The 72,089-nt window shown below is 37.8% G+C and overlaps 3 protein-coding genes across 5 annotated transcripts in view; 2 read left to right on the top strand and 1 right to left on the bottom strand.

Moving 5' to 3' along the window:
* Positions 1–8,344: 8,344 nt before the first annotated feature.
* Positions 8,345–10,896, bottom strand: LOC121861736 (flocculation protein FLO11-like). Its single transcript, XM_042359647.1, has one exon. The coding sequence runs from the start codon at positions 10,650–10,652 to the stop codon at positions 8,367–8,369; it is 2,286 nt and encodes a 761-aa protein (XP_042215581.1). The 5' UTR covers positions 10,653–10,896; the 3' UTR covers positions 8,345–8,366.
* A 5,024-nt stretch (positions 10,897–15,920) lies between these two features.
* Positions 15,921–44,979, top strand: LOC121861751 (importin subunit alpha-9-like). Of its 3 annotated transcripts, XM_042359649.1 has the most exons (11): positions 15,921–16,057; positions 21,145–21,305; positions 22,222–22,431; positions 23,026–23,369; positions 26,182–26,347; positions 28,676–28,818; positions 34,115–34,296; positions 38,615–38,798; positions 39,498–39,578; positions 41,932–42,064; positions 44,364–44,979. In XM_042359649.1, exons 4-11 carry the CDS (start codon positions 23,229–23,231, stop codon positions 44,483–44,485), a joined length of 1,152 nt encoding a protein of 383 aa, XP_042215583.1. In that variant the 5' UTR covers positions 15,921–16,057; positions 21,145–21,305; positions 22,222–22,431; positions 23,026–23,228; the 3' UTR covers positions 44,486–44,979. The 3 variants fall into 3 exon arrangements, with proteins under 3 accessions (XP_042215583.1, XP_042215592.1, XP_042215585.1); XM_042359658.1 differs by lacking the exon at positions 41,932–42,064; XM_042359651.1 differs by lacking the exon at positions 21,145–21,305 and having other exon boundaries at positions 15,945–16,057.
* Positions 44,980–49,688: 4,709 nt separating this feature from the next.
* Positions 49,689–72,089, top strand: part of LOC121861775 (N-alpha-acetyltransferase 15, NatA auxiliary subunit-like) — a 123,579-nt gene continuing 101,178 nt past the window's right edge. The window contains exons 1-12 of the mRNA XM_042359670.1: positions 49,689–49,893; positions 55,575–55,653; positions 56,354–56,616; positions 57,012–57,146; positions 57,379–57,526; positions 61,569–61,734; positions 63,163–63,392; positions 63,727–63,893; positions 64,222–64,374; positions 64,640–64,768; positions 65,499–65,659; positions 65,954–66,006. Coding sequence (XP_042215604.1) covers positions 49,834–49,893; positions 55,575–55,653; positions 56,354–56,616; positions 57,012–57,146; positions 57,379–57,526; positions 61,569–61,734; positions 63,163–63,392; positions 63,727–63,893; positions 64,222–64,374; positions 64,640–64,768; positions 65,499–65,659; positions 65,954–66,006 — 1,744 coding nt within the window. The 5' untranslated portion in view covers positions 49,689–49,833. The remainder of the gene's footprint in view (positions 49,894–55,574; positions 55,654–56,353; positions 56,617–57,011; positions 57,147–57,378; positions 57,527–61,568; positions 61,735–63,162; positions 63,393–63,726; positions 63,894–64,221; positions 64,375–64,639; positions 64,769–65,498; positions 65,660–65,953; positions 66,007–72,089) is intronic.

Raw genomic sequence — 72,089 nt, forward strand, 5'->3', positions numbered from 1 at the left:
GCACTAAATAAAGCGACTATCAACTTTACCGTCACCACCTGTACAACACAGTCAAGTCATCTGAGACAGTTTAACATAGGGAATAGTTTTTGAGAGATCGATGTTTAGTGTTTCACCTCCTACCACCACTACTACTCCTACCAATGGTTATATTTCTCACGATTTTCGCTTCCAGTAGTAAATATAAACGAAGTCATTTGAAATATCCATTCAATACCTTACTTTATAACAGTGTAAAGTGCTTGTTATTATCATTGTTATCTCTAAATCTACAAACATTCACGAGTTCCTTATAAACAACTACGAAGACAATGCGTCAAATGTCTTAGTTCCCTTAAACACAGAAACTACGTAAAATAACGAACAGTAAATATATGAAATCCTGAGTTTAAATCTCCCGTCTACCATTTTTACCTCCCTCAGTCTCTCGCCCTCCCTCAGTCAGTCTCCCTCCCTCTCTCCCTCCCCCAGTCACTCAGTATTCCCTCTGCCACGCCATTTTTTATAATCTTTCATCCTAACTTTTGCTGCCTCGACCCTCAAATATTCCTCCCTCACCCCCACCTCCTCTACTTCCCTCACCCCTACCTCCTGCACTCCTCCCTCACCCCCACCTCCTCTACTCCCTCACCCCCACCTCCACTCACCCCTACCTCCTGCCTCCTCCTCACCCCACCTCCTCTACTTCCCTCACCCTCATCATACTCCCTCCTCCTCACGTTCACCTCCAACTCCTCTGCTTCCTCCCTCCTTCCCAACCCGAGATTTTTTATCAACTTCCTCTTCCGCCTTCCTCTTGCTCATTTATCACCTTCGCTTCCCCACCTCCTGTTCTTCCTTCTCCCCCACTTCCCTCATCTACTTACCCCCTCTATCTTATCTACTACCGTACCCCATATCCTATTTTGCTTTTAGTTTAATATTTCCTCCTCTCCCCTTCCTCCACCTCATTTCCTTCCTCACCCCACACTCCCACTAATCCCTCGCTTGTATGTAAACACGCATCTCACTGGTCCACCTAAGCTACCATACAGGACCGCGGCCAAATAACATCGAAACTGTACTAAAAATCCAGTTATTTTAAAAATAATAGTTGCCCCTCCTGCAACGAGGATGGCCGGCTCAAGGCGTGAATTTGTTTACGGTGCCACACCCTAAGTTTACGAGTTGCATGACCCAGTGTCAAGGAATAGTCCGAGAAGACCGGACAACTCGCCAACTGCACTGGCTAACCATTAACGCGGAATACGATCCGCAAATCGGTTAACATCTAAGTTCCCAATTACTGCTGGGTAGACAGAGCCAAATGGCGTAAAGAAACTTGCCCATAGTTTCACCCTGCCCAAGGATCGAACCCGGGTCCGCTCACTTGCGAGGCGAGCATGCTGATCATTACGTATACGGTACCACAGAACGCGCTCAGTGTACAGAAACTCTTCACTTCAGACCAACACGTCACCAATCCAACAAACTATACGTCATATGACAGTTCAGTCGAATCTAGTCACAAACACTAAAATCAGCGACCTGTAGTGTAACAATTTAGTGGTGGTAAAATTGTACCCACATGTAGTAAGCCTGGCGTCAATCAAAACTACTTTCTTGGTTCACTTTAAAGGCACTTCTGGGGTCTGGAGGATTGAATGAACCATCTTCAACTATCGTAAGTAACCATGTACCGGTACTCTAGGGTCAATAACTGCAAGCTTAATGTAATGTATTATATGGCCTCAATTAATATCAAATTCCTCACACAGAGCAAAGTTAAGTTGGTCAACATTTCATGACTTCTCAAAAGCTTCCTCAAGTCCTCGGGTTCAGAGCCATAGATCACTCGCCAACACTCATACTCTCAGTAACATTACAAAGTTCAAAGTCGTTAAGTAAAATTCTTCGCCAGGAGGGGGTGTGCGGGAGGTGAGGGGGAGTGTGGGAGGTGAGGGGGGTGAGGGAGGGGGTGAGGTGGGAGGAGGTGAGGTGACAGGAGGTGAGGTGGCTGGGTGAGGTGAGGTGAGGAGGGTGAGGGGGGTGGGTGGTGGGGACAGGTGTGGGGTGTGGGAGGTGAGGTGGTGAGGTGAGGAGGCAGGGTGGGAGGTGAGGGAGGGTGAGAGTACGGGAGGTGAGGGTGAGGCGGGAGTACGGGAGGTGAGGTGAGGGGGGAGTACGGGAGGTGAGGAGGGTGATGGGGGGAGGTACAGGAGGCGAGGTGAGGTGAGGAGTACGGGAGGTGAGGGGGAGAGGTCCAGGCGGTGAGGAGGATGGGGTGGAACAAACGGGAGGTGAGGTAACCAGTCAATCAACTAAACCCTTTTAACACAAAGTCATCAAAGCTTCGATATAATCGTTAATATTAATCTCCATCTCAAAAACAAAATAAAAAATACGGTAACTACTCCACGCCCTCAGATCTCAAGAGTCCAATAAATAAAACATCTCTTTATAACCAACCATGATTTACGGCTCGATTATCCAGAACCATTTACAACCATCGACATTCAACATAGAAACCAAAGTAACCCATCTACGGTAACATCTAGGATCATTAACCTCGTTATGTTGTCTGCTTCAGGTATTGGGTGAAGCTTCTCATATCGTCATACATACTTCTTCAACCATATCGGTGATGTTTTATTTTATTATTTTTTAAAGACAGTTACCAAACACTCCACCCAACACCAAAGTTCACACACTGTTCTGAATAAGTTCTTCGTCGCCACAAAGTTTCTACTCGTCTGAAAAAGTGAATGAAACACTCTCACATTCGCCATGACTCAGGGCTCAATAACCTTAATGTTTTTAGAGCCATCGACACCGGACCCACCGAGTACAGGAGTGGCGAGACACAGCGGGGTATAGATGGCCTTAACGCACCCTCACAGAATACCAACCAGCCTCCAACACCTTAACTGGAGTTCACGGCGGCGTCTGGTATGCAAAAAAAATATTAAAAATAGTACCACAAACTTCTAAACTAAGTCAACGATGACCTTGAACCGTGTGTGGTGTCCGGGAAGAGGTGGAGAGCCCCAGCATCAGCGAGATGACCACCTAATATAAACAAGAGTGGTGACGGAGGGGTGTGCCTTTTCTCCTACCAACTCGGCAAGGACCGCACCTACGCCTCACTCGAGCATACATAGTTGCTTAACTCTGATTATACTTAAGGTTTTCTTGCTACGCGTCATTTTTTTTAAGGTTGTGAGACATATTCAACCTCGTCATAAGGTTGTTTCTCTCGTGTGAAGTTTAAATTATTCAAAATATTGCTCTCAACAATACAATGCTGCTGCTGTGTGTGTGTGCCATCTGCTGTAACGAGAGGACGAGGTTCCATCTGGTGGGTGGTGTCGTCAAGACCAGAGAAAGACAGACAGGTGTTCCCTGGTCACCACACTCTCCCTGCCTCCTACAGTGTTTTGGTGGCCTCCCGTATCCTCTCTACCTGGGATTAACATTCATAGACTCCACTCTTTTGTTCTAGGGATGTATCTACTATATGCTTCTGTATTTGTGGTTCATTTTTATCTAATAAACAACACCGTAGAGGAAAAATGCTAGTCGTTGATAAATCTGTTAAGGAACGAACACAAACCAGCTCAAGTTATCTGCTCATTGGAATATAATGTTGAAATGCTATAACCAAAAAACCTTTAACCACGAGGCACATCTGGAAGGTGGGGATTACCGCTGTGTAACTGAGGCAGTGTGTTGTCGGGGTGTTGGCTCATATTCAGTAGCTAATTTGGGTTTGTTAAAGAGTCTTAAGGGGCCAGTTTAGGGCTCTTAAGTTGTCACGGTAATATTTTGGGAGTGTGTATACTTTTGAAGATATGCCCTATGCCGCCCCCCCCCCCCTCCAAATAGTACTAAGATGTATGACCCCTAATTATTTTGTATAGGTCACCATACATAATACTCCGGTAACTTTTGGTCATCACAAATACACTATTTATGTTTCCCATTATCAATACTTTCCAAGACAGTTATGGAACATGAAAATTCCTACCTATGTCTTTTCTTTATATAAAACGTCTACTCAACTAAAATTACTAAAAAAAAATCACCTCGATATATTCACCATTTGAGTATTATTTTACCTTTATTTCCACGTAACAACTCTAAACTGATTAAATTCAGTACCTATATAAGTGTTACCTGCCATTAGTCACCCCTTATCTCAGGTATTCGATCCTTTACCTAAGGCGTGACAGTTCATAGGGCTTCACGCGAAAGGAGACGAAGCATTGAGTGAAAATTGAGATGTGAGTTTCTCTTGAACCAGCGTGTGATGGTGGTGGTGATAGTGGTGCTGCTGTTATTGTTAGTGATGGTGGTGCTGTAATAGGTCGTGATGGTGGTAGTGTTATTGTTGTTGTCAGGGGTTGTGATGGTGCAATACATGGTGATAGTATAGCACCGGTAGTTGTTGGTGGGTTGGTAAAAGTATAGAAATTGTGTTAAAGATGGTGATAGTTATTGTGGTTGTTGCTTGTGATGCCACTTTGTTTATGAATAGTGGTGGTTGGAGGTGGTGGTAGGTGTAATGCAGGTAGAGTGGGGTAGCGAGGAGGGGGGGAGGGGTGGGGAGAACCAGCTTGTGTTGTTGGTAGAAGTAGTGATGGTTGTGGATAGTCGTGGCAGTAAAGGTATTTATTATTATTACCGTCAGAAGTAGTTGTGATGGTAGACCAAGTTGGTGTGGTGTAAGAATGACTCCACAGACTCTACATATCACAGGATGTGTACTCCCCGGTTCTTGATAACACAACACCAGCACCACCAAGCTCCACTGACATCATTACCACACCACACCTAAAATAAATATACCACAAACCCTAAACAAACACGTATATGAATCTATGGACTATTTATACAACACATGACTACTGAATTACTGGTATACTATTTATACACAACTGGTCTATTTACAAAGTTGAAACATACATCAGCTGATCATTTAATATTACAAGCGACTTATTTACACAAAACAGCTTATCTATCAAATTCACACAAAAATTCGGTATAATAATGAAGTACGGTAAGTGTCTGTGTTAGTAAAGTATTGTGGACTAGTAGACATTCATAACACGTTTTACAAGTCTCAAAAACTCGTTAAATTGATGCCAAGGATCCGAAGCCTCGTTTATTGACGGTATGAATACAAAGCTTCATTATTTCGATGTTTTAATTAATCTTATGTTTAAATTTGTTCACAATCCAGTGTGATATTAATAAGCGGTAACCCTTGGTGAGTCTCCTTCAAATCAGATTGATTACAATAGGCACCAACTCCTAAGATAATACCTGTACAGCCAGCCATCAAGTCACAAGCGTACCACTGACTCTACTAACTTGAGGTGGACAAATTTCTCCCACACCACACTACCCCTCCCAGTGTATAGTGTCTTCAGAACTGCACTGCCATCAGTTTTAGTATTTAAAGCAAAGTATATGGTTGAATATCAATTTAATATGGCATATATAATTCATTGTCATTCTATTGTAATTAATACTAATATCACAAATTAAAAAAGAATTATTGTCAACAAAGGTAACAGGTAAACTTGACAGGTTAACCAAATTATACAAGAAACTGCATGTCATCCTTCGATATGAAACGAAAATGGAAAAAATCGAAAGGGAAATAAAACACAAGATAAAGTCCAGCTCACCACAGCCCGGGAGAGGAGTGTTAAAGATTCAAGACCATGTTACCTCCGGCTTGTACAACACACCTACCTGGCGTCAACAAAGATAATGCATGAATCCTTCTATCTGGTAAACAAGACACAAGGTCGATCATGGAACTACTGTAGACACTCGTCAAAGTTGAACTGTGATTTTATTGCCTGACAACATCCACCCGTTCAGCTTAAACCAATAACACGATAGAACAATGATGATACCATTTGTTCGAATGTTTATTAATGTTTACTAACGGCACCTGATTGTTAGGCTATACAAGACCGGATAATTAACTGGTTTTAATTGATAGGGAGAATTTAAGTGACATCTTCTAACTATACCAGGAGAATACTGGCACGTTCCACCATAGTAACGTGTGGGGGACGGGGTCGATGTACAAAAAATACATCCTAAAAAAAACATGTAAATTATACGATTATTATCTGCCTTAACTAGATCCGTTAACTTAGTAACTGTTTGGATAAAATTAAGAGTAGAAAAAGCTTTAACGAATGTTTAACTACAGTTTGTTCTCAAGGTATTACGTGAACCTGTCTAGCTGAGGGAATCTCAGTTTAACTTAATATTGTTACACACGTTGTTCAGCGATGCGTTTTACCTTGAATCAACCAGTTATGTGCCTCCGTCAATCATCGTGTGGTGTGAGTGAGAATCAGACCCCAGCAGGACTAGACACTGGCCAATAACCTCTCACACCACCAAGGACAATCTTCCTAACTTGCACATCCAGATACCATCACAAATACCCAGTAGGGCGGACCCTCTGGGATGTAAAAGGGGCACCACCACCATGCCGGGGCTCCAGATGTGCTTAAACACACCACGACACCCTAACAGATGGATGCAGGGGAGCTTTCTTAACCTGCTACCACCAGAACTCTTGTGTCGGGGATCACAAACAACTATCATCAATCATCCAGGGCAAAATAAGTACTTAATGAGGAATATTCGTCGATAAAACTAAATATCTTAACAAACAAACAACTGTCCCTCTAATTTCTACAATGGCTTAGGGCTGATTGGAACACTTCAGTTCTTTGGGCGATTTCCAAGTTATTTGCAATTATCCGATACGTAGTTTTAGATTGGTATATAAAATTATCGGTGTCAAAGTCCATATTAACCCACCATAACAGATACAAAACTCAGTCCTTGCTTCTTTCTGCATCGATGTTCTACGTCTATAGTTTGTAAACACCGGTGATAATCGAGCATTGACACGCATTTTACGAAGGGTTAGGTAATCAACACACTATGTAAACACAACACCCTCAATGCTGTAGGAATGAATACAGCGCGAGGGTGGGGGAGCGGGGAGGAGGAGGGGTGGGGTGATGGCTCACCTACATATTATATTTCACACAACATACCACCTTCAACCCGTATGATACGTAGCGCGCGTACTAAATATAAAAATGCACTTAATACCAACTGTAACTCTTTCGATTTTACAAAACACATTTCAGGGTAACGTGTTTAAGAAACTAAAGAATACAAAAGCAATGCACCTAAAAAATATTACGTAACATATTTTGAAGGGTTTGTTTAAAAAAAAGCAGCATGGTGGTACAAAAATATTTTCGTAAAATACTTTAATACTGTGAATAAAATATAGCCACCGTAAATGAAACTATGTCCAGGTATCATTCACCTGTTAAAACCGTCATAGGAACATGCACTAGTGTAGACACTCCCACACTGCACCAAGAAAACACCCTCCGGTAAACTTACGAGAAATATTTATGAGTGTTAATGGTATCGACGACAACCAATTTAAAAATGTAGATACACCATACAGTCTACTGTATCTTTGATCAAACTGTCATAAATTAAGGGAGATTTCAACGAGTTCATGTTGCGTCGTTTCATTTCCGCTTGTTACACACGGTCAATTTATACGAAAAGCTCTACATGAAAAAATTTAATTATCATCCAAATAAGCAACTGTGTAAGCATTAAATATCAAATCTGAGATTAAGACAAATGAAGAAAAAATCTAGAACCAAACTGCACTGTAGATTCCACACAGGAATCGTTGTAACGGAATAAGAAACTTATCGTATAACCCAACTAACGATAATTATGAAGATATAATATCAACAGTTCTCTCTAATAATAATAACGTTTTGTTATTTATTTTGTAATAAAATAAATATTCATAAAATGAGAAAAAGAAAATATGAAACTGTTTAAGCTTCGGTCATAAACCAGTCTACCCTCGTTAAAAACTAAATTTGACTTTATATGCTTAACAGGTACCGTACCTTCACGAAAACTACTGGGTCAGACAAGCGTATTATGTGTAAAATGGCTTAAACAAAACTCAGTTCACGAATAGGGATGAAACCAAAATCGCAGGATTTATACGTTCATTCGTCAAGTTGTTTACGTTAGATTTCCTGGTGTAAACAAAATCTGAAGTGCTATAATTTAAAAAATATTTTCATTTCCTTACTGCAATTCTCTTAACCCCTAAAGCCACAGAGATCAATACAAGAGAAACAGGTTTCATGTCAAGTGCTGCAGTGAGCAATGAAGCAATCCCACCCGCACGACGGGATGTGAAAGTATTGCTAAATTCAGTACAGCTGTTCTCGGTACATACTGTACACGAGACACAGCTGTTGCTAATGTAAAAGCTAAGAAACATACAAATGTTTTTAATACGAACCCAAGAAACAGATATGTGCTTCAGGCCAACAAAATGAAAAGTCACGAAGCCTTACCTCTGGTCTCCTCTTGGACAAGTCGACACCATCATTCTCGATGTAGTCCGGAGTTTCCTTCTTACTACTAGTGAAGTTGAACACCAGCGTCGTATTCTCCTGCTGGTGCCAACGATCTCGATGGCTCGCCGTTTTGGTGGTGATTGGGGTACTCCCCGGACTATTACCACTAATGTTCGCAAGGGGTTGTTTATTGGTGGTGTTAAACGCCTCCACCAAGCTTCCCTTGTTCGAGCTCCTCACCAGCTCGTCAGCAGGAGACGGCGAGGATTTGACCGGCTCCGTTTTGACGGGTGACACCACCTCTGATTTTGGTTCGGCTTTCTTTGGACTTGGCTTCTGGGGTTCTACTTTTGGAGAGGGTTTGAAAAGTTCCACTTTTGGGACAGATTTGTTGGATTCGACTTTGGTTTGTTTTGGGGTTTCGACTTTTGTTGGGGTATGCAATTTCATTTGCAGGGACTCCACTGATGACGTTTGTGGTCGGGACTTCTCCGCGTTCTTGAGGTTCTCCTGATGAACGCGATCACTCTCCTGTGCCCTCTCACCTTTACTACTGAAGGGCGTGTGGGCGGGCACTCTGTGAGACGCCACTGGGGAGGCGGGTAAGGGCGTGGGCGTTGGGGAAGACGGCTTAGGTGTCGCTAGCTGGGCACCAGGGGTGTTGACAGGTTGACTTGTAAAGTTAAATTCCTGAGAATGACTCTCCTTCCTGATATTAGAGACGGCAATGTTGGATACCCTCCTTACCCCTTCCTCTACCTCGATCGCACTGAAACTTTCGCCCTGTGCCTGCCTGAGCCCGGGGTCACCATTCACCAAGGGTGCTGTAACTGACGCGCTCACGGGGGTCAACCCAGGCCGCACCCTTATTGTATTAACTATTTCCTGACCAGAATTATTAGTAGAGGCAGTTCCATCTCCGTTTAGGGCTGAAGCTCGCACACTTAATTTGGTCCTGGGTGATGGCCGCGACACCTGAGCTACTTTCTTGAGAGACGATTTTGCCTCTTCAATAGTGACAGGGTGTGCGGAGGACGGGGGAGTCATCTTCCGGGGTGGTACTACTGCAGGCTTGGCTTTAAGGGCGGGTTTAGATGCTAATGCAACACCGTTGGCCTTCGATGACTGAGCTGCTTTGTGCGCGGCAACACGAGCAGCTGTGCCCCGTGAGGGACGGTTACCCACAGGTTCGAATATCCTCTTTACTTGACGTACAGTGTCAGGGGCTGGCAAGTCTTCCTCTTCCACCAAGCTGGAGGACGACAACTTGCGAGTGAGTGGAGGCGGCTCCCCAGCATCTACGGTTTGAGCAGCACCATTTACTGCCTTTTGCTCCATGGCCACGGTCCTGGTGGTCTCTATAATGATGACGTCATCCTTGCCCAGCGCACACAGACTAGATTGGAGACGACTTGTCACCGACCTACTCTTAGGAAGGCCTGAAGTTCTGGTCCTAGTGGTGTCCTCAGATAGTCTACTACTTAAAGAATCCACAGACCGCGCCCTTCGCATCACCTCACGTCGGTGGCTGACGGCAGACTCCGGGGCAGCGCGCGGCTTGGCAGCACTGGTGCCCCTTTCCTGCCACGTTTCCCGGGGTTCAGTATCAAGCAAGTCCTCTAAAGAGCTGAACCTCCGCAGTGATGGCCGGGATCTGCTCTCTCTCATGGCCAGACTCATGTACCGGTTTTTGAGCTTGGACACGATACCCGGTCCATACCGAAGTTCCTCATCTTCTTGACTGTAGGAGTCGCTGACGGAGGAATACGTGGGCGAGGTAACCCTCGGCCCCTCGTCATTTAAACCCTTATGGTGCATGTTGTTGGGTTCGTTAACACTCGATAATTCACTGGTTACTGCATATTTCTGGCTCTGACTTCCATCACCACCACTGACAGTTGCACGAGCACCATCCAAACGTGAACTGACCGCCGTGTTGTTCGCATGAGGCGGCGGGTGGGGGTGGGATGGGGTCGGGCCACTCAGCGAGCGTGCTACAGCCTGATGTGCTCCACTCAGTGAGGATGGTGCAGGCTGGGTATGGCCACTCAGCGAGCTTCCTCCACGACCCGCCATCGGTGGTGTGGGAGTCGGGAGGCCAAATCCCCCGTGAATTCTAGCATTGGCTCTTTTCCGTAATATCAATTCTCGTTTCCAAGACGGGAGTTCGTCTAACGGGGCTTCCTGTCCACTCATGTAGCCCTGCATCGTAGCCATGATAAAATTCTGAACCTCTTATCGGTCAAAACATCCGTCAATTGAGATATCACACTTCCTGAGATAGTTTCACACCACACACTTCACCATTTCATGCAGTGAGTTAGTTTCCATGCAAGACTAGAACTGTACACTATATACACACAGTATTTGTATCAGGTTGTTAGTATTATACACAAAATAGCATAATTTGGCGTTGAGGGTGGCAGAGTGGCGACCACCGCCACCGTTCTATCTTCACTGTTGTTGATAAGCTACTAGCTCAGTGGGGTGGTGCTGCGAGAATTAGTCTTCCAATCCAATTGTTTATATTTTTGGCTCAAATATCACAATGATAATATAGAGGTATCCTTCATTATCTAAACAGAATAATTAATTTTAAGAACGGGATGAAATAAATGAGTACTGTCTACTTTTTAGCGTTTATTGATTGAGTGTCTGGTGGTACTTGGCGCGTGGTGGAGTGGTTGAACAGCCACCTAGCGGCAATGGTTGAAAGCGCACCGTACTCACAGCTGACACCACTTCTAACTGTACATCCTCTCCATACTTACTCTAAACCTCAAAACATATAAGCTGGCAATTTTCCCTGTACGTCACCAGCTTGTGGCCTTTTTAAGATTACACCGAGGAAATAGATCCAGACTCCCTAAAGTTTAACAGTAATGGAATGGATATCGGATTTTTCACACAACACTGGAGGCAGCAAGGTGCCGTCCACATTCATTTACCGAGTAGGAAATTCACAAGCACGCCGCTACGCTTCGTCACACACTCCTAAAGCCCAATGCCAATCCCACCAACACGTTTGTCGTGAATTAATCTGGGTGTCGCAGTATATATGAATTCGATTTATGCAAGTAAATCACTGTAGGTGCGCGTGATCTAGGTATATGCTGATAACCACATTTACAGATTACTGAGATATGGATCAATTTAATTTTTGTAATCAAAACCTAATACCAAAATTAATAGGTCAGCGGAAGGCCGGTGCTCTCTCACTCACACTACTTGATATTGGTCTCCTTATCTGCAGATAAGATACGGACAAAATAGTTGTGTGATAAGCGTGCATGCCTCTTAATCAAACCATTATTGTTTTTATTTAGATTAAATCATTGATGACAAAACGGCAGGAAAGTGTAAATTGGGAATGCTTTAGACTCCCTAATATCATACTAAAGACTATAATTATGTAAGTTCATATCAAATAATGTGTTAGTATTATCACAGGAAATGTTGCGTGAATGTGGAAAACCTAATTAAAGTGTGACATGACGCACTTCCTGCCCCCCCGCCACTTGTCAGCGATATGTCCGTCACACTGCCTGAAGACAGTCAAAATAAGGTAATTCACAAAAAATAATATACCATAATATTATAGATATCCTTTGATCTATCACACACCAGAAACCATTCCTAACTGAAAATTCCAAAAGTTATTTAGTTGTTCATAATAAATCCCACTGTTCATGATATACCCCACTGCTCATTATATACCTAACTACTCATTATACCCCACTGTTTATTATACCACACTCCTCATTATATACCTCACTACTCGTTATACCTCACTGTTTTTTATACATTCACTGCTCATTTTATACCTCGCCGTTCATTATATACCTCACTGCTCATTATATACCACACTGCTCATTACATGTATATACCTCACTGCTCATTATATTCCTCACGACTCATTATACATCACTGTTTATTATATACCTCACTGCTCATTATATACCTCACTGCTCATTATATATCTCACGACTCATTATATACCTCACTGCTCATTATATACCTCACTGCTCATTATATATCTCACTACTCATTATATACCTTACTACTCATTATACCTCACTGTTTATTATATACCTCGCTGATCATTATATACCTCACTACTCATACCTCACTGTTCATGATATACCCTGAAACAGTGTGCTTTCATGTTTTAATCAGGGTAATCATTTATGGACACCCTGTATATATTGATGGCTTTTCGAATGTTTTTCTTGTTCCCACTACTCAGGCAAATTCTGCCCGGCGAGGAGCAAGATCTTGTAGGTTTATTAATTACTGATACATCCATGAATTACCTGATTAGATTTTGAAATGTTTGCAATTTCAATTTCAATTTCAATTGTTTATTCCTTGATAGAGGAAGCGGGATTCTAGTGCTGTCACTAGGTACCCCTGTACAATGACACCAGAGGCATCTGGCAAGTGTGACAAGTATATACAGTACAGTATAAATATTATAAAGGGGCTTACTAAAGCCTAAGGAAGGAAGGATATTCCTTTAACACATAATCAATAAAATTTACAAAATATCTGGCCAGTATGGGGAGGATCATCGTGTCTCCGTCAGGGGGTCGTGGAGTGGTGGTCCAGCAGGCGTCACGGAAGCGTTGTGTGTGGGGACATCTTAGGAGGTAGTGGATAAGGGTGCTGCTGTCGGGTCTTCTGCATAATGCACAAGAGCGTTGCTCAGGGGATGCGGGGATACCAATCTCCCAAGCAAAGTCATACCCAATGTTTGCAGTGATTTTTTTACCAGTGAAAACACGTGCTTTGCACAAATGTACTTTGAATTAATTTTCATGTTTCTATTTATTATTATTATTATTATTATTATTATTATTATTATTATTATTATTATTATTATTATAATTATTATTATTATTATTATTTTTTTTTTTTTTTTTTTTATTATCATTATTATTATTATTATTACTGTATTATTATTATTATTATTATTATTATTATTATTATTATTATTATTATTATTATACACGCGTTCTTTCATTATTTTGTCTGGAAAATTTAGTGACCTGTGGAAACTAACTCGCTTGTCACGAGGGGGAAGAGAAGAGAGATCTGACAAGGATTCTCAAATATTCGTGATTCATAAGTTAATTAATTTCCTTGTGACTAAGGATGAGAGATTTCATCTGGTAATGTTTAATTTACTGCAATAATGACGCCACTTTACCCTCTTAATGCTATCTTTCTGCAACAGCAAGCGTACGGTACACGAGGCTAGTTGTTGATATACTATATAAGTAATATGTGTTTTTAAAGTGTTGAGAAAAGGAGTTTTCCTTAAAATGGAGATACTAGGAATATAAAAAAGTTAACTAAAATTAGTTTGTATGTACGAGTAAATCTTTCTTTTAAATTACTAGCATCACCTTCATTACCCGTGAATACACTGAACAAGTCATGGTGACGTAACACACACACACCCTTACGAAACCTCCAAACTTGAGGGTTACACCGCTCATCAACATCACGACTCTATTTTCAAGATTCCTTCTATCATTGCTTATAAGCAGGCGTGCAGTGCTGCCGGAGCTCACCGGAGCGCCGCTCCGGCACCTCTGTTTTGATCAATCAATCAATATCGCCGACGCCTTGTTCCCCCTGGGGAACTCCCCAACAGGGGGTGGCCATGGCAGAAATGTCTCCAGGCCATTTTATCCTTGCACACTTCACTTGCTCTCTTTCCTCCTCCCCTGCTCTCTCTCCAACAAACTCTATAACTCGTTTCTCCCAGGTGGCAATTGGTCTACCCCTCCCAACATTCCACTCTCTCTTTGTCAGCCTGTCTTCATTCATCCTCAGCACATGTCCATACCACCTTAGTGCATTCCTCTTCATCCACTCCACCACACTTCACACATGAAGTTATAGTAAGCTCTATATGTTGCTATAAATCTAGATCAATCAACCTTATTTTGCATTATTAATACATATACAAAACTGAATATATCCTCATATAATTAATCTCTCCTTCAGATCAGCTTACATTTTATGACTTATCAATATTGTAGAAAGACTTTGATAACAGGTGCACTTCTAAACACTTAAAAACAGTACGTCCTCGCATAAGAGCTATAGATATGTGACCAATATCGAAAGGATAAGCACATTAGACTACTACTAGATCAAATATATATATATATATATATATATATATATATATATATATATATATATATATATATATATATATATATAGAGAGAGAGAGAGAGAGAGAGAGAGAGAGAGAGAGAGAGAGAGAGTTCAGGAAACGGAAATTATTTTGACAGCTCCGGCACCTTAAAAATTGGCACTGCAACACTGCTTATAAGTAATCCATTCGTGCACGACAGAACTTTAAAGTCTCGTATATCATTCGAACATTATTCTTATATTTACTGATGTTCTGTATAATATCTTTTAATGTTTGGGTTGGCTTCCTTTCAATCTTCCCTCCAATATGTAAGGCCATCAACCGTAATAATTTCGCTCATTTTCTTCGTTTATTACATCACCACTTTAACATTCTTACTTTTTCCTTTACATCTTTCCATTTGTTTTAATCTTTTGGACATGTAATACTCCAACGAGGTACTGAGATGGAGTATAACAAAACAGTAGATTATATCGAGTGTCCTTACTTGGAGCTGGCGGACGCTCGCCCCACAAGGGGTCACAGCTCAAGATTGAAGAAGCCGCAAGTCCAGAAAACTGTGAGGGCAAACTTTTTCGGAGTGAGGGTTGTAAACTCTTGGAACAATCTACCAGAAAGTGTTGTGACGGCACCGAGTGTGAGCTCTTTCAAGACAAGACTTGACCAACACTGGAGCAGGTTCAGGTACATTCAGGAGCCGGTGCATGCCCAGTACTTGCCAACAGTGCGTGACAGAGACGTGACCGATCGCCCAAGCGGCTAACGAGCCGATCAGTGGCGAAGAGGATAAAAGTAAAGTATGTAAAAGATATCTCTGAACGAGTCTGCCAGGCCCTGTATGTGACGACGAGAACTGTTGAACAGACTTCTAAATATTCTGGATGATTGACAATGACATTAGTACACCCAAGAGTTCGGGAGTGTTCGGTGACAGGCATTGATCAAGTTAATATGAGCGATAAGACGATCATTTTTGTTTTACGACTTTTTAATAAACAACATCAATAATTGGTGCAGCTGTAAAACTATACAAATGTCTAAACGTGTACTGTACTTAGTCTCTAGTCACTCACTAGGCCCTAGTCACTAGTTCGGGCATTCAGGAATACAGTATATCCCGTCTTCAGCTAAGCTTCTAAATACATACACCTGGCGTCCAATTTTACGTTGTTCTACAAATTACTTCTATGGGTATCTAATGACTATGAGCACACACTGAGTAAATATGAATACATCTATCTCAATAATATTAAGGAAAGTGCAAACAAAAGACATCCAAACTGTACGTGAAAATGATGACCGTTTTCTATGACTGTTTTTCTCTTGTTACTGGTAATAAACGACCACACTTGAAAATAACACAAGGATCCGAGGGAAGGAAAGCCGTTACAGACACCTGTATCTTGGGCGTTTGTGCTTATAGTATTTTAATTCGAGTGAAGAAATTAGGTATAACACATATTTGAGTTTATTTCAGTGCTTACACAGATAGTCTGTTGATGTCACCAGGGTTCTGTTTTATTTTTGTTCCGTTCTGCCACTTGTTGATTGAATAATTTTTATTGGGAATTCATTTGTGTAATATCGGTCTTAAACAATGGTAGTACTCAAGAAAACTGACTTCTTAAAACCAGCATATCATCATTTACAACAGTAATTTTAGGGAAATAATCGGCACAGTCTTGTATTTACCGAGTGTAAAATCAAGATTGACTTTATTGACATTAGTGAGACTAGAAACTCTACTAAGTATTGTATCAAATTCTGCACACATATATTGCTCCAAAAATAAACCAAACTATCCAGAAGGACTTCATGGAATTACACCAAATATGTAGATCTTTTTGGGATGATACTAAGTAAGAAAATCGAAATGGCAATGGACAGAACCTATTAGGACCTGACCTAAACGTAGCTAACTTCACCTAACTTCCTAACCTGTGCATTGTCATTTCGATTTTCTGCCTTCAGTGTATCCAGATGTTGCAGGCCTTTACCATGATGATTTTTGTCATTCTTCGCTGCACCGTCTCCAGTGAATTGATATCCATTCTATAATAAGGGCACCAGAACTGAGCAGCATAATCGGGATCCAACTAATTACCCAAATGTACCCAAATGTAGCCGCATTGAAGTCAAATAATGGTCCTACATGAATAAATCGGACTGCCACTCACTTCTCGACTAGTATTTGGTGTCACAAAGTAAAAAAAAATTGGAAAACATAATTTAATCTGAGTTAATAGATCGCGTGCATGTACCTAACCTGACCTAACCTCGACTAGTATTTGGTGTCACGAAGTCAAAAAAATTGGTAAACTTAATTTAAGCTGAGTTAATAGATTGAGTGCATGTACCTAACCTAACCTAACCTAACCTAACCTAACCTAACCTAACCTAACCTAACACAACTCAGAATAAATTAAGTTTACCAATATTTGTGACTTTATGACACCAAATAATAATCGAGAAGTGATTCACAGCCCGATTTATTCATGTAGGACCATTATTTGACTTCATTGCAACTACATTTAGGTTCATTTGGGTAATTACTCGCTCCCTCGGTACAATCACGCGATCTATTAACGCAGTTTAAATTAAGTTTTCCAATTTTTGTGACCTTTTGACACCAAATACTAGTCGAGAAGTTGTTGGCAGTCCGATTTATTTATGTAGGACCATTATTTGACTTCATTGCGGCTACATTTGGGTAATTAGTCGGACCGGCATAATCGAGGTGCGGTCTGACTAGCTTCTTTAATGACCCAGAAGCAGAGACTGGGTTCATATTCTGTGTCGCTGCCTTCATTTTTGGTACCTTCTTAATGACTGTAGACACTATTGACTGGACCAGGCCAAGAGTGCAAGCCATATAGCATGCTGCTTCACAATGTCAAGTCACCTCCAGAGATATGGTTTTCCTAGGTGACTTGGCCTTCCCAGATGCAGGACTCCGCAACAAGCTTGCTAGACATTTTTAAAGTTTGCTCACTTCATAGTCACAAAAACAGAGTGAAAGCACGTTACAGTCACAAGAACAGAGCCAGAGCACTTGCCACAATCACAAAAACTGGGTACATTATGAATGTTAATGATGTCCTCTAACTACAAGGGGAAAACCATTGATGATAACTTAAAAACATTGATAGTGGCTGACACTGCTCACATTATTGCTCACATCATGTTCACAACAACAAAGGCAAAGCACATAGTCAATTTATAGCAGAGTACATAATTCGATGATTTGATTGCTAATGATAAATTCAGACAAAATCCAGGGATTTCATTTCTGACACTTTTGGAGGTCTTTACTCATAACCGAGATATTGGGAGATGAAAATCCGAAAACTACTAGAAAAGCTATTTCTGTACAGTATTTTATTTCTTGCCACCAACCAAATCTTGTGAGTTTTCTTTGCAAATAATAGTTTAGACAATTCTAAGACACTTTTCTACTTTGACATTTCTTTTGTACTGTGATGTTCCCCTCGCAAATGACCTGGAATCAAGATATTTAATATGCCTAGGGGTGGAGCCCTTGGTTAAGAAGTTTGGTAGGGTTAGGTAGTTTTGGTTGGTCTAACAACCATGTATTATTAATTAAGTTATCCTAACCAACTAAACCTACCTAACCTTACCTTGCTTTTAACCGGGGGCTCTGCCTCCAGGATCCCCCAATATAATAAATATCTCAGTTTTAGGTTGTTTGTAAGGGAAATGTCTTGGAAGAAAAGTGTCTTAGAATTGTCTAAAGTATTGTTTGCAAAGAAAAACTCACAAGATTTGGTTGATGGCAAGAAATGCAATAATAGCTTAGATTTTTTAAGTTTTCTGATTTTCAAGTCACGATATCTCAGTTATAGGTAAAATGCGAGAAAAGTGACATAGATAAAAATCGTCTTGTTTTGTCTGAACTTATCATTAGCAATAAAAATAATCCAATATTGCATTATCTCCTCTACTATAAATTGACCAAGCACTTTACAGTTACAAAAAGCAGCAAGAATCACTTCACAGTCAACAAAACAGAGTACTGTACTGTATTATACAATGTATATGTATGGTAAAAATTAAAAAAAATCTATGAAAAGTAAGAACACTGATACTGATTGATAATTGTTGAACTACACAATCATGGGCAGATATGATAACCATGGAGCAATGCGTTGGACTGGAGTGCACCAACTGGCAGTGTGACGGCGCGGATAGATGACGCTGCCAGCTGACAAGTGCAGCTAGAGATGCATTCCATATTCTGTGCGTCAGTAATTTTGGCTGGACGATGACTATGGTTCATGTGAATTGTTTTGATTGTAAATTGGGGGATGATCTAAATACATCACCATAGTTCAAGCAAAATATTGTAATTAGGGAGATTGGAAATCGGCTGATCCTCATGTACTGTAATACCGTAGTTTAAACCGGGTCTGGGTTTACCAGCTACCCAACAAAAGTATCTATACAAGAAAACTTATTTTCACTTCAAGAATTAAGCAAAATTGAATGGAAGAGCAGCTTTTTTTCAGGTTTTTCCTTATTTTCTCTTACAGATAAAAATGCTGCCACCAGCCATCATGAGGAGGACTACAGTACATCTTTGTTTACTTGAGTAGGAGGAGTCCAGTATTTCAGAGACATTAATAACTCTAGTATAGTCTCGATTTACACGTATTTGGTTTGCGCGTTTGGTCATTTACGCGGCACCTTGCCAGACCGACAATTTTTATTTACTCGGTTCATTCCATCATTTACACGGGAAGCAGCACGGGCAGGGTGCGCACAAGGTCCCCAGTCATCAAAACATTGCCGAGTTCTTCACCCGCCACCCACCACAGCCGGCCCAAGTCAGTGATAGTGAGGATATGGACTTTGAGGGGTTTGACAAAGAGGCCCTGCAAGCCTCTGTGGTGGATAGTGATACATTTGATACAAGTGATACAGGTGAGGGCCAATAATCTGCCATCTGCCTCGTGTGCCCAGCCATCTTTTCTACTAACGTAAGTGTTAAAAAACCTAATATTATTGATATTTCTCTTAAATATTAATTGTGTGTGCATACCATCATAAAATTAAGATGTTGTTTTTACTACAACGTACGTATTGTGTCGGAAAAAGTGTAGTTTGGGGGATCGGCCCAGTCTCCATTTCAATTAATCCCATATGTTCTGTTATTTCGTTTACGCGTTTCTCATTTTACGCGGACCTCCACGGGTTCAATTGACCGCGTAAATGAAGACTATACTGTATTCTATTTCACATTCAATAAGAAATAATGGAAGTTGCAGCTTTAGGAAACTTTTCTGTATCAGTAGATAATGATGATAAATTATCCTCTCATATGTTGTGAAGATTATTACAGTATCTTTAAAAAACCCATAATTTAGTAGGATTTGTACTTTTGATAATACAGTACAGTACTGTATTGCACTGTACTAATACTGTATTCTTAATTTGGTTATACACAAGAATCTGGCAGCATCCCAGCAGTAGTGTTGATGTTCTTTACACACACACACACACACTCTCTTCCACTAAATGTTATTATATGTATTGCATTCTACTATGAATTATCTTAGATAAGTTGAACCAACAAAACTACTAAACCTAGCTATCCTAGGATAGAAGTATGTTACAGTATTATTACTGTTTTAGGGTATTGTAGGTTAGGTGGAGTCGTACAGAAAGGAAGGAATGTTGGTCAGTCATTTAATGGGAAGCATTTTTTTTTTTTTTTTTACGGGGTTTAGCCCAGCCGGGCACAGGTCACTGACCTACATCGGGGCCTGGGGGCGAAAATGTAATAATAATAATAATTCAGATAAGTAAAATTTATAATAAAAAATAAAAAAATAATAATAATAAAATAATAATGATAACAATAATAATAAGAAAGAACCATAAAGAAATAAAAAAAAATAGAAAAAGATCAAGAGTGAGAAACAATAATTGTATGTTGTGTTGTCAATGGTAAGATAAACAATTGAGACCCCGCAATTGTGTGTAAATGAGGCAGAAAGTCAGATGAGCAACCTGGGACTTGATCACAATTTTCGTGATGCCATATGGCAGCAGAGCCTACCGTTAGACAATACATTATACTTCCAATATCTTCCCAGGTGGTAGTACCTCCCTGTTTGGTAGCTGCTATGAAAAGTTTGTCATCATTGATGTGCAAACTTGGTCTTTTGTGAAGCAGGTGGGTGGCAGCATTAATATTAATGAGAAAATCCAGAAAAAGGAACTGAATATGAAAGTGATCTTACTTCACCAATTTGCTTTATTCTTGTGGTAAGAAATTCGTTTTCTTCAGAGTTTTTTTTTATGTAGATGGTTAACCTAGACCCTTATTATTAACTACTGTACAGTAATGTACAATACAGTAATACCATTTCTCTAAAGTACAGTTTGCAGTTCAGTAAATAATGTACAGCATAGTATTGTACAGTATTTCTAAATGTTTTTTATTTGTCCAGAAAATAATACAATACTGTAATACTGTACCTGTATAAAGTTTATCATGAAATTAATATTTGCAGGGGCTTTATGAGCAAGTCACTTCATAAACGGCTGTTCCTCTGTGATCTGGAGGTGGATGGTGAGGGAAATTTTTTTGTTCATGACAAGAAAGTATACCGAGTTGATGTTTATGGCACTGTGTCCTCCCTCCGTTTGAAAGAACGTGCTACACTGTTTGAAAGTAAGAATATGAAATGTTTATTTTGAAATCTTGTGATACACCTGTAGTTAATAGTGTAGCTACAGTACTGTGTAAAGGGAACTGTTCTTCTCGGTTCAAATTTTTTCAACTCTGGTTCTTCTTTTGATTGTGGATAGCAAAAAGACTTAATTGTATAATTCATTCTAATGATGGCTGATGTCTCAATTACGTACCACTCCTGTACAGTACCAACATAGTAAAAGACGTGAACATCTATTTATGAATGATTACAAAAGCTGAATTTAGTCATTCCTGAATTGTCATTTCTCCCATATTTTTCAAAACTTTTCTTCCCATTCTTTTTATGCACTAAAATGGGACCTTCAGTGGTAAGTCTGGTTCATGTGTAAAGTGGTGTAGCTTATACCCATTATACTCCTAGCTGATGTATCCACACAAACTATGCTGCTTATTAATTTGTTTTCATGTGAAATAAGTATTCAGTCTTAGGAAGAAATAAATAGAAAGTAAATACAGTGGGGTGTGCTATAATTAATCTAGTTGGTTCTAGAACCTTGTTCGTTATAGCATTCGTTCGTTATAGCATTCGTTCGTTCCAGGCCCCCAAATACAACCACTTAACACTGAAAAATATAATATAAAATTGTAAAAATTGTAAAAAAGTGCATAAATATGCATCTAAACCCCTGAAATAAAGAATATCATTAATATTTGTAATAAAAAACAATAAATTAGTAAAAAAAAAAAAAAAATTAAATAATGTTCGTTGTAGGAGTTTTGTTCGTTATAGCATTCTCAATTTTATAGGTAAAACCGTTCGTTATAGGAATATTCGTAGTAGGATCCGTTCGTTATAGCATACCCCACTGTATGACAATATGACAAGCTTATATTATGACAGAATATTGTTCTAATCATTTTGTTTTTGTTTCAGTTGATGATACAACGGGACTAATTGAGTGTGTCAGCTTTGCTGGTGAAGAGAATGGGAAAAAAGAGACAAGCAGTGATGAAAGTGCTGCGAGGAGCTTACATGAAATCCTGATAAAACCAAAACCTTCTTTAAAACTAGGAGATTTAGTGAATGTTCACGGACGTCTTAATTTTTTCAGAGAACAACCACAAATAATTGCTAATACCCTGCGTATCCTTTTATGATGTTATTACTATTATAAGTATTATTACAGCATTATTAATATTAGTAGTACAGGTACTGTAGTAATACAGGCATACCCTAATTAATGAAAGGGATTTGTACGTGAAAAATAATTATCAGTTTTCATAAATTAGATCACATTTTCTCTTAGACTCCCATCATAAAAGCTGAGGTACTTTCCTTTAAAAAAAAAAATCCTCATAGCATAATGAAATACAGTACTATAAAACATGCTTTTGATGCAAAATTTTGATGTACAATGAAAGACAAAAATTCGTGTTGTGAATTTGGTGAAAACATATGCTGAAGGGCTAAAACTTTTTGGTGCGCTCTGCCTTGTGGTAGGGTTCTCATAATGTTTCACGAGTTATATTTAATCTTCTTACAAAACCGCGACACGACTTTTGTCTTTGATTGTACACATTGATCTTAAGCCAATGATAAACATTAGTGAAATACAGTATACAGTACTCTATTGTACTATAATTGGGATAAGATATTTTTCCAATAAACATAGTGATAATCTTAACTTATTATGGCGTATGCTGACACTTGGTTACTAGTCCTTAACATTTTTTATAGGTATTGTTGCTGATTTCAGTGAAGAGAGGTTTCGAGCCTTCGAAATTAAGGCTGAGCAGTCATATTCAAAAGCTGAGTCATTAAATAGTTGTAAACCTAAAATCCAAAAAACAGGTGTCTAATAAATTTCAGATTATTGAAGCTTTTGTAATACTTGTGACCACTCAATTGTGAAAGTGGAAATTGTTAACATTTACATAAGTATGGAGTGTAAAAATACAGATAGTGTGGAAAGCATTCGTCAAAGGGTCAGGGACAGTGATCAAGCATTTAGACTGAAGAAAAGAAGTATGGCCCGTGATGTGCGCCGCTTGCATTTGGATATTGTAGTTAAAAAATTAAAGGTAGTGTGTTTGGTATCTAAGGTTCATGATTATATTAATTGAAAAATATTTCAATATATGTTATCACTGAAATACTGAACAGTAATCCTTTCACTAACCGCAGGGGTGTCTTTGTAGCATTCTCCTATGAATGGCAAAACCATCCTTGGCAAGAGCTGGGTGTAATGGGAAACAAGTGGTTATGAGTAGTAACTCCTGAGAGACATAGTTCAAGTTCTATAATGTAGAGCTCAAGATTAGAAATAAGTACAATGTATGTTATACTTAAAAGAACATTTCATATACAGTTCAGTACAGTACAGGTACTGCATAAGATACTATACTGTACTGTGCAGTACACTGTGCAGGTATTAAAAAAAAAAACAGTAAAAATTAGTGTTATGGAGTGGTGGCCATGGAAATCCACAGTTACTTAAAACTGTACAGATTCCCCTCTGAGCTGAATAAAACCGTCTGGCACTGGTCAAGTAAAATATTAAAAGTGGCATCCCCATAGTGAAGGAGTTAGTGGAGGTACTGTACTCTACTAACCCCCTTTGTACGGGTTTCCCTCCGCCTGAATAAAACTCTGGCACTAGCCCAGTACTGCATGATATTAAAAGTGGTGTCCCTGTATAATATTGAAGACTTTTTATTCTTATATACCTGCAGTGAAAAGTTTGAAAGAGGTTGGCATTCTTGTAAACCAGAATTTAAATCTTGTAGTTGTTAATAGGAATATTGGCAGTGCTGGATTAACCATGAGTCACTTGAGGCACTGGCCTTCGACTCTAAGGGGGCCCCCAAATCCAAACTTTCTCATAGTTGAAGCGTATAAAACATGAACTTCGTTCAACGATGTCCTAGCAACGTCTCAATTTTCTGTCTCTTGTGAACATTAAATGTGTTATTTTGCCGAAGCTTAATATTGATGAAATCATTGATAAATTTGGGTATATTTTGTTCTTGTTGTTTATATATACCTTGAGGGTAGGGGGCCCCAAGTTGATCTGTGCCTCAGGCCCCTATTAAGCTTAATACAGCCCTGAATATTGGGCATTTTCAGATAGCATTTTTTTTAGTCAATGCTGAACCCACAAACTTTACAACAATTTGTTAATGCACCAACAAATAATAGCGATTGTGAGGTGTTAGAAAATGTTTACAAATATTTGAGGAAGACAAAGACACAGTAAAGTTTAGTGAATATTTGATTATTATGGTTGATTTTAATGCAAAAATGAGGAAGAGTAAAGAAGCACCAGAAGTTGGACCACATAAGCTGGGTAGTAGAAATGAAAGAGGAAAAAGATTAATTGATTTCTGTAAGGAAAGCAAGACAATTACAAAACTAGAATACATACAGTGAATTACCTGAAGATCAAAATGCATTTAGAAGGGAAAAATAACTTGAGTAGCTATACAGTATTTGGTCTGAGAATTTTGAATGAAAGGGCTTCTTAGGTCCAAATAATTTTTTTTTATACAGTATGTTGTGGTGATTTTGAAAAAAAGCAGTTAAGGTAAGATACGGGTAACTTATGGATGTCTTACAACAGTATGTACAGGTATTAGTAAATAATGGACTTACTAGTTGGTTTAGGGTTAGACAGAGAGCTAGACAAGGATGTGTCTACCTCCAATATTGTATACAGCTCCTCCCTGACTTACGACAGAGTGAGGGACCCAAATCCAGGTCTTGAGTCGAAAGTCGTAATTCGAAAATGCTTAAATAATACATAGAAAATCTAAAATGGGTGTCTCTTTTTCTTCTCGGCACCACAAAACTCTCACTTTTAAGCTTGCCAGCTATTTTAAAGTGAATTACAAACAAAAATTTTGTCTGTACTGAAGTTGGGACTCGAAAAAGCGTAATTTAAAAAAATTTTGGTACGACTGAGGCAGGTCGTAAGTCGGGGAGGAGCTGTATATACAGTATTTATATTCAAAATTTTAATGATAAAAGTTATATGTACAGAAGTGGTTAAGGAATTAAAGTTCATAGCAAAATACAGTTCAGTACTGTACTGCAGTATGAATTAATTACTTTCCAGATATTATTGCTCTTAATACAGATAGTGAAGAGGCATTGCAAAGACTGGATAAGAGATTAGTGTTAGAAAAAAAAAGAATTTGAACTTAAGATTTAATAGTGTAGATACAAAAGTAATGGATGTTTCCAAAGTAGAAATCAATTTTGAAATATAAATTATGGTAAACAAAACAGTAGGTATTTAAACTGGTGGAAAATATTATGTACAATATTTGGGAAGAAAGATTAGTTATGATGGTAGTTGTAAAAAATAAAACAAGACTAGTTGTAGCAAAAACAGCAGTTAGTCTTAGAGATCTACTAAAAATGGAGATTAATTTCAATTAAGACAACCAATGCTGAAATGCAATAAGTGATCACTTTGGGTCAGAAATTCAGACACTTTCATCAGACATAAGGAGGTTGGAGGCCTTTGAATTGTAGTGTTACAGAAGAATGGTAAAAGTAAGTTATATTGATGAGAAAAGAAATGAAAAAGTACTAAGATTGGCAAAGCAACGAGAAATACTGTGCTGAAAATTTATGGATTAAGGAATACGAGACAATTTAGCCATATAATTAGGGAAGGATAGTGGTAGAAGTCTGAACAGGTAAAATTGAGGTTAGGAAGGCCAGTGGAAGACAAAAACTGTGATGGATGAATTTGATTAAACTGGTTCCTGGAGACACAAAATGTAAAAGGATTAGTAAACACAGTCCAAAAATGTTTAGTGAACGACCCTGGTTGTTAACTCATACTTATGGATAAATTTTATTGTTTGATTAATTGGTTCATTTCAGATTCCATCAAAAGAGGAAGTTGCACTGCTGTCTTTTCAATTAAAGAAGAACAAGAACTTGGAGACCCTACAGAGGATACGTCTTGGTCTGAGCAATAGTACGGAAAATGTTACTGTGTTCCTGAACTGTGACGGGGCTTTATACTCATTACTCGGTTGTTTAACAAGTAAGTATTTTAGTTATCTTATGGCATAGATAGTGAAGGGCTTTTTTAAAGAAATAGAAAGTGTTAGACAGAGGCAGTTTATAGTTCAAGCGGGGATAGGGGGAGTACAAAACCTCCAGGGGTTTGTATCTCTCAGGGGACACAACTTTTAATGAGTCCACTAGTATCCTAGTCTCAGTCTTTACAGTTATCCCCTCATCCCTAATAGTAACCAAATTAAAGTCCAGTATTATACGGTACGTATCTCATTTTTTTATTTTATAAATATCTTTTTTTCTCTTTTGTCTTTTACCTTTGCCTCAAAGAGGATCTTAATACCTTTCATTTTTTATAGTGTTACCCTAGTGATATTTTTTATTCTTTTTTTATCTTTTCTGCACATTTCCTTGCAAATTGTTTTCTTGGCATCATATTCTATCTCTGCATTTATTTTTTAGAAATCTTCTTGAAATCATACTCTCTACACTCCTTTCCAGTTTATTTGCGCACTTTTTTATCAGCCTTATTTCCTGTGGCCATCTTTCTTTTTCTTTCCTTTTTTTGACATTTCATAATTATGTGATTTAGTTTTAGCCTGGTTATTCTCACATCCTTTACTATGCCTGTTTCCCCAGTGTTGTTATTCCTCTTTAAGTCCTTTTTATAAGTGTGCCAAGGAAGAGTTTAAAGTTTCCAAAAAAGTTTCCCCAACTAAAAGGTTTTTTCATTCTTTTATTAACTTTGCTTCCTCTGTAGTTGGGTTACTCCTCAGGTGGATATCTGTAGTACTGTACCTTCTTGCACACTTCTAGCTGATATTTAGTAATGTGTACTACCTGGGGAAGATAATTAAGGTAGAATTGGAGTATTGATCCTGAAATGCTATTTTCTAACTAAGCCAAGCATCTCAGATTCACACTTCTTTGGGTTTGTTGTTCTTCAGCTGGAAAACTGAAGTAAGAAGGCAGATTGGTCTTAAAATCAAAGATGGCTGCCCATAGATGCAACTTGAAGTAGTTTCTGACAAGATTGCTTGTCTCTAATTAGTAACTACAGTATATACAGTACACTGCCAAAGGACAACCCTTGCTACAAATCATCTCCTTTGAGGATTGTAAGATTGGCCCTCTGCTGTCAAGTGAGTTGGTGCAAAGTTAAGGCTAAGCCCATACAATTGGCTAACAATGTTATGAAAGCTGACTGGCTGTTGTCTTACCTAGAAAGTAGGAATTCTGGAACAGTCCTTCAGTTTTACCATACTGCTCTTTACTATATGAATACATTAGTTTTCACTTTCCCCCAAAATATAAATTTACATAAAAAAATATGCCTGACCTTAATACCATAGTTTTTGGCACTTAGGGCCAAAAAAAATAGATTTTGTTTAAATGTCATACAAAGGTGCTACTTTATATCCTGATTAAGGATCTGGGTTCACAATTAAAAAATTCAAGTAATTAGTCTCGTAAGTTTTAAATCACAATATAGACTATCAAGTGTTTACTGGTCTGGAAAACCTGGAAAAGGCAGGGGATTTTATTTGGGGCTGGAAAACCTGGAAAAGAGGGAATTTTACAAATAAACCTGGAATTTTATGTGAAATCAGTTTGACTTGAAAATACAGGTACGGTATTGTTATTTTGACAGCAATCTTACCATAAATTAATGCTGTACTGTATAATAGGTATATAATTAAACTTATAGGAACAAATTCCAGTTAATAGTCCACTCCAATAATTGAATTGTTTGTGTACCTGTCATATTTCATATTAGTGATCAAATAACTAAATATTACAGGTTATATCTACTCATTCTTCAATGAGTATTGTCAGAGATGAATTTTTTATATAATTAAATGGCTTTATTTCTGTGGATTATTCCACATACTAATCATGAGTTATATAGGTGGATCAGGAGTGTGATTTTTCATTTTTTGCTTGATTATCCGCTTTTTTGGAATGTCCAGGTCGACCCACGTGAATCGCACAAATCCGAGGAGAAAAATATGGAGGGGGATGTCAAGGTCTTTGCCGATGTTCATCACTAGGTTTGGGGTGGGTCGCAAAAGGGTCTTTAATTTCTTGATTAATATCATTTATATCATATTTAAATTTCCAAATAATTTATACATATTATTGAAAACCTCTATTTTTTTTTCTTTCATAATAAATACCAAATTATTGTACCTGGAATTTTTCAAATTTACTCCTGGAAAACCTGGAAAAGCCAGGGAATTTTGTTTTGGCTGGCCAGTAGGCACCTTGATACAGTATTTGAATTTCTTTCAACATGTTCACTCTGTGTTTTCTCCATTATAGTTCCCTATTAAGTTCTTGTCATTCTCTTCAGGTCATGATGCAAGCCTGCAGAGAGAGGCTGCTTGTACTCTTGTCAATTTAGCCTTGGGAACAGAGAAGCAGTGTCTGGAAGTGTGCCAGAAAGCAGGAGTATACCTTGTTATGTATATGTCTAACACGAACCCTGACCTTCAGGTGAGAAAAACTTTCAAACAGTAGCTTGGCAACATCTTGTATTTATGACTTACAGGTTATCAGCAAGTAACCTGTAAGATCCTCACCAATAAAACACCATCTGGCTGAACCTGCAGTTGTTGGAGGGCTTGATTTGTTAGTGATAGGGCACACTACAGTATCTATGCATAATAAAACTTCACACCCAGTCAAATCAGACCCAAATATTCAATACTATTTGATCAAAAGGTTATCCCAAGGGCCAATGAAACTCAGTTTACTGGTCATGTAAGTGCTATTTTAAACCTCTTAGTCATGAAAGGAAGTTTAAATGTTTTCCCACAAAACCAAACTGAAGAGGTTTGCTCTTGTCTTAGGAATTGCTGCTGCGAAGGGTTTCACTTGAACTGTGTCCAAGCTGATTACTATTTATTTTCTTGGTTTATTCCTGAAAAAATGCCATGCTGAAAAAACACTTTCTGAAAAAAAAACCCGTTAATACATGCAGTAAGAGGGAAGCATTCCTGGCTGATAGGTAAACAAATCCAGTCCTTTGTGCATGCTTGACCATGTACTAAGGCAAACAATAATTTAGTATGCTGGAATTTTTATTTACTTTAACAGTACAGTGGTCCCTCGGTTAACGAATGGTTCGATTAGCAAAATTTTGGTTAACGAATTACCTCCCATAAGGATCTTCAATTCGGTTAACGAACAAAACTTCGATTAACGAAATCCTTACGAAAAACACGTTTTGTTGTGAGCATCAGCTGAGCAGCTGATGGGCTAGTCTGCCAATTCAGTAATCTATTCTATGTTTACATTTGTTTCCAGTGGAGTAAATATCAAGAAAGTTGTGCTCTTTAATATTTTTGCATTTTTTATATTAAAATTATTAGTCATTTTAAAATATATGCACAGGGAACTAGTTTTTTGTGCGCCTATCAGCCGCTTGACTCACCCACCAGGCGTCAGTTTGGCATTGTTGATAGTGGAGTGAACATCGATTTTGTTGGTGTCTTGAATATTTTTGCATTTTCACATTAAAATTATTGGTCATTCTGAAATTTAGTAAACATATTGATAATATATAGCACAGTGCAGTGTTGATTTAAATAAAATAATCTTGAATTACACCTAGTGAACTTAAAATTTTATTGGTGAAATTCCTGCATCAAGCATGGGTCCCCTGAAAGGTGATTTCTCCTCCATCCCCACTTCCTTCTCTTCTCCCTTATCCTCCACCCCTACTTCTAATTCCTATCATCATCATCATCAACCAGGAACCTTCTACATACACACTTCAAAGTAAGTGTACTTTACTGCATTTTTTTTTTTTTACCTTTTATGTACTTTTCTGGGAGCTGGAAACAATTACCCAATATCCCATTGAAACAATGGATTCGATTAACGAACGACTCTGTGGAACGAATTGTGTTCGTTAACTGAGGGACCACTGTATATATATCATTAATCGAGGGACCACTGTAATTTGTATTGTTATCTTGTCTTTCAATACTGTACTGTAGAAAACAGGGAATTGGTTAGTTTTACATTTTTGGGCTGGCTATTCCCTAACTCCCTTATTAATCCAAAACTGCAAAGCTTTAACTCCTACGCCCTGAGTTAGGGTGGCGCCGGCCTTACCCCCCACGCGGGGTAAACCAGGGAAAAAAAAATTTCCAAAAATATATTTTAATCTTTATAAATAATATAACAATGAAAAATACATAAGAAAAACTATATATTGTCCCTCAGTGACGAGTGAAATAAGGAGAAAGGTGTTTTATTTACAGCGAGCCGCTCTCTGTTACTATGCATTAGGGGTAATTTTCCCATCTCCTTTGTGTCTGAGATGGCCAAAAATACATATTTTTAATGATAAAAATACTCATTTCCTATAAATAATTTATTTAGAATTTATTTTCTTTGCATTACTTTTCATAAAGACTGTTCGGCGACACAAACGCAGTCTGTCACTCTGCTGTCTGGTTGTCTTTGTGTTTGGGAGAGCAAGTAAGTCATAATTATCAGAATAATAATTCCACAAATAACTACATTCATAACATAATCATACTATTATCATCTAGTAATACTAAACTACAATACAACTACACTACTTTTAGTAATATTAGTCTGATACAACATGATAAAAAGGAAAACAGTGTAAAATAAACAAACAAATGTAGGTGGTGATGGAGGTAGTGGTGCTTCCCTGATGCCTCGCTCGCTGTCTGCCAGCACTCGTGGGTAGTGATGAGTGAATGCATACAAGTGTGTATCTTTTCCACAAATATGTAAGTTTGTTCCTGACAAATACACTTATACTACTATTTACACTACTTACAAGCACGTGCCACATCGTTTTAGAATGTTTTCTTAGAGTGGTACTCCACGAAGCAGGGTCTGCAGAGACCAACATCACATTCCTTACACCAAGTAGTCACGTCCTTACGCTTAGCTGCGCGCTTTGTGGTGTTAGCACAGACATAAAATCCCTTTGCTCCCTACAAACACCTGGACCAGTCAGTAAGTTGTCCAGGTTGTGACAAATAACCCAGTCACGTGCAAGCAGTCTGTCAGGTAGGCCTACTTGGCTGTGATACAGCTGCTACAATGTTGCTATACTTCTATAGGAGTTGTGTTATTACTTGTTTCTGAAAAACCCTGAGAGAAGGTTTTTTCCTGGTTTTTACGAGGTACAGGTTGTATGCATTCAGGATGGTGATGTCCATGAGATGTAGGAACATCTTCTTGTACCACTTGAGACATTTCCTTACACACTCAATTGCGCCAACCTGTGTGTCACTCTTGTCCACAAGGCGCATGTTGACATTGTGGTCCACGACAGCGTCAGGTTTTTTCATGACCTCTCCTGAGGTCCAGTCCCTTTTTCCGCTGTTAACCATTTCACCCTTGTGAACGGTTGACAGCATCTGCACAGTACGCTTATCTTGCCAGCATATTGCAAGCATTTTGTCTGCTTGCTTCAGCTGGACCTCTCCTCGGGCAGGTTTACCAGTAAACACGGGCCAGTGTTTCCGGTTCTTTCATACAGTTTCACAAGAACCGATGTCATGTTCAAGTAGGAACTTGACCAGGGCAGGAGAGGTATAATAATTATCAGTGTAGAGGACGTGATCCCCTCCAAAGTAGCGGTCCATAAGTTTCTTGACAACAGCACCAGAGAAACCATGTGGGTCGTCCTTGGGTATGTCTACATCACTTGCTGTGTAAACAATGAGATCTAAGACATACCCAGTATCGCAGTCACACAGTACAAAGAACTTGATCCCAAAGCGATGTCATTCGGAGGGAATGTATTGTCTAAAAAAACACGTCCTCTGAAAAGCACCAGAGACTCGTCCACCACTACGTTTGAAAGGGTCAGAAGAACTTCGTAAAGCGTTCCTTCAGTATCATAAAAAGTTCCCTTATTTTCCAAAGTCTGTCACCAGTCACAGGAATGTTGTTATCTACAAAGTGTAGATAACGTAGGATGGAGGCAAACCTGTCTCTGAACATGAATTTTGCAAACAGTGGAGTTGCTGTGATGTCATCAGGAGATATCCAATACTCCTGAAGTACATGTTTTTCAACATGTGCCATCAGCATCAGTAATGCAAAAAAAAAAACAGATACAGTTCGGCAACACTTACATCACTCCATCGATGCATTTGTGGCGAGGGGCCACGGCCAAGGTCAGCGTCACACGTGTACTGATAAAATTTATTTGTCTCGGTACACAGTAAGTCCATGATTGCACCATCAAAGAATGCATAAAAATAATCTATCTCATGTGATTCCTCTGTACAAGGAAATTCAGGAGTAATTCCACCTGATGATCGTCTGAGTTCAGGGATATCAGGCTGGAAATTACTGCCATCAGACCAAATAAAAGCAGCCATTGTCCCTTGTCTGGCTCGCGAGAGTGTGGCGAGGATACGCCGTTCTGGCTGGGCCTCCCTGCCCACGTCCTCCTCTTCCTCACTTGTTGAGGCAACATCGTCGAACTCGACGCTAACCTCTTGATCACTAGGCTGATATATAATCACTGCCTTCATCACCACTTTCACCATATTCGACAACTACAGCACCCTAATCAAAGAGTTCTGTCCTGATCTCACTATCTTCCAACCCACGGCAATGACGCTTGATTGGGGTGGAAGATACCGGGGGGGTGGGGGGGGGACGGATGGACAGAGACGTTGAGGGGTTACCCTCCATGACCACGGGAGAATGGTTACTGACCGCGCTGGGTCCTACCCACGCTCCCCTCCATGTGTCTGGAGAGAAAAATAGTCATGCTAGTACCTGTTAACCCTAGTCGGGCATTCAAACAGCAGCGGGAAAAGGAACGCGTTCTGGAACGTCACCCAGGGCTCGCTGGTCAACCGTTCTGGAACGTCGCCCGGGGCGTAGCAGTTAAAAGATTTGGGATTTGGCCTGAGGCTACTGACTGATTATATCAGTTTTATTGGGAGAGTTATCTCTGATGAAATTTCAGGTATATTCTATAAAGGTACCGGGTAGTTAACAATATGTATCCATCCTTAGGTGTTATTAGATATATGTATATTAAAAAGAAGACATGATTTTTGCATGTTCTATTGTGATTGACATAAATATTCTGGAACCAAGGCAGGGGTTTTGACAGCTGACTTTCAGAGAATTGGGTTGTTTAATGAGACAAGTAGGCCATTTGCAATTGGCAAAATGTCCTATTTTCCATTAATCTTAGTTGATTTCTCCCCCATTTTTTTTCCAAAATGGGGTTTGCTCCAAAGAACATTATCTGAGGTAATGTATTCCTGGGGTGAGTTAAAGGGATGATCATTCCCCATCTGCTGTAGCTACCTGTTCCCAATGCACCATAATGAGTTTTTAGATAACTGACCATATATAGTTAAATTACCGGTAATCATTTCCTAAAGAAGACTGTATATTGTGTACAGTTGAATCATAACTTATGGTGTACTTTGTGTACTACACAAGTAAGTTGAGGATAGGAAGTGTGTGTGTGTGGAATATTTCTATTCAGTGCTTTAATCCTTTCCTTTGGTATTCTACACTTGTCTTCCACCATTTGCTTGTACCATTTTTCCCTTTCTTGAAGTTTTTGTTCCCTTTGTTGCTCCCAACACCAAATTGAGGGAGAGGTAATGAAAGTAGATGAATAATTGGGTGGATAAAAAACAAAGACAACTTTCAACATACAGTATCAGTAACATTTCATTTGTGTACATGTCCAATGAACTAAGCACGTAATGCGTGCTTATAGATTGATACAATGTGTTGATAGATGCATTTATTTCAGGATCCATGTGCATGGTGTATTGGTAATCTGTGTGGGACACATGTGAGTGTTTGTAATTTGTTGAGGTCACAGGGAGTAGAAGTCTGTTTGGTAAATCTTCTCCAGTCTCACTCACCACATGTGTTGCAGTCTGCAGCATATGCCCTCGTGCACTACCTCACAACTCTTCCTGAAAGAATCAGGTAAGTTTATTATATAGCCAAGATTTATATGCTATGAGTCTCCACCATCCTAGGAGGGAGATTTAGGAATGCACTCATTCTGTCCTTGTATATATGTGTGTGCATCCCTCAATCTGTTCTCATGTATATGAAAGATTTACATGGTAACTCAGACAAATAAGAATGGACTGTAGCCGAACTTAGCTTATACATATCAGGAGCGGATCCAGTAATATAAAAAAGGGGGTCCAAGAAGCTGTTGGTGGGGGAACGTGGCGAGCATAGCGAGCCCACCCAGCTGGATTTTTTGGGGGGGGGGGCAATAAGCCCCCCCCCCAGAATTTTTTTTAAATTTGATCAATATCATGGACATTTTGAGGCCATTTTGAAGCCATGTGCACATGACATTGGGAGATATTCTGAGGCCAATAGTAACTACATATTACTATACAAAAATGCCTGAGTACAATACTGCATTAAAGAAAAGGTAATGGGATTTTCTGATGAAAAGGGAGGGTCTGGACTCCCAGGACCTCCCCTGGATCTGCCCTTGAATATATGTTTACAATAAGATCTCAGATGAATTCCATGTCTTAAAATTTTCTGTCTCTAAAGATTTGGCCTCAAACATTAACATGGCATGGTGGGAGATTTGCCCACCACTAGTGGCAACCTTTTTATTTCATCACATCAGCCTCCCCACCTGAAATTATATAACAGTACAGTACAGTACTGTTATACATTTGCCAATGTGTTTCTCCATCTACTTTTAATGGCACATGCAGTACAGTAATAGTTTTATACCTGTACAAGGTCCTCATTATATGTTGGGGATGTGTTCCAGAGAAATGCAAATTATATTGAAACATTTTAAAATTAAGAATTTTCCCCCATATGAATTAATAAGGGTATAATGTAATTAGGGGTACAGTGATCCCTCGGTTAACGAACGCCTCGGTTAACGAAATTTCGGTTAACGAATTACCTTCCATAAGAATCTTCAATTCGGTTAACGAACAAAAATTTGGTTAACGAAATTTTTATGAAATCATGTCAACAAGTTTTCGCTTGCTCACCAGCTGGAATATTAGTCCGCCAATACAGTAATCGGTTCTAAGGCTTAAATTCGTTCCCATTTGAGTAAATATCAAGAAGGTTGTACTATTCAATAATTTTCCAAGTTTTATATTGAAATTTTTAGTCATTTTAACACTTATTTAACATAATTGCAGTACAGGAAACTAGTTTTTGGTTCGCCAATCAGCTACTTGACTCACCCAGGAAGGCGTCAGTTTGTGTCTCTGGTCAGTGGAGATAACATCTTGTTTGTGGCTCTCTTGAACATAAACTATTTTTACGTTTTTACAGTACAATTATTGGTCATTCTCAAATTTATTTTACATATTGAAATATATAGTGCAGTGCAGTGTTGATTTAAAGAAAATAATCTTGAATTACACCTAGTGAACTTAAAATTTTATGGGTGAAATGATGGCATGAAGCATGGGGTGATTTCTCTTCCACCCCCACTTCTTTCTCTTCTCCCTTCTCCTCCACCCCCACTTCTAATTCCCATCATCATCAACCAGGAGCCTTCTACATACACACCTCAAAGTAAGTGTACTTTACTGCATTTATTTTTACTTTGTATGTAATTTTCGGTGAGCTGGAACCAATTACCAAAAATCCCATTGAAACAATGGTTTCGGTTAACGAACGACCTTCTGGAATAAATTGTGTTCGTTAACCGAGGGACCACTGTATATACATCCCAACATGTACAGTAATACTCCTTGGAAGCTCAGCAAATCAGCTTACAATGGGGCCATTACCTGTATAACATACAGTACTGTACTGTATAGTACAGTACAGTATTTGGTAAAATTTTGAAATATGATACATTGCAAAATATAGCGATACAGTGGTCCCTCGGTTAACAAGCACAATCCGTTCTAGAAGGTTGCTCGTTAACCGAAACCATTGTTTCAATGGGTTTTTGGGTAATTGGTTCCAGCTCACCGAAAATTGCCTAAAGTCAACAAAAAAGGTAGAAAAGTACACTTACTTTGAGGTGTGTATGTAGAAGGCTCCTGGATGATGATGATGATGATGATGGGAATTAGAATGGGGGTGGAGGAGAAGGGAGAAGAGAAGGCATTGGGGAGGAAGAGAAGTCACCCCATGGCGCCATTTCACCCATAAAATTTTAGTTCTCTTGGTGTAATTCAAGATTATTTTCTTTAAATCAACACTGCACTGCATTATATATTGTCAATATGTAAAATAAATTTCAAAATGACCAATAATTTGCTTGTAAACACAGAAAAAAAGCATTTAGTTGAAGAGAGTCTCAAGCAAGATGTTACCTCCACTGAAAAGGCACAAAAACTGACGCCTGTATGGTGTGTTGAGAGGCTGGATGGTGCGCATAAAACTAGTTTCATTACCTTCAATTATGTTCAATAATTGTAAAAATGACTAAAAAATTTAATATATAATTTTAAAATTATTGAATAGTATAAACTTCTTGATATTTGCTAAAATGGTAAGGAATTTAAGCCCTAGAACCGATTACTGTATTGGCGGACTAATACTACAGCTGGTGGACTGCCAAATGCAAGCGAAAACATGTTCAGGCCGGCTCGTAAGAAACTCGTTAATCGAGGGATTGCTCGTTAACTGAAGTTAAGAATCTTATGGAAGGTAACTCGTTAACCGAAATCTCGTTAACCGAGGCGCTCGTTAACCGAGGGACCACTGTATACGGTACATATTAAAATTTTCATAATACAGGGTATTTGGACAATTTCAAACTATAAGAGACATTTATGAATATGTATGACGCACATGTTGCCATGGGATGCATCCGCCCGCCTCAGTGTAGACAAGTACAGTAGAACGTCGATTTAAAGAGATTCAATTTAAGATTATTAATTTAAAGGGACACCCACAATTAAGGACAATGTTTTAATTTAAAGCGAATCTTTCCTATTTTGCTCGAGTTAATCTGCCGCATCATATTTTAAAATTCGCGCCTAATGGTCCTCTGGGCACGCTACACTGTCCTAAGGGCAAAGCTGTACTGTACATATACTCAAAATAATGTACTAAATGATTACTAAAATTTTTATCAAGTGCAAACTATAGCATGATTATATTCAAATTAATCACTATCTTATAAGACTTCCAGCAATGTAAATTATATTCTCCCCTGTTACTTCTGTGACATTTTATAAACAAAACCAAAAACGTAAGCTAAAGGACATAAATAAACAAATAAATACTTCACTAGACCTTCGGCCCCAACTGTCAAACATGTCACCTCCCCTTCCTCCCTCCTCCCATTTTCCCATCCAGGGTTTGGTGGTTTTAGGCTTTTAAGTTTTTATCTTATATAATATGACAGACTAAAGTTAGGAGAATATACTGTAATTTGCATTGCTAGAATCCTTGCAAGACGGCGAATAATTTAAATATAAACGTAATATATTTTGCACAAGGGATAAAAATTTTAACCCTTTGTAATAAAATTAATTAGAACATGTCAGTTCAGTGACATTTTATAAGAGAAAACTTAAAGTCACTCTTAAGGACAGATAAATAAATAAGCACTAGACCTTGGCATCAACTGTCAAACATATCACCTCACCTCCCCCCCCCCCATCTTCCTAGCCAGTAAACAGACCATTTTGCATCCCTTAATTTTTGCTGTGTTGATTTATGAGTGTTTTTTTAAGATAATAATACAAAAAACAATATTTTGTTTATTCTAGGAGATGAGCTGAGGTGCACCTGGGTAGACTCTCAGTCTTTTTAGTATTTTGTGTTTCTCTCAAGTACCAAATTAAATTATTCCATTGAAACAACATTTCGATTTAGTGCGAATTCTGTTTAAAGCGACCTCTCTTGGAACATATCTCTTGTTATATTGACATTCTACTGTATATGTGTGTCAGACCTGTTGGACAGTAGGTCAGGGTCAGTTCACGGTAATCAGTCGTGGAGTGCACGTGTCTGGTCTACCTCATAAACTTCTTCATTGCCCAGTCTTTGAGCCATTGTCTCATAACCCTAAATCTGGTACTGAAACATTTAAATTTTCATTGGGGCAGATAACTGAAAAATAGTTGTTTTGTTTATTTTTCATTCGGGAGGTGTCCCTCATATTTCGTAAAATCTCATAATTCGTAAGTGGTAGAGCCACTACAGTATTATTATTTTTTTTCTTTTTTCTTTTTTACTGTACAGTATATGCAAATCAGTAGAAGCTTGTATATATATGGGGCAACCTGTAGTAGGTCTCAATTTTATTAATCTTTTAACTGTAATTTGAAACCAGAGATCTGTGTGAACCAAGTATGGTGCGAAGACTCATCAGTGCCCTAAGTCAAGAATGTGCTGTAGTAGAGATTGGATGGTGCCTCTTTGTGCTGTCAGCTAACCAAGAGTTATGTGGATTCTTGGTTGACCAAGGCATTATAGAAGCAGCCTTTACTGTTATGGAGCAGCTGATCAATGAACAGGTAAGTTTTTCATTTAATCCCTCAGGTACTTTGGTTTTATAATTACAGTACAAAGTTGATATAATTTGCAAAAACTCTTACTATATTGATACACTGAGTGTTGTATTTATTTACCCAAAATGTGGCAGTGAAAGGCGTGTTGGATCAGGGTTTGCTAAGGTGGTTAAGACATCTTGTAAATGGAGACTAAAAAATTTTTACACTGTATAAAAGTGATTGAATTTGGAAGTACAGTAGATAGGAGAGTAGATGGGTTGAGGGAGGTGTTGGGTGGGAAGAGATTGGACTTTCAGGAAGCAGCAATGAGCATACATTATTAGGGGACATGATGATGAATGGTTTTCAGCGATGGACGTGCTGCTGTTGGATGGTGCAAGAATGTATGAAGCAACAAGGATAAACCAATGGAAAACTTTAGGACAGAATTGTTGAGGGGCACACTTTTGTTTTCTTTTAATCCATTGTAACCGACACTTTTCAGCTGTACATTTAAGAATGTTAGTCTTTAGCTGTGCATGTTCATCTTCCACCTCTCCAAATGTCTTATTATTACAGTAATGTGTTAATATCTTGCAACATGCTCTTGGATTAATAGGTAGCTTAGTACTTACTAGGAAGTTGTGCATATTTTTGTAACTTTTTGTGATGGGTTGTGATTTACAATACACTGTATTTTATTTTATTTTTTATTTTTATTAGAATATGAATGTCTTTGCTGTGACACCAATTGTACGTGTTGTTATGAACTGTGTTGGAGCTGTACCAGGAACTGCTGTACAGGTAAGGATCATACTTACAGTATATGGTTGTGTTTGTTTGATGTACTACTTCAGTGCTGAACATTAAACATTACCATGTAATTGGGCTCTTTTTTATACATCTGAGGTGTATGTCAGCTGAATGGATACTGTACACGGCTTGCCTTCCATCCCAATGATCACTGGTTTGTACCTGGGGCATCATCAGTCCACCCAGCTGTGAATGGGTACCTTACTTAATAGAGTATGGAAGGTGAAAGAGGTTGAGTGGAGTGCAAGCCACACTGCCTCCTTCCTTGTGTACTGAAGAAAAAGCATCATTCACAGTGTATACTGTACAGTATCTGCATTGGCTCCAGTGGCTGTCAGGCCTATTAGAATCACATTCACTTTCACATACATTATGAAAGTTTTTTTGGGGGGGGGACATGTCTCTTGAACGACACTTTCTTTCACACAGTACATGTGATAAGGCACATTGTACTTTTATATGTGTAAACAGTCGAACTAATAATTACTTTGGAAATATACTAAAATTTATGGTTAGGGATAGCTTACTACAGTATATGATTGAATTGAAGATTTTACAGGAAGATAGTGATCCTTTAATTCAGGTATGGGCAACCTTTCCTCAGTCATGGGCCACATTACTATTTGGGTATTTTTGTGAGGGCCTACCCACCAAAATTTGTATCCTATCCAACCCCAAAAGTAATGTTAATACAGGGGGCCCCCAAATTTGCGGGGGTTAGGTTCTCAAGATGGCCGCAAATCGCCAAATCCGCGAATAACATTTGTGGATGGGGGGTGGGTTGCTTTTTTTAATTGTGTACAAAGAATTGTATATTTCCTTTATGTGTTTGCCCTTAGGACAATTATTTCTTTTACCTGTAGTATTGTATATGTGTGTGTGTGTGTGTGTGTGTGTGTGTGTAGAAACACACACAAAACACATACAAATAAATAGTAATTAGAAAATCCTTTCATTAATCATCAGAAACAAATTTATTAAAAATGTGACAGTCTACCCTCAAATCTGTGCTCTATTACTTTATTAATAGAGCACAGACTTGAGGGTAGACTGTCACATTTTTAATAAAGTTTCTGATTATTTGTGAGAGGATTTTCCAATTATTATTTATTTGTATGTGTTTTGTGTGTGTGTCTCTACACACATATTTACAATACAGGTAAAGGAAATTACTGTCTCTAGAATGAATGGCTCCCAGTCCCAGCCGCAAAAATGCCGGCAACTTTAAAACTACCCACAGACATTCTTGGGTACATCCAGGGTGTCATCTGCGAATAACCGAGAACCGCGAAGTAAAAATCCGCGAACTTGGGGGCATACTGTATTAGTACAGACAGTGAAGCAGTTTATCGTCACGTCCACCTTATGATATTTTCAGTTAACAATCAGCCTTTTTCCCATTTACTAAACAAATCCATCATAATAATTTTTTAAGTAATACGTATGTTAATGTTTCTTGGCATTTAACAGATGGTTGAAGCAGTCTGTAAATACATTGATTTTTCCTACAGTTGCAGCATTTTTCTTACTTACAAGACACACCCACCAGAATAATGCCAATGCTAATCTTGGCATATGAGGAACAACAATGAAACAACCTAAAGGCACATCTCTCTCTCTCTTTATATATATTGGCGGTTTTGACCCAAAATTAGATTTTATTTAAAATCTCAGTATAAGTACTCCTGAGCATGCTGATTCCAAATCTATGGTCCACGATTTGATTGCAGGGTAATTAGTGGCTGTAATGGTGCAAGGAAAATTTTAATTACATTATTTCAATGCTAATTACTCACCAACTGTGGGTTTCTGAGGAACGATTTTGGTGTTTTTGTGTTATTCTGGAATTACTTAATTAGTTGAACCCTGTGTGACCACTGCCCGTGACCCCACTTGGACATTTCCAACCTTAGTTAATTCCCAAGTGACCCACTGCCACATAGCAGCTAATCCATCAAACAGACCACACCAAACTTGGCACGTAAACTCACACAAGTTAAAATGTTTATATTGTTGACAATATATATACTTATTTCACTGTTAGATTTTTGTAGTTACTTACTCTTAGGTGATGAAATAATAAAGAATTGTGTATGAAGATTATTCTTTTAATAACTATTGCTTTACTCATCATAAACTGGGTGCATCTACCTGAACTGTGGGCCACATTAAATAGAATTTCTCAATCACTCCACTGGCCGCACAAACACATGGTCCGGGTCGCGGGTTGCCCATGCCTGTTTTAATTAAATTATAGATTAAACTGAGTTTGAATTCTATTCCTATATACTATATCGCACTGTACTGGACTGTACTTTATTTATGATTTATGGAACACTTTCAGGTTTGTTACCGGAGTGAACAATTTGTAAGAGTTACAAAGGCTTTACTGTATTCGTCCTACCCTCATTTGCGCAATGAAACTATCCATCTTATAGCCAATGTTGTGAATGCAGCGACTGAAGAATCATTAACAGGTAAAAAAAAAGAAATTGTAACCATATGCATTTATTTAATTTTACTTGTGTTTTTATATACAGTACTGTATATTGTATATTGGTTTTGCCCACCCAAGTCAGCAAGTCATTGGAGTTGAAACCCAGTTTACTGTACAGGAGTTGAAACCCAGTTTCCAAGGAATCAAAACTTGTGAATGGAATCTAAAAATAAAATGGATGTGAAAATAAGGTAATCTTCCATTCCATACCAGATTCCTTGAAAGGAGGTACTTGGTATGGCAATTTCCCTCATAAGATTTCCACCATAACATAAGAGTGAGAAGATAAGGAGTCTCCACCACTTTGTAAACATGTGCACTCCTCAATCCTGTTTTGTTTCAATTCAGCACATGGATTTGGATGATGAGTCTTTTTCTTGGAATTTTTCGCTTGGGATTAAACCTTGCATGTAATTTATTGACTATGGCAGACAATTCCACACTTCTGATGTTTGATGAACAGGAGCTAATACAGTTGATGTTTTACTAGGTTGAAATTTTTGGGAGAAAATTTATCTGCTTCCTCCAATTTCTAAGCTTATAGAGATCTCAGAGAAGCTTCAAGCTTATCTTTGAATTTCTGTATTGATAGCTTCCTTTTGTCTTGGTCGCCATTCATTCCCTATTTTCCAGTTTTGTCACAAAAGCTAAGTAAGGAGAGTGGTCTATCAGAGCCCATAGTTTTACATGCTATATATTTCAATTTTTTCAGGATATTTATCTTCAGAAATGTTGTACATTGCCTTGCCTGAACACAGTTAAAAGCTTATTGAGGCCATGGTTTCCAAATGATTTACTTGTTTGGGAATCCATGATAGTACCAGATCAGTTAAATAAAAGGTAATTTTACCTGTAATGACTAAGGGTGGTTTGGTTGAACCCCCCTTTTCTCTTAAGACTCACCTGACATGAGCCACGTTAGAATAAAACACTTCAGGTCATGTGTCAACTCGTGCCAAGACCAACTCCTCACCCCTTACCAACTAGTACACATTCCTGGCCAGTGGTATCTATAATAAGAAAGGGATGTGTTTGTCTGAGTGTGCTTGTCTGTCTGCTCTGTCCATAGCTTCGAAATGGAAGCAGTTATAAACCAGAAACTTTACACACATATTACACGGGTCCCAAGGTTGTGCATATCCCTTGGGCTTTGACTTGTCTTAAAACTAATACCGGGTATGTTTTCAATAAGTGAGGAGGACAGAGCTAGCTCCCTTGCATGTTTGTCATTGATTGGTTAGACACCAATTCTTAAGTACACTCCCCACAAGGCACCTATCAATCAGGGAGGTACTACAACCTGGGAAGATAATGGAAGCATAATGTATTGTTTAATGGTAGGCTCTGCTGCCATATGGCATCACAAAAATTGTGACCAGGTTCCAGGTTGCTGATCTGACTTTCTGCCTCATTTACACACAATTGCAGGGTCTCATTTGTTTCTCTTACTTTGACAACACAACATACATACAGTAATAACATATGTTATTTCTCACTATTAATCTTTTTTCATTTTTATTTATTTATTTATGGTCCTTTATTATTATTATATATTTTATTTAATATTTTTTACTAATTTTTGTATTAATTATTATTATTATTATTTGCCCCCAGGCTCTGATGTGGGTCATTGACCTGTGCCCTGGTGGGCTAATCCCATAAAAATAAAAAGGCAGACTGTAAGGAGGGTGAATGGTTAGGTACCATAATAATATTTATAGATCATCCCTGACAGAGCCATGGGGCTGAGTCAAAGAACTCAGGGACTTCAGTAAATTAACCCAAATTTTAAAGTGCTGCCAAGGTATGGACTCAATCTCATACAGACTTATATTTCTTGCATATTGCATTTGTATTCACCAGAAGAGAGGCATCTGTCTAAGCATTGAAATTTTGTACTAAGTTTTAGTCATGTTATTTGCATCTGGTTTCTCTGAATTTAGAATAATTTTGCAGTTATTGTTTAACAAATGCTAACATCTCATTTGTTCAACTCATATCATTGACACATCAGAGCAGGCGAAAGATCTCATACCATGAAAGCCGTGTTTGATATTTTTAAACGTAATAAATAATCTTTGCCGAGTAAGACAATTTATATTGGTTGTCTTCTCTTTTGCCCTTAGTTCCTTGTTAAATTGTTTTCACCTGACCTGTGACACAGAGTGATGAGTTATTTTCCTGTGTACTATACAGTATAGCTGTGTTGTTATAATGGATGTATATGCCTTTAAATGTAACTGAATTTTTCCTCCTGATATACTTTTCTTTCTGGGCAGGTCAGTGTATTGTTGATGACCTAAGTCTGAGACCAAGACTGGAGAGTGCTGTTCGTAGTGCCTTAGCTGCTAAGTTCACTACAGGACCTCCAGAAACTACCAACTTCCATGGTGTTATGTGAGATTTTTTGTCATTGATATTTTTAGTTCTTTTGTATAGTAATTATTTCAACCCATTATTGAATGACAAAGATTCATGATATTGTGGTGTTTGTTTTGAAGTTTTAGATTGATGATATTTACTGTACACGCTATAACTTTTGCCTTATGATACATTACTATTATTTATTGAGTGAATTCTATCCATTTCTTAGATTTTCACTTTGCAAATTATTTGGATTTTTACTTGTTTATAATTTTTTTTAAAAGGAGTCTATTCAAAAGTTGAAAACAGATAAAAGGTTGATGGATTCATATTATGAGTTGGTACAATAAACCCTCATTACTATATATCTGCCTTTGATGTACTGTAATTTGCATCAGAATAATTAATAAATGAGCCTTTTTTTAATTACATGAATATTGCCACACCAAAATGTCATAGCATCACTGTGATGCATCTGCAGTAGGTAAAATTCATTCACAATAAATACTTTACACAGTACAGTACAAATTGTACAAATTGAGGTGTCTTTATCCCATATTTATAAAATCAAAGATCCAAAAGCCAAAAATTTTGAACCAATCTTACTGTACAGTATAAGAGTACAGAATGAAGTCACATATCTTGTGATGGGCCCCTAGTCAAACAGCTGGAATAAGTTGCAGTAGCATAGATAAATTCTGGTTGCATCTTCAGAACATTTAGTAGGGTCAACCAGTCGATGTGGCTGGCATTATCTCCATGCATCTTGCTCTGTAATTCACAAACTTCTTTGTTCACACTTTTCACTGATAAATTTTTAGCTGCAGTATTTAAAATTGCCAAACAAACCTTTGTTTACTGTATATATATATATATATATATATATATATATATATATATATATATATATATATATATATATATATATATATATATATATATATATATATATATATATATATTACTTATACAGTAATATCTTGTTTAGCCGGAATCCCTCAAACGGAACTCTTGGTTGTTGTTTTACAGTAAACAAAGGTTTGTTTGGCACTTTTAAATATTGCAGCTAAAAATTTATCAGTGAAAAGTGTGAACGCCAGGAGTTAATGGCACCAATGAGAGTTGTGGACCTATGTTTACGGTCATGTTCTGGAGTCATGGCCTGAGTCCAGAATGCCACATCATTGAGTGTCTATGTTCGGCTTTGTTTTGAAAACAAACATGGCTTCTTGGCGGTGGTAACATCTTGTTTGTATTCATCATTGTTGTCCAAGGGATCTGATTTCCACTTGGTACATGAATACCGATGTGTCCTGTGATTTTGAGGAGGGATAAAAAGGTATGAAATTGTTAAGAGGCGAGAGGAAAGGTTGTATCATCGACTCGTGGAGTTGTGATATAACTGTATGAGGCCAGAGTAATATTTATCCCCAAGTGTGGGAAATAGTAACACTTTATTTACATGAACAATCTTGTGATGGATATTTGAGAGGAAAAGAAGCTCTTCAATGCCTCAGCTTTGTTCAACTTAATTTTAAATAAACTATCTTTAGTGTACTGTATATTTGGGGTATCATCATCCCTGCAGTATTTTACCTTTGTTTCTCCCCATATCTTGGTACAACGTGTCCTAACCCTCGAGCCATGCTACCACAGATAAGAGGTTAGGGGGTATCTATGAGAAGAAAAGTAACTAAGAAATAGCTAACAAGGAATTAATAAAGTAAGAAATTGAAGGAAAGAAGCTTTGAAGAGAGAACCAATTAAGAAATAAAGAAAAGAGAAGAAGGTGGAAAGAAAGGAGAAAAAAAAATATAATTACAAAACATTCCCTACAAATAGGTTAACAGTAGTGGGATAGATAAATATAAAAAAAAATCTCTATATCAGCAAACAAGGAACAAGGGACTACAGTACTGAAATTTTGTTGTGAGAATTTAGGCAATAAGAAGTCGACAGTTTTCTCTCAGAAGATTAATCACTTTCTAAAATATAAACCTGACAGTAATTTCAATACAATCATCAGATTCTCTGATGCTTGCGAATTAAAATGAGATCACTTCAGTAGCAAATGGAAACTCAGGGCGTCCCCAAAGACGATGTCACTGGCAAGCTCTACACTGAATTTATTTTCCAATTTTATTATAAGTAAATACAGTTGAAGTGTTCAACATCACTCGCATAAGGGTAGTAAATGTTTCATCTGTAAGTAGACTTATCTAACTTAATGGAAGATGTACGCATTCATTCGCAATTTCAAATCTCCGAACACCATATGAGATATTAAGAGATATCAGAGTCTCCGAAGTACCAGAGAGAAAACGGAGGTCTCAGGTGTACTGATGCGGTGAGAAAACGGACGCCTCAGATGGGGGACTCGATAAAAAGTTATAGCTCCATGTTTTAAGGGCTATTGAGCGTAATACGAATCGTCTGATTTTACTTTAACTAACAAGTACGACCGCGGTCAGTACAGTGAAAGTCCAAGTTTCTACAAAAATGTCGCAGGAATACCATGTAATAACACTTGAACCTTTTTTATTTTCTAACTGGCAGAAATGAGGGAGAGAGGGCCATCGAGAGAAAAATAACAAAGCTGAGAGGAAGGAGGGCGAGCAGATGGGAGTGAGGGTTGGTGGCACATGGCGTGTTATGTTCCTGTCCAAGTGACAAGTCATATCGCACTAATAGGAGAGAAACAGAGGGAAGAGGAGGCAGCTGGGAGGGAGGGTGGGCGATCACTAATCCTAAGGGGGGAACTTAACTTATCACTTACTCTAAGGTCGCTGCCACCAGACCCCATGGGCAACAGGTAGCTGACTGAGCAAGCCAGGCACTGGGAGATCGTATTTTTCATTAATCAAATCGAGAGTGGAAGGAAGGGTGAAACACCAACCCAGATTTAACTAATTTATTTCCGAATAAAAATATATTGCATTCAATCAAAATACAAAAATAGTTGACCTTCACGAAAATAACTACTATTAAGGTCATTACACCACACACAGAATATCTGACCTTCTCCAAATGAACTAATTGGGTCGGCTCTCTTCCTACCAAATCATTGACCTCATTACCTCGGTCATTCTTTCCTACAATATCACCCACAAATATAACAAATCATTGACCTCATTACCTAGGTAATTATTTCTTACAATGAGATCCTTCCCAGGCCTTCATACCAGGACTATTTCAGCGTCCGGTATCATGGGGTCGCTTAAGTGGCGACCGAGAAACTTCTCAATCAGCGCAATCATTTTCTCCTGTCCGGGATGTTGATATGTAGGGTATCCAGAGATTAACAGTGGAGGGTGCATAGTGGCCCTAAGCAGTACACACCACACCAGGTGGGTTCCTCAAAGTAGAGCAGTGGTGGTTGCGAGGCCACGCATCCCAACGACCAGCAGTGGGACTCTGTCGCTCACAGGCGTGCACCTGCTGGGGTGATGCCCCAGCTCAAACACTGAATAAGCCTAAAGTTGCCAGGGCTTGAATTTCAATGTCTTTCAACTGGCCCCCACACATTCAATTCCTTATATATTATGACTTTATGCCTAATAATTACATATCTTAGATCTAAATTACATACTAAAGTAAGTGTCCGGTTTGTCAGTTTCTGGGGAAATTACTTAGGCTATCTCATTAACTCATAACTGTAGCCCCGGGCGGACTAGGCGCCAGAATAAACAAAGCCTTGGTTCTTGGCTTGGGTATATCTACCTCACTTCATTCTGTATATAAGGATCATTCCCCCACACTTTGCAAATGCTTAACACGTTCATAAGATTCTCGAATCATTGCACTATTCGTGGTTATTCGTTACATGGGGTAACGATGTGTATTAAGCTCACACCGAGGTACACAAGATATTTTCTTTGGAGTATAGTTTATGGGTCAATCCTTAACACTTCACATGTCTGACACCTTTATCGTTTTTCCAGATCATTGCTCTCACATATTTTCATCTGAAACTCGAGTTACCTATGTTCACTAATCGTACACAGATGAAAATACTTTGGCCTTTAGATACAGTTACACTTATTCACTTATAGTAGACTATTCCGTGTCTATTGGGCCTTTCAGATCATCATTTATATGCCTCGAGTTCTCCTTAATAATATAAGTACACACAATTAATATTACAGGTATATGCATCCGTAGAGTACATTGGTACAAACCACATAAAACTACAGCATGCGAGTTACCCGCTCAAAAAGTTTACCGTTTTCTGTGACCCCTAAACGCGGTGAGTTTGAATGTTATGTAGAGTAATATGAATCATAAGAGATACTTTTATCCTCTTCACCACTAATTGGCTCGTTAGTCGCTTGGGCGATCAGTCACGTCACTTCATCTAATAATGTGTCCATTGTAATAAAGCAGTTTGTAATTTATGCTGTGTTTACTCTTTCTCTGTACTACTAAGGTTTTATAATGAATATGTGGATTAGCCAAAAATAAGTATAATTGATAAGGATCAAGACTGCTTGTTTATATGCATTTGTCATCAGAAGATGGCTGAAAATTTCAGCCATCTTCTGATGACATACAACGACTTGTATTTCCAATATTTAGTATTGGTAATATAAGTCGTTGTTTAATGTAATTTTTCTAATAATGACTAAGACTTAATTACCTGCATTTTTTATTATACTTTTTGGCGCTTGGCCCCCGGTCGAAATATTGGTAATTCCTTGTATTGATTGCTTTTATGCAAACAGTACATTGATATTTGACATTCTGGTGTGGTCTTAATACATTATTTTTTCCATGTAATGAAAATGAAAATTATACCTGGCAATGCATATTAATGAAACTGCAAATGTTACCCATCAAAAACAATGCAGTTTTTACTATAATCTTTTCAATTAATATGACTTTAGTATCTGCCAAACCAGCTTTAAGAGCTCTGCACACTGCCACTTGAATGAACTCAATATCTTCATTGGTTTAAAATTTACGTCATTTTGAATTTTTCCAAACTTTAAGAGCGTTGTTTCTCCATTGTCATTGTGTTGCTCGGCACCTCAGCACCTATACTGTTCCTACAGACAAGTCGAATACTCCAAAATAACATTCGATTATTTAAAAAAATATCTTGAATACTATTGAATATACTGAAAAATTAATGGATATTTAACTAAAATAAATATTATTATTTGTAAAAATATTCTGGTAATGTTAAATGGTCTTAGAGATATATCTATGCATGTCTTAGTGAATGTTATGGTCGCCATTATTGTTTACATGACGTCATTTCCCCAACGTCATCTCCTAGAGCCGCCATCTTGGCCGGTACCACGCGGGATTTTGGACAATTTACGCTTATCTAGAGGGTCTAGGACCACTCAATACATAAATAAGCAAACAGACAAATAAATAATCATGGATCCGAAAAAACAGCAACTTCCTCCCAAGGAAAATGCGCTATTTAAGCGAATTCTGGTGAGTTCAAGAGACGCATGGCTTGTTGTTGGGGTTCGTCTGCATAAAAACAAAACGAACAACATTTATTATTTCATCTCTTAATCGCTGTCAGTAAAAGAAACCCTTCAGTTGGGGTTCTCATCAGGATCCTGAATTGTTGAAGATTTCATATTAGACAAAGTAATAGGACGTAACAAGTGGAGTGATTGTAATAAAGCCTTCAAATAACAGTCAGGTGACATGTCCTGCCAGAAGTCATATGACACATTTCTGGGGTAGTTCACTAATATGGTGACATTGAAGAAATTTTAACTAGTGCATTGTAATTGTTTTGTGATTAAAGAATGATATATGTATTGAGTTTTAGTAATGACAGCGATTAAGGAATAGGTGTATTGGTATAGTGTTGGGGTTGGCTTTAGACATGTAGAGTTGTGCCTTGGACAAAAATAATATAGTATGATTTATTATGATCTTCCTTTATTCTGTGTAACCTAACAGGTATTTTTAATGTATTAATATATATATACAGTACATTCACTAGGCATTGGCTAGGTTTAAAATGTTATCTTTATTAAAGAGGAATTCCTTTTCTATTACATGCTAGCCTAATAAGTGCATTGAATCACACGTGTTCTTGATTTGTAGAGTAAATGAATATTGGAAATAATTGTCAGAAGCCTTGGTTACTTGCTTTAATGTATATCTTCCCAACATTTCATTGTTCTTGTATTTTTGGTGGAGGTTACAAATTTTAATTGTGTATATCTAAAGGAAAATAAATCTGGAATATATGAATGGAAAAATATATCTCAAATTGGCTATTTATGGGGAACCGCTAACACCAGGAGTTTGATTTCGTTCATTTTTACCACATGTTCTTATCATTATAGTAAGTATTTTAAAAGAGCGACAACTTTTTGTTTTAATAGTAAGTAGTTTAAGTTATTTTTAGTTTTCTCTATCTTCACCTGTAAAGGGCAGAGCATGAAAGATGAGGGAAATTCCAGAATATAACACAGCGAAAAACTGATCATATGACGCTAAAATGATGTCTCTACACATGCGTTGTATGTGAATATATTAATTATTTACTGTAAATACTCTGAAAAATATGCCGAATCACTGTGTTTTGAATTCTGCTAAGTTTGTTTACAACCGACCTTTTTGGTCCGAGTTTACTTACTGTGCATAAAAAAAAACCCTTGAAATTATAACTAGATTCCTCAAAAAAGTACTTTCTGCTTAATATGGTGTTGGTCCAGCTGTTAGGAACTTAGGTAGGTTTCTTTGGTAGGTTAGGTCAGGTTCTATTAGGTTCTAATAAATGTTGCTTCATTTAAAATACTTACTATAATGATGAGAACATTGTGGTAAAAATGAACGAAACCGAACAACTCCTTTTGGTGGTGGTGGTGTTCTCATAAATTACTGTACCCTTAAATTTGTGTTAAGTGTGGCCTCTGCTTTCCCAGAAAAAATGGAGGAATTGCAACTTTTGTATGTTTGTTTTTTCTAGTTTTTGTTCAAAGTAAATATGATCTGTTCACACAAGGAGCAGTATTTTTTATTGAATTGCTGACAAGTTTCTTGGTGAGCAACTTACCAAACCTTTAAATAATGCATTTTCATTCTTGTAAGTAAGGGTAGGTTAGGTAGGTTTGCATGGTTTTTGGTAATGCTTGAGGAGAGTGATCCAACCATGGCAGTTACCCGAAAAATTTTCTCTGTAAAAGATGAAAGCTTTCTTACCTTACAGGAAGATTACATTTTGCGTCACTTCACTTTTACAAGTTTTCAGTTTGGTAAACATTCGTTTTATGACGAACAAGGCACTTAATATTTCTATTTGTTTCGGGAGAAAGCAAAAAAAGAAAATTATTTAATTCTACTTTGTTTATGTCGTATATTTATATTTTTCAAGTATTGTAACCAATGTGAACACAAAATAAACCTTTGAAAACCTTAGCTAACCTTTCCTTACCTATAAAATGGTTAAAAATTTTTTTTAAGAGTTTAAGGGTCTATTTTGACGTGAACACCAAAAACACCACCACCATCACATACTTAACACCGAAAACTCGAATGAGGTACAGTAATATTTTTATAGTTTTAGAATTTTTATAGGTTAGGTAAGGTTTTAAAAGGTTTGTTTGGTGTTCTCTCTTTTGAATTTTGCCCCACATTTTCCCTCTCTGTCAAAGCCTTTCCCACTTTGAACAACCAGTATTGTAAGTGTTTGGGAGATCATATCGGTAAAAGTACTCAAATATATAAATTTGTGACGACCTAAAACAAATCCTTACCATAAATTTTTCTGTGATAGGTGGAGCTCTCTACCCACATGAACAGTTTATAATGGCAACACTCTGGAACTAGCATGTTGCTGTAGGTTTGTGTTCAGGACGAGAGATTGTAAAAGCAAAAGTAGGAATACAGTACTACAATTCCTCTCTTTCTATTTTTTCTGCAAGAGTTAAGAAAGAATTTTTTCTATAGAATAGTTTTTGTAAAGTTGCTCTTCTCACAAGACGGTTATTTAGACTGTGTTTTCCCAAAATGGGGAGTTTGCTAATACACGGTGGTCCATTCTTGCTGAAATCAGACATAGTGATGTTTGTGTTAATTTGCCAAAGTACTGCAGAATGAAGGATGCTGCCTGTTTGCTAGACAATTTGCCATACTTGGCTAGAAGGTAAACATGCTTAATGTTCAGTGATACAAATTTATTGAATTTCACAATACTGTATTAATATTTTAGAAAAAAATTGAAAATTTAAAGTTCAAAACCATTTCCTGACATGGCTTATACAGAGAGGAAATACTGTAGGTTTCATAATTTTTTTGGGGGTGTATTCCTGAGACATAGATAAGGATAAATGATGCCATGACCATATGTTAGTATCCCATATTTTCGGAGTTATACTGTACCAAAACATTGGGTAAAGGAGGACTGCAACATTTCTATGGACATAAAATATCACTTTTGTGATGGACCAGAGTCAGACTGGCCATTGTGCCTTTATGCCATGGCACATGGACCCCCCCCTTCCTTCCCTTAAAAAAATCTTTGAAAGAAATTCAGATTATACTACCCTGAGCCAACGACACGCACAAGATGATAGGACGGGGATGTTATTACCTCGGTTTCTTTTCTCTATAAACTAATGGTATCGTGATGGATGGTACTAATAACATATCAGGAAATGATCAGATGAGTGAGTGTTTTTTTCTCAAAAAATTATAAACTTGATGACTAACAGTGCTAGTGGGGTGGAATAGGCCACAACTGTCTTTGCTAGTGGGGTGGAACGGGTCCAACTCTTAATGAAATGGCACGGCCCCCAAACAGTGCCCAGTCCACCTCTGTGACGGGCTGAAGCCTGCATTTAGGAAGAGGATCGGAACTTTGAACATAGTATAAGATTGCATATGATTGTAAATGAAGTGTAATAGCACCACTGGATATTTCATTTATACTTCATAGATTTAATCACATTCCAACCCCAACTGTCTTGTGTTATACCGTAACTCCGAAACTATGGGGTATTAACACTGTGGTCATAAAGTCAATTATCCCAATGTATGTCTCGGGAATACACCCCCAGAATTATGAAATGTATTTCCGAAACACCCTATATATGACGAGAGTAAAGATAGCTTTGAAATTTTATACACGTGGTTCTTCGTCAGGATGCACTGGATAGTATACCCGTCTGGCCGGATAGCTGATATTTTCATTGTGGTATCCAGCCAGATAATTAAATCTACACTATCCATCTGGATACCAGTAGTCAAAATTTTCAGCTTTATATTTAATAAATACAGTAGAATTAAGTAACGAGAATATGGATGAAAAGGTATAACAAAAGGACACACTCAAGACTGATTTAAATTTATTGTTACTGATAGTCCTTGATTGTCTTAATTTTCTCCCTAGTCTCATTTTTTCTGTTGTTGCTATCAAAATGGTGTCGTTGTCATTGTGGTAGTTATCGTCTGCAAAGAACAGGGGTGAAAAAAGATGAATGGAGGAAGGGTATTGGCAATTTGGAAATTGAAGGAAGTGGAGGAAGAAGTGCAATAGTTGGCAGGCTGACCACTTTGCTTCTTCCCCCACATATCCCTAAAAATCAGTTACCATACTTAAAACCAGCAGTAAGAAATGGTACCATACCATTTCATCATTACAAAAACATTTTCTTGTTTCAAGAAATTAAAAAATAAGTGAGAAGCTCTACAAAATACCCAAACTACACTTTACATAGTAGATGGAGGGAAGTGGGATGCGAAGGTGGTGGCAAGCACATTTGAACTCTGTGTTTATCAAGTTGTGTCATGTTCCCAAACAGTATGTGTGTGTGTGCACTTATGCAGACATACAGTACTGTACACTTATATTAATGTGCGGATATGAACAATGATAGGGTAATAAATTTTCCCCAATACAGTACTGTACTACTGTATACACTATATACTGTACTCACAGCAAATGCTGTTGTCTTGAGCTTGTGATGCAGGCAGGCCAAATGGTGATATGATGATACAGGTTGGCCTGTCAATCTCCTCTTCCTGCATGAAGGAGGGATTGTACACACACTATACTGTACATACAACCTCCACACACAAGCCTACAGTAGACATACACATTCTACTCTTATATTTATAGTACTGTACTGTACACATGGTACTTTCACACTTACTGAATGTACACTCGCACCAAAAAGTATCGGTGCAGAGTGAGATCGACGAGTTCCGAAACGATACGTATACACTGTGATATGTCGGGAAGGTTGGTAAGTGTATCCTCATAACCCCCCCCCCTCCTCCACTAGGTGTTGCCATATGGCTGACAATCAGGGCTGCCAACATACGGCTGGAACAACTCGCCTTTCCCAATACCTATCGTCACTGGTCTCAAATTGTTCACACTACAGTATGCACCGATACTTTTTGTTGCGAGTGTACAGTATGTGTGTTACTATAATCACTTTTTACGTCTTACACTCCCTTAACGGTATTCTTGGCAGATTGTATCCTGGTACAGTACAGTACCGCATAACACAGATCGTATGCATAAACAGCAGTGAGCGAGCGAATAAGCTTGTACAATGGCAGCAGACAATGAACTAAGAGTGTCATGATGCTAAAGTTTGAGGAGTTAGGCTGTGAGATACATCAGCCAATCATAGGCATCACATGCAATCACATGACAGTACATAGTAGCCAAACATAGCTCACGAGCACTCTGAGCCTACCAACCCACTCGATCGGCATGTGTCGGCACATGATGTAATCTCTCCAAATTTTATTCAAATACTGGATCGAAGAGATTTTTCTGAGAATTTCCCAGAATGCTCAAAAAAGAAAATTACGGACAAAGAAAGTTCGAGGATCGAAAATTCCAGCTAATGGGGAGATTATAAAATTAGGTCATCTTAGTCAAGGCTGTACAGTATTTGCTAAAGTTACCGAATACCTGTATACATCTTGTTCAGAGAGTATGTATTGCTGGACCTGATCTAAATTAAAACAAAAAAAACTATTCATTATTAGTGAGAGACCTTCATCAAGAGCTCACAACCTGTTATCAGACTAATACTACCTTTTACTGTATTTATTAGTGTCAACACCCTTGATGTATAAATCTAAACTGAACATGCTAGAGTTTTAATACTTCATATATCTTATTTTTACAGAAATGCTATGAACAGAAACAGTACAAAAATGGATTGAAATTTGCAAAACAAATCCTGGCAAACTTTTCTGATCATGGAGGTAAGTTCATGTTTGTGTATATGATTTACACCTCATATTACCACAAAACTTTCATTTGAGGAAATCTGAGGGAAGTATATTAAAGGGTTTATGTAATCTTTAGATTTTATGTGAGGTTGAGGATAATTATATGTATGGAAATAGCTGTTTTTATGTTCATTTGTATGTACTGTACTTTATATCACTGTGGAAGAGTAGGGAACTTTTTGTTACATTTAATATGTTGTTGTTTATTTTGCTGCAAGTTTTGAATTGCATATGTGTTGTTAACCTTCAGCAGTGGGTCCTAACTTGAATCTTATTTTTGTACTGTAATTGATGTTGCAATTTTGGATAGATTAGAAGGCAACTAGGCAGACAAAATTAACACAGATGTGCATGTGGATTTTGGGGTCAAACATTAGAGACTGGGGTTATTGTTATAAAACTACAGCAAGTTGTATCCTTATTGAAGTAAGCTCTACATGTTTTGATATAACACTTTGTGGTAAGTGTTTGAGAACTCACATTAGTCAGGAATAGATAGACTATGAGTGAGAAATACATTTTTCAGTACAAGATACCAATACTTTATCTATTTTCTTGTTTTAATGTACATGATATTTTCAATGTTAATGGGTAAGGAAGTACAGTAAATATATATATTTTTAAATTAATTAAAGGATTTATTTTATAATTTTTTGGTTTTCATCTTTTGCAGAAACGCTTGCTATGAAGGGGCTTATACTGAATTGCCTGGGGCGGAAAGAAGATGCTTACAGCTTCGTCAGACAAGGCCTCCGCAACAATCTGAAGAGTCATGTCTGTTGGCATGTGTTTGGATTACTGCAACGATCTGATAAAAAGTATGACGAAGCTATCAAATGTTACCGAAACGCTCTCAAATGGGATAAAGATAATCTTCAAATATTACGGGACCTATCCCTTCTCCAAATTCAAATGAGAGACCTTGATGGCTACAAGGCAAGTGAAGTGTGCAAGTATATTTTTCTTATAATACAAAATATTGTTATTGTCGGGGGGTTATAAAAGGATTTTTTTCTTGCTGATAACTGCTCCTTCAACCCCCACCTGTTTGCCTTCATGAGGAGTTTGAGAGTATATATTGCTAATGATTAATTGCAAATGTTTCTCTTATTGCTCAATGTTTCACATAAATTTTCTCTGTAATGCCCCTGTATCCACAACACTATAATAATTTTTCTCATGAAATATCCACAGATAAGGCTGCTTAAGTTGTTGAATAACTTACATTTTGGATAAATTAATGCTAAATTGCATGGTTTTCAGTATTTATTTCTGAAATGCAGGTGCTGTAGATAAACAATTTATTAATACTTAAGTTTTGTCTCTTGTAGGAAACTCGGTATAAATTATTTGAACTTCGACCCACACAACGTGCTTCATGGATTGGTTATGCTATGTCCTTCCATCTCTTACAAGATTATGATACAGCACTGAAGATTCTAGAAGAATTTAGGAAAACTATTCAGGTGATTACAAAATTTCTTTTGAGATTCTGCAAAATATGTACAGGTATATTACCTTTACCTTATTTTCCTAATGACCACCCACTGGAATAACCTTTGTGTTACATTAAGTAAAATTAGTACAGCTACAATATGTTACTACAGTATTAAGAATTATTGTGCTGTCAAACATAAAGTGGATTAAAACTAAATATCAAATAAGGCTTAAGTGTTTAAAACTTTTATTGTCTTACAGAAAACTACGTATGATTATGAGTACAGTGAACTTTTACTGTACCAGAATCTTGTCATAAGAGAGAGCAAGAATTTACATGAAGCATTAAAACATCTCAATACTTATGAAGCCAACATCTGTGATAAAGTCACGCTTCAAGAACTTAGAGGTACAGTATTTCATATGTCACAGTACAGTACACATAATTATGACCTTGTGTTGAAATATGTCAGAGAGTTCATATGATAGTTGTAGTACAACATAGGAATTATTGGTGGGATGAGTAAATAGTTTTAATTGATTGAGGGAGTGTGTTTTGAGTGTTTGTTGTCACCTTGGTTGTTCATTGCATTATTACACTAACTATTTCCTCGGATGGTTCAGAACATTGATATAAATAATATACTGCCTTTTCCCTCCACTTCCAAGAAGTACATATTATCTTTACTGATTAAAGAAAAGCCAAATTCTGCATATAACATACAGAAGATAGCTCAGTAAATTGAAAGTATAGCTATACTTCATGTGTATTCATACAGGTGTCCACAATGTAAATACAGTACAGGATATGTGAAATATGCTTGCACTGTATACATTATTCCCCCACACTTGACTTATTCACTGAAACTGTAAAAAAAACCCTGTAAGGATGGGAGTGTTGAGGGAGAAGGTTGTTTTTGCCTCCCTCCCTGGTTCCACCTTTACACACTTAGACCACTAATGGATAAAAATCATACCATTTGTTTGATTACTGCATCTTTACCAAATAAAATCACTGTACTTACTTGTTGGGGTCTACTGTGTGTATTGAGATGTTAGTTTTGAGTACAGTTATGTGCTGTTTAATTAGTAAATTAAATGATTAATAAGGATTCAGTTTATGACTTGAGTGTTTTTAAGTTATGAAAATTAAATTCAATGTGTGAAATTTTAATTGAAAGATTACTTACGTGCCTACCTGGATCCTAAGCAAGGCAACTGTTCCCTACCTGATGACTAATCTTTTTTCATGCAATGCACTACAGTATATGTTATGTTATGGTTATTTTTCAGCTTGTGATTTTGGGTAGATATACAGTCACAGTCACAAGTAATCATCCACCCCTCGTACTACCATACCCGTGTCTCAAAAGGGTTGTAGAGAGCTAGGGGTGGCAAACCTGGGTAGGGTAGGAGGGCACAAGTTAGTGTATGCAGTCTTAGAATTATCAGGTGTTACGATATTTCGTTCGGTGGGTGTAGCTTGACGTTGATGGCCTTAATAACCTTGGCAGTTGATAGGCCTAAAGCCCAACCGACCAACCTGGAGGATGGGTGTCTGGGATGTGTCATATGGACGACTTAAGTTTCTCATAGTTATCTAATAATAATAATAATAATAATTAACGGTTTATTGAAAGAGCTTGGCAGCCAGAAGGCTGAAAATATAGTTACATATTTGGGGAATGGGTTTCGAATTACAAATAATATACAAGTAACATAAGTGACACAAATAAGACATATAATAACTAGATGGGGAAAAGCTCAAACCACAGTTCATTTCAACATAGTGACAGTGCAAGGAGTAGTGTTTACTGGGAGTGAATGCACTGGTTTATTACAAGTTATTGATAATTTTTACAATGGTTGGGACTGGGCTGTTTTTATAGCGATCAGTTCGTGCACGTATGGGCTGGATGCGGTTGTGGTGTCGAACAGCAATTCTCGGGCTAGGATCTCAGGTGGTAGTAGGAGCCGGTGTCGAGGATGGTGTAGAAGCTTCTTACCAAATTTGCAGATGAGGTCGTGGTGATGGTCAGTGAGAGTCGAAAGGGTCAGTGTGTTGAGCGCTTCTTGATATGTGGAGTAGGAAGGGAGAGAATAATCTTGCATGCCCTCTTTTGCACTTTTTCTAGGTGTTTACGTTGTGTGGCATTTAGGAGGAAGACCAGGTGGGGGAGGCATAGGTGAGCTTGGGAAGTATGAATGTTGAGTAAACACTGAGGAGCTCGGGTGCAGGAACTCCGAGGGACTTGAGTCGGCGGAGGAGGTGGAGACGGAAACTGGAGGATTTGACAACTTCCTGACGTGTGGTTTCCAATTTAGTTTGTTGTCTATGGTGACGCCGAGGAGCTTCGTGGAATCTACAACCTGGAGTGTGTTCGGACCTAGAGTAATGGAAGGAGGTGGGACAATGTCGGAGGAGAGGTTGATGTGCATAACCATGGTCTCGGTATGGTTGATGGTGACATGGTTGTTGGTGGCCCAGTTTTGGAGACTTCAATAAATCCTGAAGGGCGGTATAGTTGGGAGCAGAATTGTTGACGCTGATCCCAATGGTGGAGTCGTCGACATATTTCCAGTGAGCAGGGGTTTCTCTTAGGGCATCATTGATGAGCATAAGGAAGCAGAGTGATCCCATCTTGGTGCCTTGGGGGACGCCACAGGTGAGTGACTGAAAGGTGGAGACAGCCCCTCGGAAGCGTACAGCTTGGCGTCGGTCACTGAGGAAGTCTGTAAGCCATGGTATAAGACTTCTCCGAAGCCCGAGGTCAATAGCTTTGTTGATGATTATATTGTGGTCGACTAGGTCGAATGCTTCAGTGAAATCAATGAAGGTGACAGCTACAGACGTTTTTCGTTTCTCGAGATGGCGGTATATGTAATCGAGAAAGCTGACAAGACAGTGAGTGGTGGAGGAAGTTTTTATGTTGCCAAATTGCTGAGGGTCTACGACTCCTGCAATATCAGCATAAGCCCAGTCGAACACAAAACTTTCACAGATTAGGCTGGGTATTGGGGTGATTGCAATAGGTCGTAGCTGATTTAAGGATTGTGGGCTGGTTGACTTGGGCACTGGTGATACATAAGAGGTCTTCCAGTCAGCTGGGCATCTGGCTTGACTGAGAGAAGCATTGATGATGGAGCATTGGGGTTTAGCAAGCTCCGGGGAGAACTCCTTGAAGAGTTTCATTGGTAAGTCAATGGGGGTGGTAGCGCGTTTTAATTTTAGTTTGTCCAGGCGTTTTGCTACTTCAAATTCTTTTACTAAGTCAGTGGGAAGGGGGGCTGGTAGGTAAGCAGGGAGAGTGGTTGTGTCAAGCCGGGGGAGCGTCTGGCATATAGTAGTGAAATGATTATTTACTTGAGATTCTGGGAGGAATGCGAGTGAGCTTTTGACAGGTAATGTGCCATTAGGGTTGATATGGCATCTGGCTTCCATAGGGAAAAGCCCCTTATATGACAACTTAAGAGAAGAGGGGACATGGCTTTGCATTTGGCCTTGCTCATCACCAGTAACATTAAACTAGGCTGTTGCTCGATCACTGTAACCTCCCACCACTGCCGTTCTTGGAAAAAAAAATCACTATTAATTAATAAAAAAATTTGAATGAATTGTTGGATAAAATGGGGCTTTTCCACCCTGTAGTATGTGTATTGAAGTAGTGAAAATCAATGTGAGGTGGTAGTGGCAATGGTGTTTGGTTGCTCTGCTCCACACCCAGCCCAGGATGGACACGAAGGAATGTGTTGGTAAATATTAAGAATAAATGTGATTTCCATCCTCTTATTCAATATTTCTCCTCATATCAATGTTATTGTAAATATCTAATTCCTGTTTTCTAAAACCTGAACCACAACCTGAAAAAATGATAAATAAGGAAATGGGCGGTACATTATATAATAATCATAAAATAAAGATCCTCATCTATTACTCTTACAAGCATGTAAACCTATAATAATATACTGTAGTGAAGAAAAAAAAAATCCTTCCTACCCTTCGTTCTTTCATGAATGTCCCTGCTTTCTTCAATCCCCTCCCCCTTTCTCTAATGAGCAATTTGCATCACGTACTACTCTCCCACACCCCTCCCCCACCAACAAACAGCCAAGTCGACCATTCCCCCTCTACCCCACATGGCTTGCCATGCAGAAAGGACCTGGCCAGGTGTAGAGGTTAGGTTGTGGAGTGGATGTTTTCTTTTGACTGTGATTGTACTTAATTTTTTTGTAAACTGTAACATGCACACACCATCCTACATACAGAATGTGCATAAAAATAAAATAAATATTTACCATAAGGTTAAAAACAAAGGGAATGAACATTTCTTTGTGCTGTTGTGTAAGAGAGAAGATAACATGTGATAAATTTGAAAGTTCTTAGTGTTATATTTCTTAAACTTTTTCATTTGTTTTGACTTTGCGCTGATGATTAGCATGCTTTCCAACAGGAGAATTATATATGAAATTAGGAAGAAAAGGAGATGCATCAGAAGTCTACAGAGGTTTAATCAAGCGTAACCCAGAGAATCGCAACTACTACCTCAAGTTAGAGGAGGCCTTGGGGCTTGCCACAGTTGAAGAAAGACTAAAATTATATGAAGAACTCAAAGAGAAGTAAGTTGTATTTAACCTCACCTCTTAACCTCTTTGTTCCTAGGAGCCAATATGACTCTAAACCCCCTAGCAGAGGTGCCATATTCTACCTGTACATGGCTTACAATGCTGAATTTCTATATTATATTACTTTAATATGCTTACTGCTGTATTTTCCCTTTTTTGTTTCTTATTTCTCAGTGAATATTCTTTATTGCAATTAATTTTCCCCTGCTTTAATGTCTCCTGCCATCCTGGGAGGGGGAAAAAGGTTGCTTGTGTTCTGTCCAGGTGTTTGTCCATGTATCCATCTCCCTATGAGTGTAGGAGTTATAAACACAATAACCGAGACAAATATGGTCGATTTGTAATCATTCTGGGTATATGGACATACTACAAGATTGCAGATGGGTTCAGTGATCAGCATTTTTGTCATCATTGTTTTGGGTTGTTCCTCTTTGGACTTGACTGTGGTATGGCAAGGGACCTGTTCACTTTTTATGGTGACCTTGTTTCTGTGCCAACTAGACCTCATTAAAATTTTAAGATTGAATGTTTTGAGCATTGTCATTTTTATTTTTTAAACTTAAAAAATGTGAGAACAGCCACTCAACATGTATGGAGTTATGTGTCAGCAAAATATTTATAATAGTTTGTTTGCACCTCTCAGTGAATTAGGAATTATGACACTCATGAGTAAGAGATGCTGAGTTGTATGTATTAATCTCCTTAAATATGTTTCCATCCACTTCTTGTTCAGTACTAAACTAATAATATGATGTGTGAGGTCATGGTTCAAGCTGGTCTAGCAGGTTATTTGTTACTTAGGTTAATATTCAAAAGTGTTATTTATGATTTTCATATTATATCTATACTGACGTAATTCTTCATACTGAATAGAATGCTATCTCGAGGCTTCTGCTAGCCTAGCCGTTTTGTCATATTACGTACCGGTACATAAATTTTTCAATGTTGATGAAAATTTAGACTGGGAAAGATTCTGGTGATCCCTTATATTTTCCTGCCTTAAATTTATCATTATCATGTCATGAAATATATTTTCAAAATTAGTTTCAATAATTCAGTAATGTTGCCATGTGTAAAATCTCATGCAAAAAGTGGGAAAACAGTACAGTATACATTTCATAAAGTAACCAAATGGTTGGAGAGATTTGGGTGTAAGCTTTTACAAAAATGATGACTATAGTTGGTGAACCATGAAGTTCATAACCTCAGCTGTACCTAAAATGCCAAATATAATATGAACCCATCATATCTAACTCTTTCTCTCTTTCCTTTTATTTTTTATTTTCTTTTTTCTCTTTCTCTTTTTTTACACACAAACTCACACACACACACACACACACACACACACACAGTATATGTTAACTGGATGCCATCTGTAAAAATTTGGATGCCTGGAATAACTTAAGCTCATTGTTGTTACAGGTTCCCCCGTGCTCAAGTGCCTAAGCGACTACCTCTCAATTATGCCAGAGGGGAAGAGCTTGAATCCTTGTTAGACCCTTACCTAAGAGCAGCGTTACAGAAAGGCGTCCCTCCGCTCTTTACTGATATCCAATCATTGTACAGTGATCCTGATAAAATCCAGATTGTTGAGAAGCTCATGAATAGTTACCTGACGAATTTGGAGGAAACGGGACACTTGTGTGAAACAGGTTTGTGCTGCTTGTTTCAAGAGTTAAATATTTAATATTGGTCAATACAAGGTATTAGATAATTTATGAGAATTTGGTTATAACCAGTGACAACATGCAGTATACAGTACAGGTATATTTATTCTTTATTTTGTTAATGTAGTTACTGGTATGTAAGGAAGCATTCCATTAATAGATTAAATCATGTTAAAAAGTACTGTGTTTGATGCATTCATCAGACTGTATGCACTTTATATTCTATGTAATACGTAAAAGTATGTAACAGTTTATATAATGATGAAATTGTATAAACAAACTCTGAGGAACTGTAAGCCTTTCCTTTTCTCCCTGACAGATAATGAGTTTAAGGAACCAGCCTCCATCTTATATGTATTGATGTTCTTAGCGCAGCACCACAGTTACTTAGGAGATATAGAAAAAGCACTAGCACTCATGGACCGGGCATTAGAGCACACTCCAACCTTAATAGAACTCTATATTGTCAAAGGCAAAATACTAAAGGTAAGACAAGTGAGGTCATATTTTAAATTTTGTTCAAAGAATTATGGTCTTGACTTTCACACTCAACTTTATACAGTACTGCAAGCATCTTTTTACTAGTGTAATTATTTTTTCACGTATTTCATTGTTTACATACAAAATGAGATATTTACCAGTTAAAATATATTGGGCTGCATTTCTTGATAATGTTTCCATTTTATTTTACAACAAACTTTATTTACGTTTAGCAACTCATGTATGCTCTGAACAGAAGGGAATTTTGATGTTACATGTAATTTTCTTAGATATTCAAGTCATATACCCTAATACTCTCTTAATTCTTCCACAGCATGCAGGTGATTATGTAGGTTCATATGAGGCCTTACAAGAAGCCCAAGCTCTTGACACCGCGGATCGATATGTCAATTCAAAGGCAGCATCATACCTTCTTAAAGCTAATTTAGTCAGACAAGCAGAAGAAATGTGCTCCAAGTTTACTAGAGTGAGTGAAACTGACTTTATTGGAGGAGGACTCCTATATTTATAACAGAAGCACTTCTGTTTATGTTTGAAGCCAATCATTCAACTACCCTTTGAGTGTAATGCCCCTTTATATTATTAATGCCAATTATGCTTACTTTTATCAGCATTTTTTCTTCCATGAGATTTTCTATATGACTTTGAATTAAATTTCTATGTACAGTACTGTATGTGAAAAAGTAATTAATGGCCATAAAGTAATCATATGTTGTTTCCCTGGTGTTTAGGAGGGTGTGACGGCAATGGAGAACCTAAATGAGATGCAGTGTATGTGGTTCCAAACAGAATGTGCGCAAGCTTACTACCGCCTTGGCCAGTATGGAGATTCTCTTAGGAAATGTCATGAAGTGGATAGGGTAAGTATTTGAGTTCTCTGTAATTTCTTAAGTTATATTATTCATCTTAAGGGAATACATACCATAGTAGAATATGTTTCATGAATTCATTAATGAAACATATTAATTCATTCAGTGATATGATATACATTTGCTGGAGAAAATATAAAGCTCTTAGGAGAAACATTAAGGATTGATTAAAGAGAGGACAGCTTATTTGAGAAGGAAAATTGTACAGAAATAAGGAAGTGTGAGAAGTGTTAGGCAGAAAGCTGATCAAGGTTTGCTAAGGTTGTACTATAGACTTACTGTAGTAAAAGAATGAGAATTGAAAGATGGGTAAAAAGAATATAATTCAGAGGTGGATGGTTGGCAGGAGAGGTGATGACCAAGAAAGAAAAGAGGGATAGGGAATGAAGTTTTAGGAAGGAATGACGTTTATGATTGCTGTAAATAATGGGAGTGTCCGTGTGTGCTTGCTCTTAATTACAGCCACCCTGCTTAATGGTGGAAAAGACTTGAGAGCAGAAATAATAAAAATATTTTTTATACCTTATTGGATTCAGAGCATCTTTGCATTTTCAACTAATAGGTTAATGTACACATCATGTTATTCTAGAATATCTTCTAATAAGTTATTTTCTTGAGAAATTTGTACAGTATATTGATTTCACTCATTTGAAATTAAACTAATGATCTCTTTTTAGTACTTATTCACTAATGTATTTTATGTATTTTCTCATCCTTGCAGCATTTTACGGAGATAATTGAGGACCAATTTGACTTCCACACCTACTGTATGAGGAAGATGACTTTACGTTCCTATGTTGAACTCCTTAGACTAGAAGATGTTTTAAGGAGTAACAGATTCTATTGGGATGCAGCACAGATAGCAATCACTATTTACCTCAGGTGAGGACCTGACTCAATTAGTATCAAAGTGCTTGGGGAAAATTTTGTCAATCCACATTCACTGTCATTAAAACATGAGAAAAATAATTTGTGAGATCCAAGTTTGTACTAATGTTTTGTTACTGAGATATTAAGAATGCTCTTTGATTATCCTTGAGTTAAATGGATGAGCTTGCATATGGCCCAATAATTTTAATAGTATTTCCCTAATAGGACTCTGCATTTTTTATTGTATACTGTATATGAATTAGTTCACTTTTTGAGTGTGTTGTTAATATTGTGTTCACTCCCCAGGTTACATGACCAGCCACTGTCAGCGAACACTGGGGAAAATAATATCAATACTGGTGAGTGTTAAAATTTTATGTGGTTGTCTATCTGTATGGAAGTGGAAGAGTTTGAGAGCTGTGTTTTCCTTATCTGTGTATTAGTCACTGAAACTGAAATTGAATACATGTGTAGATATGGTGGATATTTCTGGGGAGGCTGAGAGTGGTTGTTAACACGTGATAACATTTCGTCACAATCTGAAATGACCCGGAGTTCAGACCTAATTACCACATGTACAGTGAGTCCTCGTTACTAAAATAGTTGGGGATGTGTTCTTGAGGACCACGATGAACAACAAAAAATGAACAATGGGATCCATTATCCCATCGACTTGCACGTCATACGATGAAGATGTGTTCCAACGATGAACATAAACTAAGGTATTTGACTTAGTTTTACTCATTATTTTTACAATAATAACTTTAAAGCTGCTTGAGTATACAGTATTACTAAGAAATTGAATAAATAAAATTGGAGATAATTTGCTCTGGTGTCATGTTGCTCTTCTTAGCCACTTTACTTTGCAGTGCAGCGCTCTCACTTACTGAACACTTAGAGGCCATAATGTCAGAGTGGAGAGCACTTTATTGTAAAAAAAATGCTCACCCAACACAGGACTGGCAGATATTGTGATGCACTTTTGCTTTGAAACAACAATAAATCAGATTCCGTACAGTTGTTTGAAAGAATTTGTTTACTGTTTTGGGATGTTACTCTTTACTTTTAAGCTGTAAAGATGTTTGTAAATATTTTATAAATACAATAATTGTAAATTAAAATACACTACAGTCTCTAATTAAATTTAGTAGAATATTATTTAATATTGCGCAGTGAACTATCGTTCAGCAGATGGCAAAAATGTCGTTACTGTTGTACAGTTGGACAAACTAGCCCGAGAAGATTATATATTCACTGTATACTGTATTGTATATATACCTGTATATTTAATTTCTGTATACAGTAATGTCCTTATTTTTTTATTTATAAATGATGAGGACTGCGTGCAGTGAGTTCTGCTATAACGCGTGTTTTGATAACGCGAATTTGCTCTAACCCGATTTATGAATTAGGAACGATATTTGTATAACGCGAATGCTTGTTTGCTATAACGCGATTTTTGCTTACTATTTCTCCAATTTTGTGGCATTAATTGTGAATATGGTAAAGAAGAATATCTCCAAGAAGCGTTCTGGTGATAGATTTCCCGGTGATGATCGTAAAAGAAAGGATATAACACTTGAAAAGAAGCTCGATGTTATCAACCTCAAAATCACCCTTCTCCCCCATCAAGTTACATTCATATTTTTTCAAGGTAAAGTGTTACATTTACTGTATGATTTCATTATTAGATATGAATGTAACATTTATTTAGACTGTGGTATCCTTTGTGTTAGGCTAACTACTAATTTTTTTCGATTTCTAGTAATCTGCACCTAACCCTATTTTCTCCATAAGCCCTGTTATTTCTATTACGCGATTTTCTATAACATGATATTTTACAAGAACACAATTATCGCGTTATAGCAGAACTACCTGTGTACTGTATTGGGAACACAAGTGGATACTTTGAAGTTTTAACATTTTCACACATCCCTGTTTTCACACTTTCACTGTGACCTTACCACTGCTCAAAGCTTCCTGTCAGTGTTTTATAATGTAGAAACATTGCTTTTCACCACTAAATTTTGTTTGGATCGAGGCCTTATAATTTGAAAGTGCTAAGGACCCAGGGAAATATTAAGTATTTGATACCTTTGGTTATCTGGGAGGAGACATATTAAGAAATGATTATTGGTCTGGTCATTAGTTTTTTTGTGGGGAGGTATGGGGGGGCCAGAGTAGGATTCTGCTGTGAGGTATAACTACCAACTAGTACTGTACTAAAAATGGAGCTTAACCTGTAAAAGCATGAGCCCTGAAACGTTTTGTTGTCTTCTCAACAATAAACTTATAACAAGATGTCACGAATGCAATCTCTAGATACTTGTGACGAAGGAGTGATTTTACACATCGTGGTCCCAGTATTCAGTTATTACAACACCCTACCTGGTCTTGCTGTAGTACAGTACAGTAAGATCTCATATTTCGCGCGATTTTTCACGTTTTTGAATTTCACGAGCACTACCTAATGTAACCAAGTCTTATATTTGGCGTAAAATATCGTGAGTTTCGCGAGGTCCAGCAAGATGAATGATGGCCACCGTCTAGAATGACGTCACAGCCCTCATATCAGTTACAGTAATTTCTGCTACAACGCATGTTTTGTTAACGCGAATTGGTTGTAACGTGATTGATGAATAGGGGAACACTGTTTGTAAAACGCGAACTTTTGCATACAAATGTTGGCTATAGCGCGATTCCATCCTCAATGTTTTGATTCCATCCTCAATGTTTTAGGCGCGGGGTTATGCAATGTTTACAGTTCACGTTCGACACCACATGTTCAATTGATTCGTGTCTTTTGTTTGTGAAGCGTTTTTTTGAGAGGTACTCTGTAAATTTCGTTCTTTTTTTGCAAATTTAGCTGTTACTCAAATACTGTATGAAAAGAATAAGTAAAAAGAATTTTTTCGCAGTAAGGACTAATAACAGTTTACACCGGCGCTCTCTGTTTACATCACGTGAGCAGTTGAATCGCGCGGTTTCTGTCGATTACTCCGTGATTTTCGCTGGAAAGACAAAGTAAGAAGAATGTTTCCAAGAAGCATTCTGGTGATCGGATTGCTGTTGGTGAACATGAAAGAGGTTTACAAGAACGCAATTATTGTGTTGTAGCCCGCGCCATCCTAGCGACCGCCCGGGCTGTTATTGTGTGCTTTTTTGGGTGATGCTACCACCTGTCGAGTCAAGATAATGGCTTCTACCTCTACTGGGGGGTCCTACTGCTGCTGGTGCTGGTGGGACAGACCCACCTAAGTGGCCAAATAAGGAAAAGGAGAAGCAGGACAATCATAAGGGAGTTTGCCAAGTACTCGATGCAGGATAAGCAGCGTGTGATTAAATTAGTTTAGGAAGGCCTAAAAACTAGTTTCCGGAAAGCACAATCAGATCAATAAAGGCAGAATTTGTATCATTTGGAGGTTATAAATGGGAAAATCAGAGGTTGATGTAGAGTGGCCAGTTTATATTGTTATTTTTTCCATTAGTTTATGTACAGGTATTTGCATTTGGCGAATTTGAATTTGGCGCAATTTTGCCAGTCTATATTACTCTTGAAATACAAGATGTTACTGTACTTGCAAATGCATCTTAATTGTATGCTCGCCACACCTAGCCTAGTGCTGCTAATAAATGTAGCTCTCCTGCTCTCGTAGCAAATATATTTTTACTAATGCTACCATGCTTAGCTTAGTTCTGAGTACTGCTACTAGTGCATGTATGATAGTCCCACTACTTAAACATCTTATTACAGCTATTATTAAGCCTAGCCCGGTTTCCTGCTACTACATCTATCTAAATACAGTTACTATCATGCTTAACCAAATACCACACATAGCCTAATACAGTTATTACCCCAAAATAGGCAAGTACAGTTATGAATACACACAGGGAAGTACACTTACTACCACTCATAGCCTAGTACAGTTACTACCACACATAGGCAAGTACAGTTACCACCATGTAGGGGCAAGTGTAATTCATAGTTAATGACAATTACTGTACTGCCACATATAACCTCATACAGTTACTACTACACATAGCCTTGTACAGTTACTAGTATACAGTTACTACCACACATAGTACCTGTATTGTGCAGTTACTGCCACAACTAGTTCAATATTACCAAAACTACACCTAATAGTCTGGCTAGTACTGTATTGTACTGTAGACTTGCATAGATTCCCTGTATTAGTTAATTGGTTTAGGTATACCAGTGTCTTGGGCACAACTATCCACAGGATTTTCTGGCTGTAATAAAAGTCCTTTGTTGATATAAAACTTATTTAAACAAAAGATAAATCTTTAAATTATTTTGCTGATTTTTTGTTCTTCGCCTGAATAAACGGCACTTTAAATAGACTTCAAGGTTACACAGGTTCTCTCTCCAACGCCCACACAGCCCTGGGTTCTAGTGCAACTGCATTACCTGTACTTTACTGTGGACAAATGCCATCTGCCCTTCTTTCCTGTAGTCCTGTAAACTCATGGATCTTAATGTGAATGAGTTTCTCCAATGCACATGTGTCATTAAGTGTAATCTTGTGAGTGCTGAGTCATTGAATTAATGTTTGATACATCTGTGGTATCTTCAAGCTTTTGATTATATGTTAACGTCATGTATACTCTTGGTGCTGACCTTTGTATTGGTTTCATAGCACCCACCCCCCATCCAGGAGTTGAAGCTTGATGTTTGTGTTGAATGTATACATAGTCTTAAATGCTTACTGCTCATGGTGACCTCAGATGATAACCATCTGTTGGAGTAATAATGTTGGTGGCCTTGTGGACACCACCGCACTTCCCTTTAGGGTGAATTCTCATATTTTTTAATGCGACCTTGAGCTTCTCTCATGGGGAAGATAGGTAGAGCATGGGGCTAATAGACCTTGGTGGTTTGTTCTTGTGTGTGGGTAAAGTGCATGTATGGGATAAAGGTAGGGGATGTATTTGGGTAATAGATAATATGTTGTTGCAATGGTTATTATGCTACTGGAATTATTTTTTTATAATATGATCTTAAACCTTGAATTAAGTGGTTTTAGTGAAAATCGTACAAAACACCTTTTAAAATGGGCAAAAGCAACTTATCTAACTGAATGATCTTCTTAAAACAGTTAAATTAGATACCGTACGGGTAAATAGATTTAGTTGTTTCGTTATGCCCATATTAAAAGAAATGGATAGTGCCACAGACTCCTTGACAGAAAAGAGCTGCACTACTTAATGATTAATATGACTCTTATGTGTTAGGTATGGAGGGGAAGGGTCCCTTGATCTGTTGAAAGTTGTTTTTGGTGTACCTTCTGTACTGTATGGGACCAATATCGGACACCTCGTAATTACTGTATAGCATCGCCTCCTCATTAACATTATTTTTGTAAAAATATATTCATACAAGTTAATAACGTTTAAATTTTCATGCATAAAATGAATTTTTTTTTCTTTATTTAGTTCAGTGTTGTTGTTATTAATATGGTAATTTGATGGAGAAACACTATATGGAACTGGTATGTGTGGTATGAATGTTGACAGTAGACAGATGTTTTTCTTAATATCTGACAAAATAGAGAAACTAAACCTAATCGAGGTAAACCTAAATACAGTACAGTAGTGGCTGAAGACTATAAGGTATGCTTGGTTGTGTTTGTTTGTGTTGTCTGTCAAAGTAACCAAGAAGTCAGCCCAGCAGATGTGATGTTATATGATAATTATAGATTTCAGAAAAAAATACTGTACAGTACAGTATATATAAATAAATAAAATAAAATTGCTTAAAATAATTCAAGGAAAATTACTCGAGAGTGAAAATTAAAACCTGTTTTATTTGTGTTCAGATAATTGCTTGTTAAATGAATTTTTAAGCTGGCATCACACTTTTTTGTCATTTAATAGGTTTGGATTCTTTCCCTAATTTTCTCTTATTATTTATTTAATAATTTTTTTATTGCCATGAAAGAGAGCAGGGAAGTCTAAGAAGAGATGGAATTGGGTTTTAGTTAGTTTAACAAATTTATTGACAAAGCTTGGAGTACAGTTTGCCTATTCTGAGTAATTCAGTCAGGTCTTGACACTGAGGGTGGTATGACTTCTCACTGCCACGCAGGACAGAGGTTCATACACAAAGAAATACATCATATTCATTAACAGTATATATAGGTCAGATTCATGTGGGTGATGTCACTGTTCACTGCCATGCAGGACAGTGGTTCATATATACATTGGGTGTCATATTCTAATTGGAGATCAATCAGTGTGGGCAAGCAAATTTGGGATAAACAGCAAGATTGTCCTCAAGCATTGGATGCAATTTATAGACTAATTGATGTGCTGTAACAAATTACATTTATTTTGTAAGAGTTGCTCAGGCAAGTACAGTAACAAGAATATATGACTCATTCCATAATTTGCATTTCTGAAGTTTCTATTGCAATGCTTTTTC

The sequence above is a fragment of the Homarus americanus genome, unplaced genomic scaffold (genome assembly GCF_018991925.1).
Source record: "Homarus americanus isolate GMGI-L3 unplaced genomic scaffold, GMGI_Hamer_2.0 scaffold40248, whole genome shotgun sequence".
NCBI lineage: Eukaryota > Metazoa > Arthropoda > Malacostraca > Decapoda > Nephropidae > Homarus > Homarus americanus.

Bases quoted from the DNA above. Each gene is read 5' to 3' on its own strand.
- LOC121861736 (XM_042359647.1), bottom strand. From the start codon at position 10,652: ATGGCTACGATGCAGGGCTACATGAGTGGACAGGAAGCCCCGTTAGAC.
- LOC121861751 (XM_042359649.1), top strand. From the start codon at position 23,229: ATGGAGTGTAAAAATACAGATAGTGTGGAAAGCATTCGTCAAAGGGTC. The intron at 34,297-38,614 runs GTAAGTTTATTA...ATTTGAAACCAG, and splicing joins ACTCTTCCTGAAAGAATCAG to AGATCTGTGTGAACCAAGTA. The intron at 42,065-44,363 runs GTAAAAAAAAAG...CTTTCTGGGCAG, and splicing joins GACTGAAGAATCATTAACAG to GTCAGTGTATTGTTGATGAC.